Source organism: Rhinoraja longicauda, chromosome 13 (assembly GCF_053455715.1).
Source record: "Rhinoraja longicauda isolate Sanriku21f chromosome 13, sRhiLon1.1, whole genome shotgun sequence".
NCBI classification, from domain to species: Eukaryota; Metazoa; Chordata; class Chondrichthyes; order Rajiformes; family Arhynchobatidae; genus Rhinoraja; species Rhinoraja longicauda.
This window is the reverse complement of record NC_135965.1, coordinates 20957147-21029235: the sequence shown is the minus strand read 5'-3', so window position 1 is coordinate 21029235 and position 72089 is coordinate 20957147.

The following is a 72089-nucleotide window of genomic DNA, read 5'->3' as shown; positions in this document are numbered from 1 at the left end:
TTTCATGGTTGTCCTGCCTCTCATTGAAACTAATATCTCCTAATCCATGATATAATCTTTCCTTGTAACTTCTAGAAGTCTTTGAGGAATAGGTACATTAAAGATACTGCAGTTACGTTGATTTCTAGCATTTAATCAAATTGGCTGAATAAACAAACACAATAAAATAAAAATAAGATTCTTACAGGCAATAAAGATTGGAGTGTGCATATATAGTTAAAGTAGAAGTTGAAATGCAGTAAATAATCTTTTTAAAAATTGTTTCAAGTTTTAATATCCCCTTAAGTTTTGAAATATTCTTGTTAGGGAATTACAGGGTATGCACATAACATTTAATTTGGCGTTAACCAGATCTTTAGCATTAATTGCACCTCAGTATAACATTTTAAAAGTCACAGATCCCATGCAAAATAGGGAAGGCTTTTCAGAGATTTTTACAAGTGGTATGAAAAAATTAAATTTATATTCAAGTAGTGTCAGATTTTGAACGTGTTTGAATCACAGGCAGTATATTTTATCAAATTATCTTTTTAGAGATATAGCACAGAAACAGGCTCTTCAGCCATTACTATGACTCTAAGGGAGAGGTTAGAACTAGTAAGTTTCTATGGAAGGATCGGCAGGGAGAGGTGATGGAATATGGTGACGTATATGGGCTGAAGAATGTTTATTTCAATGCAAGGGATATTGGGCCAAAAGGGCATGTTTCTGTACTGAATTACTCATAATTCTCTATGCTCTTCCACCTTCCAATGACATACAGGTTTGGAGATTAATTTTAAGTTAATTAGCTTTATAAATTGTCCCTAGGGTACAGGATAGAACTAGGGTATGGGTGATTGTTGGTCGGCACAGACTCAATGGGCCGAAGGGCCTGTTTCCACACTGTATCTCAAAATTAAACTAAGCTAAACTAAATTTAAAATAAGTATGTCATCAGGGAGAAGGTAGAAATGATCAAGGATAAAAGAGTGAATTTGATTCAATGATACTTTATTGTCACATATACCTAGCTATGGTGAAATTCTGCAACAGTCTGTTCGAACTTCTACCATCGGGCAGACGATACAAGGCCTTCTACGCCCGCACCTCCAGACTCAGGAACAGCTTCATCCCCAGGGCCATAGCTGCTATGAACCGGTCCTGCTGAGCCGGATGGTCACATCGCACAGTGAACCGGCACAGATCTACTTGCACTTTATTCTGTTTTAAAACTGTTACAATTTGTTTCATTGGGTTGTTTAAATTAATATTGATTAGCTAATTGATTTATTGCATTGTATGGGAGGCGCATTCCCACTCTTGTTGTACCCCTGTACAATGACAATAATGATATATTATATTATATTGTATTGTATTGTATTGTATTGTATTGTATTGTATTGTATTGTATTGTATTGTATTGTATTGTATTGTATTGTATTGTATATGGGCATATCTTCCCGTTAGGTGGCGGCACAGTGGCACAGCGGTAGAGTTGCTGCCTTACAGCGCTAGAGACCCGGATTTGATCCTGATCACAGGTGCTGCCTGTACGGAGTTTGTACATTTTCACTGTAACTGCGTGGGTTTTCTCTGGGTTCTCTAGATTCCTCCCACGTCCTAAAAACGTGGAGGTTTAATTGGCTTCAGTAAAAAATTGGAAATTGTCCCTTGTGCGTAGGATAGTTTTTAGTGTATGGGGTGGTCGCTGGTTGGCATAGACTCGGTGGGCCGAAGGGCCTGTTTCTTTTTTGATAAATATTTTTATTAAACATAAATACATATTAATAAAATTTACTTATTACATACATTCGTGATATTATTAATATTAACAATTGTGTCCTACATATTTCTATACTTTTTTTTTAAGAGAGGAAAAGATAGAGAAAAATAAAATAAAAATAAGAGATCCAAATTGGAGAAATGAATGGAGTATTAAAAAAGTTATCTATCATTGGAGATATATCCATAATTTATTATTCATAATTCTTCCTCCATTCCATTATTCAGGCCACGGTCAAGTCCTCGAACCAAGCCATTTTGACCCTTTAAATATACAATAAATGGAGACCATATTCCTCTGAAAAGATTCAACCTGTCCACTAGTACAAGTCTCAATCTTTCCAGATGAAGTGTCTCCGACATTCCTGTAATCCACATTTTAATTGTGGGGGATGTAGGACCTTTCCAGAATTTCAGTATTAATTTTTTCCCAATTATTAAACTATAATCAATAAAAATTCTTTGATTCGTTGTTAATAATTGATCTGTTTCTAATATTCCCAGTATTATTAAATTTGAGTCAGGGATCAGCTTCCTATTAACAACATTCAAAATTGTTTTAAATATTTCTGTCCAGAATTTAGTGATTTTTTCACAGTTTGTGAATGTGTGCGTTAAATTAGCTTCCAATTGCTGACATTTGTCACAAATGGCAGATATATTTGGAAAAATACTATGTAATTTAGCTTTTGAATAATGTAGTCTATGTAATATTTTAAATTGTATAAGAGAGTGTCTAGCATTTAGTGAACAGTGATGTATGTGTTGTAAACTTTCATCCCATATATCAGGTCTAATAATTTGACCTAATTCATTTTCCCATGATTGTCTATATATTTCTGTACTTGGAGCGTCGTTTTCCAGTAGAATATTATAAATATATGATATCAATTTTTCTGTATTTGGGTGTTTATTCAAACATTCATCTAAAATCTCTGTCTTTCTATTTCTAATTTCATGTGTATTTGCTTTTACATAATCTCTAATTTGTAAATATCTAAAGTAATCTTTTGAATGTAATCCATAAATTTGTTGTAATTCTTGAAATGAAAGGAAAAAATTTTCCCTATAGAGATCTCCCATCTTATTAATTCCACAGTTTTTCCATTGTAAAAAACCTTTATCTATCATTGAAGGTTTAAATGTGATGTTATTTACAATAGTAAGAGCTAGTGGTATACATTCCAATTTTAATGTTTTCTTTATTTGTTTCCAAATACGTATTCCACTATCTATTATAAGGTTTTCACTATAGGTTTTCTTACTTATTTTATTATTGGCGAATAAAATCGAACTAATTTCAAAGGGCGAACAATCTTCTTTTTCCATTATTAACCAGGTTGGTTGTTTATCTGTCTCTACTAACCAAAAGTTAATATTTTTAATATTGACTGCCCAATAATAAAACGTAAAGTTTGGTAGAGCTAGACCTCCATTTATTTTTGGTTTACATAAGTGTTCTTTTTTTATTCTATGGCTCTTATAATCCCAGATAAAGTGAGTGACTATGGAATCAATTTTTAAAAAAAAATTTTTAGGAAGATATATCGGAATCATTTGGAAAAGATATAATAATTGTGGAAGAAAAATCATTTTTATTGCATTAATTCTACCTATCATTGAGATTGGTAATGTTTTCCAATATAAAATATTTTTATTTAATTTATTCAATAAGAGCGGAAAATTAGATTTAAATAAAGAATCAAATCTTTTTGTTACATAAATTCCAAGATACTTTATTTTTTCGTTTGCTATCTTAAAAGGAAATTGTTGTAATATATGCAGATTATTTACCCTTATCGGCATAAGTTCACTTTTGTTCCAATTAATACTATATCCTGAATATGATCCAAATTCAGTTATTAATTTTAGTAAATTTGGAATACTAATTTCCGGGTTTGTGATATAAAGTAATACATCATCCGCATATAAAGAAATTTTATTTTCAGTATTTGTGGTGTCATATCCATATATTTCAGGATGTATTCTCACCCGTTGAGCTAAAGGTTCTAATGCAAGTGCAAACAATAGTGGGGATAAAGGACAACCCTGTCTGCAGCCTCGAAATAGATTAAATTTATTTGATAGTATTTGATTTGTTATTATTCTAGCTGTTGGATTGGTATATAATAATTTAACCCAAGTGATAAACTTCTCTCCCAAATTAAAAAATTCCATAACCGAAAACAAATAAGACCATTCCACTTGGTCAAAGGCTTTCTCCGCATCTAACGAAATAATTACTAAGTTTTTATTAATACCTCTTTTCGAATATATAATATTATATAATCGTCTGAGGTTATATGAGGAATATCGTTTTGGTATAAATCCTGTTTGATCGGGGTGAATTAGTTTATTAATAACTGTGCTTAATCTTTGTGCTAATATTTTCGTTAGTATCTTTTGATCAGTATTTAAAAGAGCTATAGCTCTATATGATCCTGGGTCCTCCAGATCTTTGTCTATTTTAGGTATAAGTGTTATAATAGATTCATTTAACGTTTCTGGTAGTTTCTGACAAATATAGATATTTTCATAAAGTCTTCACATCCCTGCAACAGTCTGTTCGAACTTCTACCATCGGGCAGACGATACAAGGCCTTCTACGCCCGCACCTCCAGACTCAGGAACAGCTTCATCCCCAGGGCCATAGCTGCTATGAACCGGTCCTGCTGAGCCGGATGGTCACATCGCACAGTGAACCGGCACAGATCTACTTGCACTTTATTCTGTTTTAAAACTGTTACAATTTGTTTCATTGGGTTGTTTAAATTAATATTGATTAGCTAATTGATTTATTGCATTGTATGGGAGGCGCATTCCCACTCTTGTTGTACCCCTGTACAATGACAATAATGATATATTATATTATATTGTATTGTATTGTATTGTATTGTATTGTATTGTATTGTATTGTATTGTATTGTATTGTATTGTATTGTATTGTATATGGGCATATCTTCCCGTTAGGTGGCGGCACAGTGGCACAGCGGTAGAGTTGCTGCCTTACAGCGCTAGAGACCCGGATTTGATCCTGATCACAGGTGCTGCCTGTACGGAGTTTGTACATTTTCACTGTAACTGCGTGGGTTTTCTCTGGGTTCTCTAGATTCCTCCCACGTCCTAAAAACGTGGAGGTTTAATTGGCTTCAGTAAAAAATTGGAAATTGTCCCTTGTGCGTAGGATAGTTTTTAGTGTATGGGGTGGTCGCTGGTTGGCATAGACTCGGTGGGCCGAAGGGCCTGTTTCCGCACTGTATCTCCAAATTCTAAAGTCTAAAGTCTAAAATACAGTGGGTAATAAATCAAGTCAATAAATTTAGCTAGTGCCCAGAACCTTAATTAAGTTCAAAGTATCACAGTGTGCCATATAACTAGCCAAGAAAAACATAAAAAAGATCCAATCTTGATGTTGAGAATGTGTTGCTATAAATATGTAGGGGATTACCTTGGGTACAGAAGTTGCTGTAAGCTAATTGGCAAATAAACCAAGATGAGAATTTCTTTTATTTCACAGTATATTATGACTTGGAGTGCATTTTCTGAAATAGTGCCAGGAATTGATTCTTTGGGAGCTTGGCAGCTTTCAAAAGAAAATTGGATGATCACTTTAGAAAGATTGATGGAGCTCCAACCTTAAACAACGATGGACACTAATTTAGAGATGTTGAGGTGAACTATCACAGCATGATGGGCTGAAAGGCCTTCTGCTGTGATCAATCGATCTTCACAGTGAGTGAAGCAGAATCAGAGGATTGTCTTCACGTATCTTGTAGAAAGCCATATCTTTGCTTTACTTCCCAGAAAAATCTATTCCCTAGTTGTTAATCAAATGATGATGTGAGAGAGATGTGTGAGTCCTTCATAAAAAGAGGTTTTCAGTATAGGAGTAAAGAGGTTCTTCTGCAGTTGTATAGTATTGTATTGTATTGTATTGTATTGTATTGTATTGTATTGTATATGGGCATATCTTGGTCAGACCACATCTGGAGTATTGTGTACAGTTTTGGTCTCCTAATTTGAGGAAGGATATCCTTATAATTGAGGCAGTACAGCGTAGTTTCACGAGATTGATTGCTGGGTTGGCGGGACTGTCATATGAGGAAAGGTTGAAAAGACTAGGCTTGTATTCACTGGAGTTTAGAAGGATGAGAGGGGATCTTATAGAAACATATAAAATTATAAAAGGACTGGACAAGCTAGATGCAGGAAAATTTTCCCCAATGTTGGGCGAGTCCAGAACCAGGGGCCACAGTCTTAAAATAAAGGGGAGGCCATTTAAAACTGAGGTGAGAGAAAACTTTTTCACCCAGAGAGTTGTGAATTTGTGGAATTCTCTGTCACAGAGCGCAATGGAAGCCAAATCACTGGATGGATTTAAGAGAGAGTTAGATAGAGCTCTAGGGGCTAGTGGAATCAAGGGATATGGGGAGAAGGCAGGTATGGGTTATTGATCGGAGACGATCAGCCATGGATCCAACGAATCCAATGAATGGCGGTGTTGGCGAGAAGGGCCGAATGGCCTCCTCCTGCACCTATTTTCTAATTAATTACTATTAAAATACAAAGTGCTTGTGCTATAACACCAGGATAAGCGCTCAACCAAGAAATCCAAGCCAATGCCAAAGTAGTATCTAAATTGCGTATGCATGCTTATGCAATAGGACAATAACTCCATAATCTACATGTTAACAAGCGCATAAAAACTAAGCGACGGGGTTATCATGACTCCTTCCTGCACTAGTATTTTGTTGAGTTAGGCCCATAACACCTCAGGAAGGTTCAACAGGTAACTCTGGCATCTCAGAACCACTCCCCTCAATACCTGCTCTCACCACCCATGCTATCAGTAAGCATTACTAAGCAGCTAACTATGTGAATATCTACTAAGTAAAGGAAACTATAGATGATTAATAGATTTCAGGGAAATAAGTGGGAGTCTGGAATTGATGAGAAAATGCCACCTCCACACAGACAGCACCTGAGGTCAGGATCGAACCCGGGTCTATGATCTTTAAACTTTGGATGTACTGATTGAATATTTCCACTACACCACTGTGCCATCTTGGAGCAAGAATCTTGTATAAAAGCTTATGGCCAAAACCAATAAGCAACCAACTCTTTGATTCTCAATCATAGAATCGTAGAATCTCCCTCATTAGGGACCGTTGAACTATATTTAATCAGACTTTACCAGACTTCAATGATAAATCTTTGCACTACATATTTTACCCGTTATCTTGTATCTGTGCTCTCTGGACAGCTTGAGTGTATTCATGTATAGTCTTTGACTGGTCAGCAGGCAAACAAAAGCTTTCCACTGTGCCTCGTACACGTGACAATAATAAACAAAACTAAACTAGTGCGGAATGGTGGTGCAGCGGTAGAGTTGTTGCCTTACAGTGCCGGAGACCTGGGTTCAATCCTGACTATGGGTGCTGTCTGGACAGTGTTTGTACGTTCTACCTGAGACCGCGTGTGTTTTCTCCGGGTACTCCGGTTTCATCCCAAATTTCAAAGATGTACGGGTTTGTAGGTTAATTGACTTCGGTTAAAAATTGTAAATTGTCCCTCGTGTGTAGGATAGTACTATCGTTGGTCAGTGCGATCTTGGTGGGCAAAGGATGGGTGATGTTTCAGGTTGGGACCCTTCTTCGGCCAAGGGGGGGAAGGTGAAGAGCTGGTATAACTCAGGACCTGATCTTTTATTTATTTATTTTTTGAGATAAATTTTTATTGGAGATAGGTACATCTTTACAGTCATACATTTTTAAATTGATAATATTGTCAATTATTATTATATTGTCTCCAATACCTTTTGCCCCCTTTTTTTTTTTAAACTAGATAGAACTAAAGAAATAGATGAAGTAAAGAAAGAAAAGAGAGAGAAACAAAATAAAAACAAAAACAAAAACAAATTATAAAGATAAGGAAAAAGTTAGTTAAAGAAGAATGGAAAAATTTATTAAAATAACAAAAACTTCATTCGAGATATATACGTACATTTCAAAGTATAGCATTTCATCCATTCTTTAGTCCGAGTGCTAGTCAGGTTCCTGTGCTGAACCATTCTGACCCTTTAAGTAATCAATAAAAGGAGACCATATTCCAATGAATAATTCCTGTTTGTCCAACAGGGAAAATCTGATTCTTTCCACGTTTAAGGTCTCCGTCATTTCTATAATCCACATTTTGATTGTGGGGACCGTAGGGCCTTTCCAAAATTTTAGAATTAATTTTTTTCCCGTTATTAAACTATAATCCATAAAGTTTCTTTGTATTGTTCTAAATGTTTGATTTAATTCTAATATTCCGAGTATAATTAATTTTGGATCTGGGTCCAATTGTGTGCTGGTTACTTTAGATATTATGCTAAAAATATTTACCCAGAATTTTTTAATTTTTATACAGTTTGCGAACATATGAAATAATGTAGCTTCTAAATGTTGACATTTATCACATTTAGGTGAGATAAGTTGGAAAATTTTATGTAGTTTTGTTTTTGAATAGTGTAACCTATGTATTACTTTAAATTGTATTAGAGAATGTCTGGCGTTTAGTGAACACTGATGTATATGTTGCAAACTTTCTTCCCAAGTATCTTTCGTAATTACTTGGTTTAATTCTTTTTCCCATTTTTGTCTGTATAAGTCCGTGGAGGGAATGTCACTGTCTAATAAGATATTATATATATAAGATATTAATTTTTCTGTATTAGGATGTTTGTTCCAACATTCATCAAGAATTTCTGAATTTCTAATTCGAAAATTTTGGGAGTTCGATTTTACATAATCTCTAAGTTGAAGATATCTGAAATAATCATTTCCACGAAGACCATAAGTCTGTTGCAACTCCTGAAATGTCAGAAAGGTGCCTTCCTTATAAAGTTGTCCCATATTTTTAATTCCATAATCCTTCCATTGTGTAAAACCCCTGTCTACCCATGAAGGCTTAAACAAAGGATTATTCACAATTGGAAGAAAAAGTGATAAATTATCTAATTTTAATGTCTTTTTTAATTGTTTCCAAATTCGTGTAGCACTAAATATTATAGGGTTTTCCCTATAAATTTTTTTGTTTAATTTAGACGTAGCAAATAATATCGAACCAATATCAAAAGGTAAACAATCTTCCTTTTCCATTTTTAACCAGTCTGGTTGATGATCTATTTCTTCCAACCAGAAATTCATATTTTTAATATTAACTGCCCAGAAATAAAACAAAAAATTGGGTAAAGCCAGGCCTCCATTTATTTTTGATTTACACAAGTGTCTTTTGTTTATGGTGTATATCTCGCACACAAAATTATGTAAATCTTACCATGAATGACAGAAATAAAAAGTGTTATCCTTGTTTATGAAATTCAATTTTGAATGATTTAAAATTGAGGGGGTTGGTGCAATATACTGCTAACCCACAAATATGTCATTATGAGATATTTACATTTGAAAAATCCATAAATCAGAAAAAAAACAAGGTGCCTATGTTATTTGACCAACTTATCGGTTGAATTTAAATATGAAATTTTTACAGGTTGTAGGGTAGTGGGTAAGGATCGTGTTCATGCATGTAACTGATTTTTCACAAAAGTGAGGGTTACCACTATATTGCATCAACTCCCTCAATTATATGTTAAATTCAAAACTAAACTATGGTAGTAATGTACATTATTCATGTCTAAAGCTAACACTCCTGTATCAGTGTATGTATGTATGCATTACATTTTATTACACTAATATAGAATGAAAAACATATCTTGACACGTGTTCATAGTTATTTTATTCACAATATTAGGATTTCAGGAAATAGGTTTGAAATAGACCCTCAGTCTGAAGAAGGGTCTCGACCCGAAACGTCACCCATTCCTTCTCTCCCGAGATGCTGCCTGACCTGCTGAGTTACTCCAGCATTTTGTGAATAAAAACCTTCGATTTGTACCAGCATCTGCAGTTATCTTCTTATACAATAGGTTTGATGTCACTGATTAAGAATGTGTATGGGTAGGCCCTAATGAAATGTATGTGAGGGAACAGTGATCATGATAGGGAGAACCATGTGCTGAGAAGTGTGTGCATGACGAGAGAGAAAGAGAGAGAGAGAGGGAGGTAGATTAAAAGAAAAAGGTTGCTAAACAAATAATTAGAGGAAATCACAAGAAAGAAACTATATATATATATATATATATATATATATATGATAAAGAAATAAGATAAAGAAAGAAACACACACACACACACATATATATATATATATATATATATATATATATATATGTGTGTGTGTGTGTGTGTTTCTTTCTTTATCTTATTTCTCTATAAAGGCAATTCGACCTTTATAGTTTATGTATATGCATATATATATATGCATATACATAAACTATAAAGATCGAATTGCCTTTATGGTTTATGTACATCAAGTGAAAAATAAGATAAAGAAAGAAATAGAGCGTTGCTTTAAATCAAAGTTGATTCTGATCCATGAGAAGGAACTTTGAGATCCATTTATCTCTATCTTGCCTCTCGCACACAGGCACACACACACACACACACACACACACACACACACACACACACACACACACACACACACACACACACACACACGCACACACACGCACACACACACGTACACACACACACACACACACACACACACACACACACACACACACACATATATATATGAAAGTAAAATTTGTGCAGGGTGTGTGTTAGAGCAATACAAGGGAAACTGCATGAAAGAGGGGACTGGGAAGAAAGGATGGGAGGGAAATGGGCAGAAAGAGTAAGAAATAATAAAATCAGAGAGATTATGCTGGGGGAAAACATTTAAAAAGAAAAATAACAAAAAAACTGTGAATTGATAGATGAGATATATTCTGCATTTTAATGGTATCATCACACATACTGTTCCCCCACACACTGATTACACTCCGAGAGGCATAACAGACGGTGGGTTTTGCTTCCTAAAGTGCAAAACAATTTCACTGCACTGTGCATACGTGACAACAAAGAATCATTGAACCATTGAAGTCTATAGTGCAAAGGTGTAAAAGGGTAATGAGTCTTGGTTAGGGTTAGGATAGCTCTAATCTTAGACAAGTTTGGTACAATTTTTCTGTTTCAATCTTGCCCCGATGGTGACCTTGAGATAGTTTCAGCAGATGAATGCCAAACAGTCCAGCCAAGGCGATATAACGTAATGCTTTGGCTGTATTCTACAGGAAACTACAGGAGCCTCTATAGATGCACCATAGACTGTTGGGTTACATCACAGCCTGGGATTTGGGAAAAGCTCTGCCCAAGCCTGCAAGAAATTCCAGAGAGTTTTAGATGTAGCCCAGTTCATCACACAGCCCAGACCTCCCACCTTCTGCACTTCACATTGCCTCGGAAAAGCTGCCAACTTAATCAAGGAATTGCCCCACCCCAGTCATTCCATCTTCTCCCTCTTCCCATGCACCAGAAGATACGGAACCAGACTCAAGAAGAACTTCTTCCCCTCTGTTATCAGGTTCCTTCCATAAGCTAGAGATTCACCTCTATCCCATTGCGGACATTGTACTTTGTTTATGGAACTGATGTGTTACAATGCTGTGAAACATTTTGTATCTTCCCCTTTGGTCTAACTATTGTACTTGAAATTAACTTGATTGTTTTCATGTATAGTATGTCTGATATGTTTGGATAACATGTAAAAAAAAGCTTTTCCCTCTACCTCGGTACATGTGACAGTAATAAATCCAAACCTAAACTCTTTGTCCACTGCTTCATGCAGAATTCCTTCTCTGAGTTGATTAAGAGAATGTCAGAATTCCTTCTCTGAGTTGATTAAGAGAATGTCAGATATAGGAAAATATATTGGTAATTTCGTCCCTTGAACCTATTCAGCTGTGCAAAAGGATTATGGCAGATCCATAGCTCACATGTATATCCATAGCTTCAGTTGGCATAACATTCCAGACCAACAAAGACTGAACAAGGGTGTCGTCCCGAAATGTCACCTTTCCATGTTCTCCAGATATGCTGCCTGACCTGCTGAGTTACCCTAGCACTTTGTTTCTGCAGTTCCTTGTGTCTACAAAGACTCAAAGACTTATCAGTCTTGGATCGATGGAAACAATTGCCAATTAACATTCCTTGAAGCAACTTCCAAGCTACTTCCTTGCCCTGTCGTAGAAGTGACATAACTTCATTCCTAAAATTATTGGCTTTAATTTAATGGTTATGCTCCCTGCCCATGATTTCACAACCCATTAGAAGTGATTTCTCTTGTTCACTCTAATCTATCCTCCTGTATATTATGAAACCTTCACCCACGTGAATCCATAGCTGTTTTGAGTATAGACGACAGAACAGGACAGCACAAAAACAGACCCTTTGGCCTCTAATCTCTGTGCTGAGCATAATGCCACAATAAAGCAATGTCATCTGCCAGCAAATGATCCATATCCCTCCATTTTCTGCATATACGTGTTTTTCTAAAAGTCTCAAACACCACGATCATGGTGCCTCCTCGACCACTTCTCGTAGCGCGCTCCAGGCACCCACCACTCTCTGTGTTAAAAAAATGTTGCCTTGCACATCCCCTTTAAACTTTGCTCCTCTCACCTTAAGGCTATGCCTTCTGGTCTTTGGCATTTCCACCCTGGGGGAAAAAAAGGTTCTTACTGACTATCCTATCTGTGTTCTCATAATTGTATACACTTCCATCAGGTCTCCCCTCAACTTCCGATGCTCCAGAGAAAACAAATCAAGTGGGTCTGAAGAAAAGTCCCGTCCTGAAATGTCACCCGTCCATGTTCTCCAGAGATGCTGCCTGACTGACCTGCAGTTACTTCAGCACTTTGTGTCTATTTCATGGTTGTCCTGCCTCTCATTGAAACTAATATCTCCTAATCCATGATATAATCTTTCCTTGTAACTTCTAGAAGTCTTTGAGGAATAGGTACATTAAAGATACTGCAGTTACGTTGATTTCTAGCATTTAATCAAATTGGCTGAATAAACAAACACAATAAAATAAAAATAAGATTCTTACAGGCAATAAAGATTGGAGTGTGCATATATAGTTAAAGTAGAAGTTGAAATGCAGTAAATAATCTTTTTAAAAATTGTTTCAAGTTTTAATATCCCCTTAAGTTTTGAAATATTCTTGTTAGGGAATTACAGGGTATGCACATAACATTTAATTTGGCGTTAACCAGATCTTTAGCATTAATTGCACCTCAGTATAACATTTTAAAAGTCACAGATCCCATGCAAAATAGGGAAGGCTTTTCAGAGATTTTTACAAGTGGTATGAAAAAATTAAATTTATATTCAAGTAGTGTCAGATTTTGAACGTGTTTGAATCACAGGCAGTATATTTTATCAAATTATCTTTTTAGAGATATAGCACAGAAACAGGCTCTTCAGCCATTACTATGACTCTAAGGGAGAGGTTAGAACTAGTAAGTTTCTATGGAAGGATCGGCAGGGAGAGGTGATGGAATATGGTGACGTATATGGGCTGAAGAATGTTTATTTCAATGCAAGGGATATTGGGCCAAAAGGGCATGTTTCTGTACTGAATTACTCATAATTCTCTATGCTCTTCCACCTTCCAATGACATACAGGTTTGGAGATTAATTTTAAGTTAATTAGCTTTATAAATTGTCCCTAGGGTACAGGATAGAACTAGGGTATGGGTGATTGTTGGTCGGCACAGACTCAATGGGCCAAAGGGCCTGTTTCCACACTGTATCTCAAAATTAAACTAAGCTAAACTAAATTTAAAATAAGTATGTCATCAGGGAGAAGGTAGAAATGATCAAGGATAAAAGAGTGAATTTGATTCAATGATACTTTATTGTCACATATACCTAGCTATGGTGAAATTCTTTGTTTTTGCACACAATACACAAGTACGCAAAGAGTCGCTACGTATCTGGCACTGACAAAGTTACAAAAGTACTCATTAGAGTCCCAATGGTCTTTTGTTCTCGGTGGCCACTCCCCTTCCCCCTCTGCAGGGTCCCTCCTAGTGGAATCTGCTGAATGACCTTGGCAATATCTCTAATGCTATCATCTTTTTTTTAAATTAAGGGGACATAAACTGTATTCCAGATGTGGCCTCATCCACACCCTGTAGAAATAAAACTTGTTTGTCTAACTACAACCTTTTTGTAATGTCGGGAAAAATGTTGTCCAACATTGGATCTGCCCACTAATGTCTGTGATTCATGCACTAGAACACATAATCCCTTTTCCCTCTCACATTAGAATTGTTTCTTCATTGAGATAATGATCTTCCTTTTAATTGAGCTTGCCAAAGTGCCCCTCCCCATGTTAAACTCAGTTTGCCGGCCTTTTACCCATCACCCAATCTAACTAAAAGATGGACACAAAGTGCAGTAATAACTCAGTGGGTCAAGCAGCATCTCTGGAGAAAAAGGATGGGTGACGTTTCAGGTTGGAGCCCTTCTTCAAATTGAAGATAGTGGGGAGGGAACTGGAGGTAGGAAAAGGCCAGAACAAATCAGGCCGGTAAAAGATGACCAAGGAAGGGTGAAGCCCATAATGGCCCATTGTTGGCTGGGGAAGAGGTGATAACGAAGGAATACAAGAATACTTAAAATTAAAGAAATCAACGTTCACACCGCTGGGTTGTAAGCTGCCCAAGCAAAATATGAGGTGCTGTTCCTCTAATTTGCGTCCCTAAATGAGAGAAATCAAACGTCACCCATCTTTTTCCTCCAGAGATCCTGCCTGACATGTTGAATTACTCCAGCACTTTGTGTCTATCTTTGCTATAAACCAGCATCTGCGGTTCCTTTCTACACACTCAATCTAACTATATTCCTTTGTAAATTCACAGAATCACATGGGTCATATGACAGCATTTAAAAGACACATGGACAGGTACATAGATAGGAAAGGTTTAGAGGGATATGGGTCAAACGTGGATACATGGGACTAGCATAGATGGGGCATCTTGGTCGGCCTGGTCCATTTGGGCCAAAGGGCGTGTTTCTGTGCTGAATTACTCTATGATTCTCTGTGCTTTTCCACCTATTATAAAATATCCATATTAGGCAAATTTGTGAATCTCACATAATGTTCCTTCCTTCATGACATTATTGTAAATAGTGCACAATTTAAATCTTGAGCCGTGTGGTATTCTATTAGGTACCTCCTTCCAGTCTGGAAAGGTCCCATGTATTCCAAATCTCTGGTTTCTATGAGACAGACAGTTTTCAATCCGTTCTAACACACTTCTTCTGACACCATGGCCTTTGAATGTATGCAGCAGCCACCAATGTGGCACCTTATCAAATGCCTTTTGTGAATCTAAAGAGGACATAGGTCTAAGGTTAAAGGGGGGAGAGATTTACTAGGAATCTGAGGAGTAACTTTTGCACACAGAGGATGGTATGTGAATGGAACGAGCTGCCAGAGGAGGGAGCTGAGGCAGGAACGATTGCAACATGTAAGAAACAATTAGACACGTACATGAAAATCATGCAAATCATGCAAATCATGCCTGACGAATCTTATAGAGGATGTAACTAATAGAGTGGATAAGGGAGAACCAGTCGATGTGTTATATCTGGACTTTCAGAAGGCCTTCGACAAGGTCCCACAGAGGAGATTGGGGTACAAACTTAAAGCACACGGTATTGGGGGTTCAGTGTTGAGGTGGATAGAGAATTGGTTGGCGGACAGGAAGCAAAGAGTAGGAATAAACGGGTCCTTTTCGGAATGGCAGGCAGTGACTAGTGGGGTACCGCAAGGCTCAGTGCTGGGACCCCAGTTATTTGCAATATATATTAATGATTTGGACGAGGGAATTGAATGCAACATCTCTAAGTTTGCGGATGACACGAAGCTGGGTGGCAGTGTTAGCTGCGAGGAGGATGCTAGGAGGCTGCAGAGTGACTTGGATAGATTAGGAGAGTGGGCAAATGCATGGCAGATGCAATATAATGTGGATAAATGTGAGGTTATCCACTTTGGCGGCAAGAACAGGAAAGCAGAGTATTACCTGAATGGTGACCAATTAGGAAAAGGGGATATGCAACGTGACCTGGGTGTCATGGTGCGCCAGTCATTGAAAGCAAGCGTGCAGGTGCAGCAGGCAGTGAAGAAAGCGAATGGTATGTTAGCATTCATAGCAAGAGGATTTGAGTATAGGAGCAGGGGGGTTCTGCTGCAGTTGTACAGCGCCTTGGTGAGACCGCACCTGGAGTATTGTGTACAGTTTTTTTCTCCTAATCTGAGGAAATACTTTCTAGCCTTAGAGGGAGTACAGAGAAGGTTCACCAGATTGATCCCTGGGATGGCAGGACTTTCATATGAAGAAAGATTGGATAGACTAGGCTTATACTCGCTGGAATTTAGAAGACTGAGGGGGGATCTTATTGAAACATATAAAATTCTTACAGGGTTGGACAGGCTAGATGCGGGAAGATTGTTCCCGATGTTGGGGAAGTCCAGAACCAGGGGTCACAGCTTAAGGATAAGGGGGAAGTCTTTTAGGACCGAGATGAGAAAACATTTCTTCACACAGAGAGTGGTGAGTCTGTGGAATTCTCTGCCACAGAGGTAGTTGAGGCCAGTTCATTGGCTATATTTAAGAGGGAGTTAGATGTGGCCCTTGTGGCTAAAGGGATCAGGGGGTATGGAGAGAAGGCAGGTACAGGATACTGAGTTGGATGATCAGCCATGATCATATTGAATGGCGGTGCAGGCTCGAAGGGCCGAATGGCCTACTCCTACACCTATTTTTTATGTTTCTATGTTTCTATGTACATGGATAGGATAGATTTAGGAGATATGGGCCAAACACAGGCAGGTGGGACTAGTGTAGCTGGGATATGTTGCATGATATGGGCAAGTTGGGTCAAAGGGCCTGCTTCCACACTATATAACTCTATGACTCTGACTAAATGGACTACATCTACATGGTTCCCCTCTTTCAGCTCTTCCTATTACATCCTAAAAGAATACGAGCAAATATACTGGTAAAAGAAATTTGGACAGGGGCATGAATAGGAAAGGTTTGGAGGGATATGGCTGGTGGGACCAGTGTAGATGGGGCATGTTGGTCAGTATGGGTGTGTTGGGCCGAAGGGCCTGTTTTATGCTGTATGACTCTATGCTACTGTAAAACCATGTGGGCTAGGTTTATTTATGTTCACTTTGCCAAGATGTTTAGCTATTTGCTCTTTGATTATTGACTCTAGCGACTTGCCAATAATAATTGTTAAACTAACTGGCCTATAGTTCCCTGCCTACTGACTTTCTCCATTCTTTGAACAGCGAAGTCACTTTGGCTTTTGAAAATCTTCTGGTAACCTCTCAGACTTCAGTAATTTCTGAAAAATTTCAATCAATATTCTTTTCTCTTTATTTGCCCAAAATACCAGCACAAACCAGTTCTTTAATATCTTTTTTCCCTTACATTGCGATTTTACTGTGGAATAACAGTTACATTTTCTCAGGGCGTATATTTATTCTGCTCACACTCTTCTGCAGTTAATGTTCATTCTGATGCATTTCATACTCTCTTAATCAGCTTTTGTCATCTGCTTTGTCATATATTGAAACATATAAGATTATTAAGGGATTGGACACGCTAGAGGCAGGAAACATGTTCCCAATGTTGGGGGTGTCCAGAAACAGGGGCCACAGTTTAAGAATAAGGGGTGGGCCACTTCGAACGGAGATGTGGAAAAACTTTTTCACTCAGAGAGTTGTAAATCTGTGGAAATCTCTGCCGCAGAAGGCAGTGGAGGTCAATTCTCTGGATGCTTTCAAGAGAGAGTTAGATAGAGCTCTTAATGATAGTGGAGTCAGGGGGTATGGGGAGAGGGGAGGAACGGGGTACTGATTGTGAATGATCAGCCATGATCACATTGAATGGTGGTGCTGGCTCGAAGGGTAGAATGGCCTACTCCTGCACCTATTGTCTATTGTCTATTGTCTATATTGCTGTTCCTTGTGTCCATCCCAGCTGCTAGGATCTGTGCCAGACTTGTTTTTCTGTACGCGGTTTAGTTTTTCATGTTAGTGTAACTTTAGCATTAGGTTTATTATTCAAGTCAAGTCAAGTCAATTTTATTTGTATAGCACATTTAAAAACAACCCACGTTGACCAAAGTGCTGCACATCTGATTAGGAAAAAAAAAAAAGAAACATACAGTGGCAGGCAGCCAAACACAACGGCGCGGCCATCTTGAACAAAATGTGCTGAGGTACAACGAAAAGAAATGCTTTGCATGCCATCTAAGTTCTTTAATGGATCTTTGCCGGACTTTATTTTGCACTAAACATAATTCCCTTTATCCTGTATCTGTACACTGTGGACGGCTTGATTGTAATCATGTATAGTCTTTTTGCTGGCTGGAAAGCACACAAAAACAAGTTTTTTGCTAGACCTCAGTGCACATAACAATAAACAGAACAAAACTAAATACAATCAGTACAAACTCAAGTACTGTAGATGGAGCAAAGGGGAAGATACTGAGTGCAGAATATAGTTCTCAGCATTGTAGTGCACCATTTATTCACAAAATGCTGGAGTAACTCAGCAGGTCAGGCAACATCTCGGGAGAGAAGGAATGGGTGACGTTTCGGGTCGAGATCTGAAGAAGGGTCTCGATCCGAAACATCACCCATTCCTTCTCTCCCGAGATGCTGCCTGACCTGCTGAGTTACTCCAGCATTTTGTGAATAAATCGATTTGTACCAGCATCTGCAGTTATTTTCTTATAATACTTGTAGTGCACCAAGTCCAATGTCCACAAAAGTGTAGAAGTGCATCGGACAGTGCCATAGCTTATGGAAGGACTGTTCAGGAGTCTGATAATGGAGGGGAAGACACTGTTCCTGAGTCTGGTGGTGAGCTCTTGCAAGCTTCTGTTGGACAGAAGCAGGGAGAAGAAGGAATGACCAGGGTGGGACAAGTCTTTGATTATGTTGGGATGTGCAGGAAGGAATTGCAGATACTGGTTTATACTGAAGAAAGACACAAAGTGCTGTGGTAACTCAGTGGGTCATGCAGCATCTCTGGAGAAAAGGAATAGGTGACGTTTTGGGTCGGAACCCTTTTTCAGACTTAAAGATAGAGGTTGGGTGGAATGGGAAACTGGAAGGGAGAAAAGGGCAGAACAAATCTGGGCCAGCAACAGATGATCTCAGGAAGGGTGGAGTCCATAATGGGCCATTGTTGTTCGGGGAAGGTGTGCTAACGAGAAGGATACGAGGATGTGAACAGTGGAACTGGTAGGAACATTAGGGTGGGGGAGGGGTGGGGGGGGGGGGGGGGTGCGGGAGGGATTGCGAGTCACTTGAAATTAGAGAAATCAACGTTCATACCGCTGGGTTGTAAGCAGCCAATATTATCTTAACTGCTTTTCCGAGGTAATGTGAACTATAGATGGAGTCAATGGTAGGGAGTCAGGTCTCTGTGGCAATCAGTTGGTAATACCTGTACTTGTTGCTAAGTAGAGTCCCCGTCACTAAGGGACAGAAACTGGTCATGTATCATTATAGATTTATTTTCAGTGACTGTCACTTTACCAGTTAACAGATCAGATTTGATTTAGTTTAGAGATACAGTGCGGAAACAGCCCTTCAGCCTACCGGGTCCACATCAAACAGCAACCCACGCACACTAGCACTATCCTACACACTAGGGACAATTTACCATTTACAGAAGCCAATTAACCCGCAATCCTGTACGTCTTTGGATTGTGGGAGGAAACTGGAGCACCTGCAGAAAACCCACGTGGTCACAGAAAAAACGTACAAACTCCATACAGACAGCACCCATAGTCAGGATCAAACCCAGGTCTCTGGTGCTGCAAGGCAACAACTCTATTGCTGCGCCACCGTGCCACCCCATGTACTGTACAGATTTGGCCAGTTTACTGTGAATATTGCCTCATCCCATGTACAGATATTGGCCTTAGCTAAATCTCACAGCTGTGATACATTTGCCCCATTTCTCTCCATTTGTGCATCCATTTATCTATGGATTGATCTGTGCACCTAAATATTTCTCAAAAGTAGAAACTAGGAACTGCAGATGCTAAACAAAAGGACAATAAGCGCTGGAGTAACTCAACGGGTCAGGTAGCATCTCTGGAGAACATAGATAGGTGATGTTTTGGTTCAGGTTTGAAGAATGGTCTTGATAGGGCAGCACAGTGGCATGGTGGTTTATTAACCAGCATCTGCAGTTCTTTGTTCCCACACGATAGCAAGGTTACTGGGACTATTTGAGATTGTAGGGGTAAGATATGCTGTTAAAGAGGGCCTGCCATCTGTGTGGATGTTTCAAAGAAGAGTTCATGTAAAACTTAGTGGAGTCGGAGATAGTGAAGTAGAATATTGAATTTCCTTTCTCTGGAAGGAGGGTGAAAGGTAAAAAGTGCCTGACAAATACATTTGAGCTTGCTGACATTTAAAATCCATTTCTTGGCAGAAGTAAAAATGAGCGTCTTAATTTGAGACACCATGTAAAGACAAATGTAAAGGTTTGACATTTTCTAGGCATTAATCCTCATCACGCACAAGGGCAATATTGTCGGTGAAAACAAATTATCCTCTCCAAGATTAAAACCACACCCACCCAGGGACATCTTTACAGCATTATGGGCCCCGGGCAAAGCAGTGTACTGGGGCCCCTACGACAACTACTCGCAGGAGTAGTTGTCGTAGGGGCCCCAGCATATGTATGTATGTATTTCCCTACCAGCCCCCCCCTGTCGTGCCGGCGAAAAGCACTTAGCGATGGACTTAGGGTGCTACATTGTTGCAAAAAGCACTTACAGATCGCTGTGAGAAGCACTTAGGGATGGAAAAGCAAAGCACTTAGGGAGCTAATTGTTGCGAAACAGATCGCTGTGAGAAGCACTTAGGGATGGAAAATGTTGCGAAAGAAACACTGAGGGACCGAAAATGTTGCGAAAAAAGCACTTATTGAACCTACATTTTTAAAGTAGTATTTATTTATTGCAAGTCACTTAACATACACAGATCAGCATGGGGCCCCTATGCTCGTGGGGCCCCAGGCAAGTGCCCATCAGGCCCATGCATTAAGACGGCCCTGCACCCACCTCTGCAGATGACTCAGTCTTGTAATGGACACAATTGGGAAATAATCACAAACCGTTTGACTGTTGGATGTGACTCGCAATCTGGTTTTTCTTACCTCTTTATCACTCCAGTTCCAAAAGAAAACCAAGACCTGATTTTTTCTGCCTCTTCTTCACTCCAACTCTTATGGTTACAGAGTTCATTCTGCCAAACCGGATGACGTGGCACATAAATGCAAATTGTCAGCTGTCATTAGTACACCTCAGGCATTTACATATCAACACTGAAATCTGAAACCATCTGCCGCTCACTTCAAACGCATGGACAATGGAATGGTACAGCACAGGAATGTGCAAACTCCACACAGACAGCCAACATCTGAGAGCAGAAGGTAAAAACGCACACCTCCAGAATCGGGGACAGTTTCTTCCTGGCGGTTATCAAGCAACTGAGCAGTCCTATAAACAAGTCGAGAGTGGTCCTGACCTTCCATCTACCTCAGTGGAGACCTTTGGCTATCTTTAATCATTCTTTGCTGCAGTTTTGTAGGTGAATTGGCTTCTGTAAAATTGCCTCTAGAATATAGGACAGAACTAGTGTATGGGTGATCGCTGGTCGGCGTGGACTCGGTGGGCTGAAGGGCCTATTTCTGCACTTTATCTCTAAACTAAACTGAATTAAAGAAATTCCTCGTCATCTCCTTCTTAAAGGTGCATCCTTTGCAAAGTAATACCTTTCTGCCATGGCATCAGATTTCAACACGTGCTCATGCAGGTTCTGCCTGAGCTTTGTTTGAATGCATCTTTTACATTTAATTTGCATAAATGGGAAGGGAAGGAACTGTGTTGACCCAAGACTTACTGTAACTGGATATGTTGCTTCATTCCTCCCAACCTTTCAATTAAAATTGGCACACAACAAAATTACTGTCTTGCAAAATCACTTTACAAAGATATCTCTGGGCGCATTGCCTAACTAGGGTGCATAGGCAGAGTTATATAAAAGAAATGCCTAATAACTGTTAACATTATTCTGTTCTGTCTTTGCCCAGAAGCTAATAGAACATGAAACAAGTCCCTTCTGTTTTTACTTTCTCTGGCAGATCATTGCACCTGGACATCAAGGGTTCAGATACTGTCTGTTACCACAGTGCTAACACTGCCGCTGAATCCTGTCTATCTATGACTAGCACCTCATATTTGGCCTGAGCAGCTTCCAGCTCAAAGGTCTTCAGGTTGACAGTTGGAGAACAATAAATAGAGAAGTATGAGAACTATTGCAATCTAGACCACAGGAGTCAGCAATCCCACAAAATTTCATAACAGCAATTGCAAGAGTCATAAAGTCAAACAACATGGAAAGAGGCCCTTCGACCCAACTTCGTCCCCATTACATTTCTCCGTACCTCCCCCACCCTAGTCATTGTACTGGTTTCACTGTCACTCCGTTGAGTTCCACTGTCTGTATAACTCATTATCACTACCCCACAGCCAACAACGGACCATTGTTGTCTCCACCTCCTTGATCATCCACCTCCTTGATCGTCCTTCATTCATTTTTACTATGTTCCTTCTATATATCTTGTTTCCCTTTCCCCGACTCTTAGTTTGAAGAAGGATCTCGACCCAAAACGTCACCTATTCCTTTTCTCCAGAAATGCTGCCGGATCTGTTAAGTTACTCCAGGTTTTTGTGTCTATCTTCGATTTAACCGAGCATCTGCAGTTCCTTCGTACACATTTTACCGATGACCTAGATATCTATGTCCCATCCCCCCCACTTTTTCAGCTTTCTCCCCCCTACGACAATCAGTTCGAAGGAGGGGCCTGACCTGAGACATTGCATATCCATGTCCTCTAAAGATGCTGCCTGGTCCACTGTGGAAGCATGTGTTCTATGCAAGATTCCAGCATCTGCAGTTCCTGGTGTCTCCGTCTACAAGTCTTGGTCACCCTGTTACAGGAAAGATGTTGCCAAGGCGGAAAGGGTGCAGAGAAGATTTACAAGGATGTTGTCAGGACTCAAGGGCCTGAGCTATAGGGAAAGGTTGAGCAAACTAGGTACATGGACAGAAAAGGTTTAGAGGGATATGGGCCAAATGCTGGCAAGTGGGTCTAGTGTCGATGCAATGCATGGACAAGTTGAGATGAATAGCTAGTTTCTGTGCTGTATGACTATATAACTCTATGACGAACTCAAGAAATAGAAGCAGGAGTAGACCATTTGGTCCTTCGAGCCTACTGTATCATTCATCACAGCTGAACCTACCCCACTTCCTTTATCCTCCATTATCCTGAGATTCATTGACTCAGACTCAGGTGGTGGGTATATAGAATGAGATGCTAAAGGAGATAGTTGAGGCAGGTACAATAGAGTCATAGAATCATAGAGTTATACAGCATGGAAACAAGTCCTTTGGTCCAATTTGCCCATGCCAACCAACATGCCCCATCTACACTAGTCCCATCTACAACAGCACTTAAAAGATATTTGGAGAGGTACATGGATAGAAAAAGTTGGAGGGATATGGGCCAAATGCAGGCAAATGGGACTAGCTTAGACAGGGCTTCTTTGTCGGTCGGCATGGACGAGTTGGGTCGAAGGGCCTGTTTCCATGTTGTTTGACTCGATGACTCTTGCTATTGCTTGTACCTATTATGAAATTTTGTGGGATTGCAGACTTCCCGTGGCCTAGATTGCAATAGTTCTCATACTTTATTTATTATTCTCCAACTTTCAACCTGAAGAATCTCTTCAACGTAGCCAACACATAAAAAATCTTCAGTTTGCAAGTGTGGATTCCTGATTTTCCAATTGCCAAACTTTGTTTATCCATGCAGGGGAATGGGACTAGCTCAGACAGGGCTTCTTTGTTGGCCTTGACGAGTTGGGTCAAAGGGCCTGTTTCCATGTTGTTTGACTCTATGACTCTTGCTCACTTGTACCTGTTATGAAATTTAGTGTGATTGCTACTTCCTGTGGCCTAGATTGCGATAGTTCTCATACTTCTCTATTTATTGTTCTCCAACTTTCAACGTGAAGAATCTATTCAACGTAGCCAAAACTTATAGAATATACTGTTAATACCCAGAAACGCCACCTGACACGTTGAGTTACTCCAGCACATTCTGCTGCACCCATTGGTGAATCTTGGGGTCCAAGTCTATAACTGTCTGAACATGGCAACACAAGTAGATAGAAAACATATGGTATGCTCGTCTTCAATGGTTGGGACATTGAGTATAAGAGTCAGGAAATCATGATGCAGCTTTAGAAAAGGTTAAAGAGATATGGGCCAAATGCTGGCAGGTAGGACTAGCTTAAACAGGGTTCTTGGTCGGTATGGATGAGTTGGGCAGAAGGGCCTGTGGTTAGGTCCCTTTGGAATATTGTGAGCTCTTATAGTTTTCCTAATACGGGAAGAATGTTAAAGCTTTGGAAAGGGCGCAAAGGAAGTTTACCGAAATGATGCCAAGATTAGGGGGCATTAGCTACAAGGAGAGGTTGGACAGACTTGGATTCTTTCCCCTGGAACATCGGAAGTTGAATCCTGTCTATCTATGACTAGCACCTCATATTTGGCCTGAGCAGCTTCCAGCTCAACGGTCTTCAGGTTGACAGTTGGAGAACAATAAATAGAGAAGTATGAGAACTATTGCAATCTAGACCACAGGAGTCAGCAATCCCACAAAATTTCATAACAGCAATTGCAAGAGTCATAAAGTCAAACAACATGGAAAGAGGCCCTTCGACCCAACTTCGTCCCCATTACATTTCTCCGTACCTCCCCCACCCTAGTCATTGTACTGGTTTCACTGTCACTCCGTTGAGTTCCACTGTCTGTATAACTCATTATCACTACCCCACAGCCAACAACGGACCATTGTTGTCTCCACCTCCTTGATCATCCACCTCCTTGATCGTCCTTCATTCATTTTTACTATGTTCCTTCTATATATCTTGTTTCCCTTTCCCCGACTCTTAGTTTGAAGAAGGATCTCGACCCAAAACGTCACCTATTCCTTTTCTCCAGAAATGCTGCCGGATCTGTTAAGTTACTCCAGGTTTTTGTGTCTATCTTCGATTTAACCGAGCATCTGCAGTTCCTTCGTACACATTTTACCGATGACCTAGATATCTATGTCCCATCCCCCCCACTTTTTCAGCTTTCTCCCCCCTACGACAATCAGTTCGAAGGAGGGGCCTGACCTGAGACATTGCATATCCATGTCCTCTAAAGATGCTGCCTGGTCCACTGTGGAAGCATGTGTTCTATGCAAGATTCCAGCATCTGCAGTTCCTGGTGTCTCCATCTACAAGTCTTGGTCACCCTGTTACAGGAAAGATGTTGCCAAGGCGGAAAGGGTGCAGAGAAGATTTACAAGGATGTTGTCAGGACTCAAGGGCCTGAGCTATAGGGAAAGGTTGAGCAAACTAGGTACATGGACAGAAAAGGTTTAGAGGGATATGGGCCAAATGCTGGCAAGTGGGTCTAGTGTCGATGCAATGCATGGACAAGTTGAGATGAATAGCTAGTTTCTGTGCTGTATGACTATATAACTCTATGACTAACTCAAGAAATAGAAGCAGGAGTAGACCATTTGGTCCTTCGAGCCTACTGTATCATTCATCACAGCTGAACCTACCCCACTTCCTTTATCCTCCATTATCCTGAGATTCATTGACTCAGACTCAGGTGGTGGGTATATAGAATGAGATGCTAAAGGAGATAGTTGAGGCAGGTACAATAGAGTCATAGAATCATAGAGTTATACAGCATGGAAACAAGTCCTTTGGTCCAATTTGCCCATGCCAACCAACATGCCCCATCTACACTAGTCCCATCTACAACAGCACTTAAAAGATATTTGGAGAGGTACATGGATAGAAAAAGTTGGAGGGATATGGGCCAAATCCAGGCAAATGGGACTAGCTTAGACAGGGCTTCTTTGTCGGTCGGCATGGACGAGTTGGGTCGAAGGGCCTGTTTCCATGTTGTTTGACTCGATGACTCTTGCTATTGCTTGTACCTATTATGAAATTTTGTGGGATTGCAGACTTCCCGTGGCCTAGATTGCAATAGTTCTCATACTTTATTTATTATTCTCCAACTTTCAACCTGAAGAATCTCTTCAACGTAGCCAACACATAAAAAATCTTCAGTTTGCAAGTGTGGATTCCTGATTTTCCAATTGCCAAACTTTGTTTATCCATGCAGGGAAATGGGACTAGCTCAGACAGGGCTTCTTTGTTGGCCTTGACGAGTTGGGTCAAAGGGCCTGTTTCCATGTTGTTTGACTCTATGACTCTTGCTCACTTGTACCTGTTATGAAATTTAGTGTGATTGCTACTTCCTGTGGCCTAGATTGCGATAGTTCTCATACTTCTCTATTTATTGTTCTCCAACTTTCAACGTGAAGAATCTATTCAACGTAGCCAAAACTTATAGAATATACTGTTAATACCCAGAAACGCCACCTGACACGTTGAGTTACTCCAGCACATTCTGCTGCACCCATTGGTGAATCTTGGGGTCCAAGTCTATAACTGTCTGAACATGGCAACACAAGTAGATAGAAAACATATGGTATGCTCGTCTTCAATGGTTGGGACATTGAGTATAAGAGTCAGGAAATCATGATGCAGCTTTAGAAAAGGTTAAAGAGATATGGGCCAAATGCTGGCAGGTAGGACTAGCTTAAACAGGGTTCTAGGTCGTTATGGATGAGTTGGGCAGAAGGGCCTGTGGTTAGGTCCCTTTGGAATATTGTGAGCTCTTATAGTTTTCCTAATACGGGAAGAATGTTAAAGCTTTGGAAAGGGCGCAAAGGAAGTTTACCGAAATGATGCCAAGATTAGGGGGCATTAGCTACAAGGAGAGGTTGGACAGACTTGGATTCTTTCCCCTGGAACATCGGAAGTTGAATCCTGTCTATCTATGACTAGCACCTCATATTTGGCCTGAGCAGCTTCCAGCTCAACGGTCTTCAGGTTGACAGTTGGAGAACAATAAATAGAGAAGTATGAGAACTATTGCAATCTAGACCACAGGAGTCAGCAATCCCACAAAATTTCATAACAGCAATTGCAAGAGTCATAAAGTCAAACAACATGGAAAGAGGCCCTTCGACCCAACTTCGTCCCCATTACATTTCTCCGTACCTCCCCCACCCTAGTCATTGTACTGGTTTCACTGTCACTCCGTTGAGTTCCACTGTCTGTATAACTCATTATCACTACCCCACAGCCAACAACGGACCATTGTTGTCTCCACCTCCTTGATCATCCACCTCCTTGATCGTCCTTCATTCATTTTTACTATGTTCCTTCTATATATCTTGTTTCCCTTTCCCCGACTCTTAGTTTGAAGAAGGATCTCGACCCAAAACGTCACCTATTCCTTTTCTCCAGAAATGCTGCCGGATCTGTTAAGTTACTCCAGGTTTTTGTGTCTATCTTCGATTTAACCGAGCATCTGCAGTTCCTTCGTACACATTTTACCGATGACCTAGATATCTATGTCCCATCCCCACCACTTTTTCAGCTTTCTCCCCCCTACGACAATCAGTTCGAAGGAGGGGCCTGACCTGAGACATTGCATATCCATGTCCTCTAAAGATGCTGCCTGGTCCACTGTGGAAGCATGTGTTCTATGCAAGATTCCAGCATCTGCAGTTCTTGGTGTCTCCATCTACATGTCTTGGTTACCCTGTTACAGGAAAGATGTTGCCAAGGCGGAAAGGGTGCAGAGAAGATTTACAAGGATGTTGTCAGGACTCAAGGGCCTGAGCTATAGGGAAAGGTTGAGCAAACTAGGTACATGGACAGAAAAGGTTTAGAGGGATATGGGCCAAATGCTGGCAAGTGGGTCTAGTGTCGATGCAATGCATGGACAAGTTGAGATGAATAGCTAGTTTCTGTGCTGTATGACTATATAACTCTATGACTAACTCAAGAAATAGAAGCAGAAGTAGACCATTTGGTCCTTCGAGCCTACTGTATCATTCATCACAGCTGAACCTACCCCACTTCCTTTATCCTCCATTATCCTGAGATTCATTGACTCAGACTCAGGTGGTGGGTATATAGAATGAGATGCTAAAGGAGATAGTTGAGGTAGGTACAATAGAGTCATAGAATCATAGAGTTATACAGCGTGGAAACAAGTCCTTTGGTCCAATTTGCCCATGCCAACCAACATGCCCCATCTACACTAGTCCCATCTACAACAGCACTTAAAAGATATTTGGAGAGGTACATGGATAGAAAAAGTTGGAGGGATATGGGCCAAATGCAGGCAAATGGGACTAGCTTAGACAGGGCTTCTTTGTCGGTCGGCATGGACGAGTTGGGTCGAAGGGCCTGTTTCCATATTGTTTGACTCGATGACTCTTGCTATTGCTTGTACCTATTATGAAATTTTGTGGGATTGCAGACTTCCCGTGGCCTAGATTGCAATAGTTCTCATACTTTATTTATTATTCTCCAACTTTCAACCTGAAGAATCTCTTCAACGTAGCCAACACATAAAAAATCTTCAGTTTGCAAGTGTGGATTCCTGATTTTCCAATTGCCAAACTTTGTTTATCCATGCAGGGAAATGGGACTAGCTCAGACAGGGCTTCTTTGTTGGCCTTGACGAGTTGGGTCAAAGGGCCTGTTTCCATGTTGTTTGACTCTATGACTCTTGCTCACTTGTACCTGTTATGAAATTTAGTGTGATTGCTACTTCCTGTGGCCTAGATTGCGATAGTTCTCATACTTCTCTATTTATTGTTCTCCAACTTTCAACGTGAAGAATCTATTCAACGTAGCCAAAACTTATAGAATATACTGTTAATACCCAGAAACGCCACCTGACACGTTGAGTTACTCCAGCACATTCTGCTGCACCCATTGGTGAATCTTGGGGTCCAAGTCTATAACTGTCTGAACATGGCAACACAAGTAGATAGAAAACATATGGTATGCTCGTCTTCAATGGTTGGCACATTGAGTATAAGAGTCAGGAAATCATGATGCAGCTTTAGAAAAGGTTAAAGAGATATGGGCCAAATGCTGGCAGGTAGGACTAGCTTAAACAGGGTTCTTGGTCGGTATGGATGAGTTGGGCAGAAGGGCCTGTGGTTAGGTCCCTTTGGAATATTGTGAGCTCTTATAGTTTTCCTAATACGGGAAGAATGTTAAAGCTTTGGAAAGGGCGCAAAGGAAGTTTACCGAAATGATGCCAAGATTAGGGGGCATTAGCTACAAGGAGAGGTTGGACAGACTTGGATTCTTTCCCCTGGAACATCGGAAGTTGAATCCTGTCTATCTATGACTAGCACCTCATATTTGGCCTGAGCAGCTTCCAGCTCAACGGTCTTCAGGTTGACAGTTGGAGAACAATAAATAGAGAAGTATGAGAACTATTGCAATCTAGACCACAGGAGTCAGCAATCCCACAAAATTTCATAACAGCAATTGCAAGAGTCATAAAGTCAAACAACATGGAAAGAGGCCCTTCGACCCAACTTCGTCCCCATTACATTTCTCCGTACCTCCCCCACCCTAGTCATTGTACTGGTTTCACTGTCACTCCGTTGAGTTCCACTGTCTGTATAACTCATTATCACTACCCCACAGCCAACAACGGACCATTGTTGTCTCCACCTCCTTGATCATCCACCTCCTTGATCGTCCTTCATTCATTTTTACTATGTTCCTTCTATATATCTTGTTTCCCTTTCCCCGACTCTTAGTTTGAAGAAGGATCTCAACCCAAAACGTCACCTATTCCTTTTCTCCAGAAATGCTGCCGGATCTGTTAAGTTACTCCAGGTTTTTGTATCTATCTTCGATTTAACCGAGCATCTGCAGTTCCTTCGTACACATTTTACCGATGACCTAGATATCTATGTCCCATCCCCACCACTTTTTCAGCTTTCTCCCCCCTACGACAATCAGTTCGAAGGAGGGGCCTGACCTGAGACATTGCATATCCATGTCCTCTAAAGATGCTGCCTGGTCCACTGTGGAAGCATGTGTTCTATGCAAGATTCCAGCATCTGCAGTTCTTGGTGTCTCCATCTACAAGTCTTGGTCACCCTGTTACAGGAAAGATGTTGCCAAGGCGGAAAGGGTGCAGAGAAGATTTACAAGGATGTTGTCAGGACTCAAGGGCCTGAGCTATAGGGAAAGGTTGAGCAAACTAGGTACATGGACAGAAAAGGTTTAGAGGGATATGGGCCAAATGCTGGCAAGTGGGTCTAGTGTCGATGCAATGCATGGACAAGTTGAGATGAATAGCTAGTTTCTGTGCTGTATGACTATATAACTCTATGACTAACTCAAGAAATAGAAGCAGGAGTAGACCATTTGGTCCTTCGAGCCTACTGTATCATTCATCACAGCTGAACCTACCCCACTTCCTTTATCCTCCATTATCCTGAGATTCATTGACTCAGACTCAGGTGGTGGGTATATAGAATGAGATGCTAAAGGAGATAGTTGAGGCAGGTACAATAGAGTCATAGAATCATAGAGTTATACAGCATGGAAACAAGTCCTTTGGTCCAATTTGCCCATGCCAACCAACATGCCCCATCTACACTAGTCCCATCTACAACAGCACTTAAAAGATATTTGGAGAGGTACATGGATAGAAAAAGTTGGAGGGATATGGGCCAAATGCAGGCAAATGGGACTAGCTTAGACAGGGCTTCTTTGTCGGTCGGCATGGACGAGTTGGGTCGAAGGGCCTGTTTCCATATTGTTTGACTCGATGACTCTTGCTATTGCTTGTACCTATTATGAAATTTTGTGGGATTGCAGACTTCCCGTGGCCTAGATTGCAATAGTTCTCATACTTTATTTATTATTCTCCAACTTTCAACCTGAAGAATCTCTTCAACGTAGCCAACACATAAAAAATCTTCAGTTTGCAAGTGTGGATTCCTGATTTTCCAATTGCCAAACTTTGTTTATCCATGCAGGGAAATGGGACTAGCTCAGACAGGGCTTCTTTGTTGGCCTTGACGAGTTGGGTCAAAGGGCCTGTTTCCATGTTGTTTGACTCTATGACTCTTGCTCACTTGTACCTGTTATGAAATTTAGTGTGATTGCTACTTCCTGTGGCCTAGATTGCGATAGTTCTCATACTTCTCTATTTATTGTTCTCCAACTTTCAACGTGAAGAATCTATTCAACGTAGCCAAAACTTATAGAATATACTGTTAATACCCAGAAACGCCACCTGACACGTTGAGTTACTCCAGCACATTCTGCTGCACCCATTGGTGAATCTTGGGGTCCAAGTCTATAACTGTCTGAACATGGCAACACAAGTAGATAGAAAACATATGGTATGCTCGTCTTCAATGGTTGGGACATTGAGTATAAGAGTCAGGAAATCATGATGCAGCTTTAGAAAAGGTTAAAGAGATATGGGCCAAATGCTGGCAGGTAGGACTAGCTTAAACAGGGTTCTTGGTCGGTATGGATGAGTTGGGCAGAAGGGCCTGTGGTTAGGTCCCTTTGGAATATTGTGAGCTCTTATAGTTTTCCTAATATGGGAAGAATGTTAAAGCTTTGGAAAGGGCGCAAAGGAAGTTTACCGAAATGATGCCAAGATTAGGGGGCATTAGCTACAAGGAGAGGTTGGACAGACTTGGATTCTTTCCCCTGGAACATCGGAAGTTGAATCCTGTCTATCTATGACTAGCACCTCATATTTGGCCTGAGCAGCTTCCAGCTCAACGGTCTTCAGGTTGACAGTTGGAGAACAATAAATAGAGAAGTATGAGAACTATTGCAATCTAGACCACAGGAGTCAGCAATCCCACAAAATTTCATAACAGCAATTGCAAGAGTCATAAAGTCAAACAACATGGAAAGAGGCCCTTCGACCCAACTTCGTCCCCATTACATTTCTCCGTACCTCCCCCACCCTAGTCATTGTACTGGTTTCACTGTCACTCCGTTGAGTTCCACTGTCTGTATAACTCATTATCACTACCCCACAGCCAACAACGGACCATTGTTGTCTCCACCTCCTTGATCATCCACCTCCTTGATCGTCCTTCATTCATTTTTACTATGTTCCTTCTATATATCTTGTTTCCCTTTCCCCGACTCTTAGTTTGAAGAAGGATCTCGACCCAAAACGTCACCTATTCCTTTTCTCCAGAAATGCTGCCGGATCTGTTAAGTTACTCCAGGTTTTTGTGTCTATCTTCGATTTAACCGAGCATCTGCAGTTCCTTCGTACACATTTTACCGATGACCTAGATATCTATGTCCCATCCCCACCACTTTTTCAGCTTTCTCCCCCCTACGACAATCAGTTCGAAGGAGGGGCCTGACCTGAGACATTGCATATCCATGTCCTCTAAAGATGCTGCCTGGTCCACTGTGGAAGCATGTGTTCTATGCAAGATTCCAGCATCTGCAGTTCCTGGTGTCTCCGTCTACAAGTCTTGGTCACCCTGTTACAGGAAAGATGTTGCCAAGGCGGAAAGGGTGCAGAGAAGATTTACAAGGATGTTGTCAGGACTCAAGGGCCTGAGCTATAGGGAAAGGTTGAGCAAACTAGGTACATGGACAGAAAAGGTTTAGAGGGATATGGGCCAAATGCTGGCAAGTGGGTCTAGTGTCGATGCAATGCATGGACAAGTTGAGATGAATAGCTAGTTTCTGTGCTGTATGACTATATAACTCTATGACTAACTCAAGAAATAGAAGCAGGAGTAGACCATTTGGTCCTTCGAGCCTACTGTATCATTCATCACAGCTGAACCTACCCCACTTCCTTTATCCTCCATTATCCTGAGATTCATTGACTCAGACTCAGGTGGTGGGTATATAGAATGAGATGCTAAAGGAGATAGTTGAGGCAGGTACAATAGAGTCATAGAATCATAGAGTTATACAGCATGGAAACAAGTCCTTTGGTCCAATTTGCCCATGCCAACCAACATGCCCCATCTACACTAGTCCCATCTACAACAGCACTTAAAAGATATTTGGAGAGGTACATGGATAGAAAAAGTTGGAGGGATATGGGCCAAATGCAGGCAAATGGGACTAGCTTAGACAGGGCTTCTTTGTCGGTCGGCATGGACGAGTTGGGTCGAAGGGCCTGTTTCCATATTGTTTGACTCGATGACTCTTGCTATTGCTTGTACCTATTATGAAATTTTGTGGGATTGCAGACTTCCCGTGGCCTAGATTGCAATAGTTCTCATACTTTATTTATTATTCTCCAACTTTCAACCTGAAGAATCTCTTCAACGTAGCCAACACATAAAAAATCTTCAGTTTGCAAGTGTGGATTCCTGATTTTCCAATTGCCAAACTTTGTTTATCCATGCAGGGAAATGGGACTAGCTCAGACAGGGCTTCTTTGTTGGCCTTGACGAGTTGGGTCAAAGGGCCTGTTTCCATGTTGTTTGACTCTATGACTCTTGCTCACTTGTACCTGTTATGAAATTTAGTGTGATTGCTACTTCCTGTGGCCTAGATTGCGATAGTTCTCATACTTCTCTATTTATTGTTCTCCAACTTTCAACGTGAAGAATCTATTCAACGTAGCCAAAACTTATAGAATATACTGTTAATACCCAGAAACGCCACCTGACACGTTGAGTTACTCCAGCACATTCTGCTGCACCCATTGGTGAATCTTGGGGTCCAAGTCTATAACTGTCTGAACATGGCAACACAAGTAGATAGAAAACATATGGTATGCTCGTCTTCAATGGTTGGCACATTGAGTATAAGAGTCAGGAAATCATGATGCAGCTTTAGAAAAGGTTAAAGAGATATGGGCCAAATGCTGGCAGGTAGGACTAGCTTAAACAGGGTTCTTGGTCGGTATGGATGAGTTGGGCAGAAGGGCCTGTGGTTAGGTCCCTTTGGAATATTGTGAGCTCTTATAGTTTTCCTAATACGGGAAGAATGTTAAAGCTTTGGAAAGGGCGCAAAGGAAGTTTACCGAAATGATGCCAAGATTAAGGGGCATTAGCTACAAGGAGAGGTTGGACAGACTTGGATTCTTTCCCCTGGAACATCGGAAGTTGAGGGGAGACCTGATGCAAGTATAGAAAATTATGAGATGCATAGATAGAGTAGACAGTCGGAACCATTTCCCCAGGATAATAAAAACAAATACTGGAGGCCTAGCTTTATGGTGAGAGGGCAAAGTTTAAAGAGGATGCGTGAAAAAGTGTTTTACACAGTGGGTGGTGGTGAGTGCCTAGAACAGGCTGCCAGGGTGATGGTGGAGGCAACGGCATTTTAGATAGGCACATGGATATGCGCAGGCACATGCTGATTGGCATCTTGTATGCAGGGATATTGTGGGCCGAAGGGCCTGTTTCTTTGCCGTACTCTTCGATGTTTTATGTTTTGTTGGTGCATTTTTGTCGGATAAGGGATCAGAGTTACTATTGGTGGATCTTAATCAATTAGTTCCTTCATGAGGAAACTAAACAAATAATTGAGGGAGAATAGTTCACAAAGTGCTGGAGTAAATCAGCTGGTCAGGCAATATCTCTAGAGTAGATGGATAGGTGCCATTTCGGGTGAGACTCTTCTTCAGACTTCAGCCAGTCTGAAGAAGGGTCTTGACTCCAAATGTCACCTATCCATATTCTCTAGAGATGCTGCCTGCCCTGCTGTGTTACTTCAGCACTTTGTGTCCTTTGTGTACTAACCAACATCTGCAGTTCTTTCTTTCGACACATCGAGAGAGAAGAGTTTGCAGGCCCAAGGGACAAAAGCAGGGATGTGGACTACTAGGGCCGACCACTAGGAGTCGGTATAGAGTCAGTTAACTCAATGGCATCTGGCAGCGAAATAGTTCTCCACTTTTATGATTATTTTCTACATTTCGAAAGACTAACTCAGTGTAACCTGTTATTTCTATGTTCCCATAACATCATGAACTTCATTCTGTGACCTCCTGAGATATCCTGGGCAACTGGTCTGCCCAAGACCACAAGAGGGGTGGCACAGTGGCACAGCTGGTAGAGCTGCTGCCTCACAGCACCAGAGACCCGGGTTCAAGCCTGGCTTCAGATGCTGTTTGTGTGAAGTTTGCACGTTCTCCCTGTGACCACCTGGGTGTCCTCTGGTTGCTCCGGTTTCCTCCCACATCCCAAGGACATGCAGATTTGTAGGTTAGTTGGCCCTCTGCAAATTGACCCTAGTGTGTAGGCGGGAACTAGTGTGAGCGGGTGATCGATGGTCTGCGGGGACTCAGTGGGCTGAACGTTCTGTTCCATGCTATATTTCTATATTTTAAAATAATTGCAGGGAATTGTGGATGTTGCCCAGTCCACCACACAGACCCACCTCCCCATCATTGATTCCATCCACACTTCGCACTGCATCAATAGACAATAGACAATAGACAATAGACAATAGACAATAGGTGCAGGAGTAGGCCATTCAGCCCTTCGAGCCAGCACCGCCATTCAATGCGATCATGGCTGATCACTCTCAATCTGTACCCCATTCCTGCCTTCTCCCCATACCCCCTCACTCCGCTATCCTTAAGAGCTCTATCCAGCTCTCTCTTGAAAGCATCCAACGAACTGGCCTCCACTGCCTTCTGAGGCAGAGAATTCCACACCTTCACCACTCTCTGACTGAAAAAGTTCTTCCTCATCTCCGTTCAAAAAGCAGCCAGCCTAATCGAGGACCACTCACACACCATTCATTCTCTCATCTTCTCTCTCCCATCGGGCAGACGACACAAAAGCTTGAAAGCATGTGCCGCTAGGCTCAAGAACAGCATCTTCCCTGCTGTTATCAGATTCTTGAACAGACCTATCATGTGCCAAGGATGAATTCCCGATCTTGTTGCCATCCCTGTCCTTTTTTTTGATCTGCACTTTTCCAGTAGGTGCAAACTATATTCTGTACAGTTTCCCCTCTCTTTTGCACTACCTGTTGTACTCATGTATGGTATGACTTTACTCATGCATGGCATAATCAGCCTAAATGGCACGCAAAAAAACTTTTTTTACTGTATCCAGGTACATGACAATGATAAACTGTATCTGAACAAAGATTTATTCATAAAGGAGATTGTTCGCATAGTTTTATTTTTGATAAACATTCCAGACATAACCTCCTGGAACTCCTTCCACTTTTTCCCCTTGGACTGTCTGAAGATAATACAATAACAGTTTTGATTCTGTGCAGTTCCAGTATATGGTTTGGCTGGGTTTTGTTAATTCTTCGAATAGTCTTTGGAAACTAAATCTTGTGAAGTGACGGGACCTACTAAATGTCAAACACAATTACGTCCTTTGAGATCAAAGCGTCGGAGATGCTTTGGAGAAATAATTTACGTAACTCTTCATATAAATTTACTTTCTATTTAAAGGCTACTTTCAACAATTGAGCTTAAACTGACACATGATTGACCAATTTTTGGAAAGCCAATATACAAGTGAAATGGATTAAAATGAACTGCATGGATTAACATTAACTTAATAAATGTTCTGAACCACTTTAGTAATGACACATACCATCCCAGGAAATTTAACTGTGTCAGATTAATAATCCAACATTTGTTATGGTTTCTTCCTGTTCAACAACCACATTAAAGATAATTACGTTTTTTTCCCCTTAAGATTAACTATAATTATGCTGACAGTCCATTTTGTGTTTCAGATCTGTCAAGAGAAATTACTTCTGTTATTTGCTAATATTTCAGCAATGGAAGTACTTCAAAACATTTTTAAATGGCTATAAGGTACTTTGGAAACGTGTTCAGGTCATGAAAGGTGCTTTGTGAATACAAGATTCCTCCTTTGTTTCTTTCTACTCATTTTCCTCATTCATTCTATCTTTTTAATTGTTTTTCTCATCGTTCTTCATTCTTTGTCTTTCACCCTTTGTTTCTCTGCTAGTTCTCTTCTTTTCTTTCAACTGCCCTCTTTTATCTTTCTTGTATTTCCCTTCTTTGTCTCTTTCGTAGACATAGAGCCATACAGAGTGGAAACAGGCCCTTTCTCATGCTGACCAACTTGCCCCCATCGACACTAATCCCACCTGCCTGCATTTGGCCCATGTTGCTCCAAACATTTCCTCTCCAAATACTGGTCCAAATGTTTCTTAAATGTTGTGATTATACATGCCCTCAACTATCTCTTCTGCTCGCCCGTTCCAAATAGCTACCACCCTTTTGTGTAAAAAACGTTGCCTTTCAGCTTCCTATTAAATCTTTCCCCCCTCATCTTAAACCTATGTTCTCTGGTTCTTGATTACCCAACTCTGGGTAAAAGACTCTGTGCATTTCACCTACCTAATCCTCTCATGATCTTGTACACCTCTATAAAATCACCCCTCATCCTCCTGCGCTCCAAGGAATAAAATCCCAGCCTGCTCAACCTCTCCCTGTAGCTCAGGCCCTCGAGTCCTGGCAACATCTCTGTAAATCTTCTCTGCACTCTTTCCAGCTTGACAACATATTTCCTATAACAGGGTCACTAAACAAAAACACAGTACTCCAAATGTGGCCTCACCAATGTCATGTACCCCAATGTCATGTACCCCAATGTCATGTACCCCAATGTCATGTACCCCAATGTCATGTACCCCAATGTCATGTACCCCAATGTCATGTACCCCAATGTCATGTACCCCAATGTCATGTACCCCAATGTCATGTGCCCCAATGTCATGTACCCCAATGTCATGTACACCAATGACCTCCCAACTTCTCTACTCAATGCTCTGATGAAGACCAATGTGTTAAAAGCCTTCTTGACCACCCTGTCCACCTGTGATGCCACTCTCCAGGAACCATGTGCCTGCACTCCTCGATCCCTCTGCTCTTTCTTTCTCTATCCGTTCATGACATTTCTAATAGTTTGGACAGACAAGGCTTATATCCATTGAAACAAAAAGAGGACGTGTTAGATAGATTCGGCAGGTCAGGCAATATCCATGCAGCATACAACATAGATATGAACAAGTATGTGAAAGGAATTGCCAGTATTGGTAGAGAACTCAAAACCTTTACCCCAGGATGGAAATATCTAATGCCGGGGGGCTCAGCTCTAAGATGAGAGGGGTAATGTTTAAAAGAGATGTCCCGGACATGATTTTTATGCAGAGGATGGCGAGAACTTGGAACGGCCCGTTATGGCCAAGTGACCACTCTTCATTTTTAACAACTTTAGAGTTGAATCATAGAATATAGAACATAGAACAGTGCAAGAACAGGCCCTTCGGCCCACAATGTCTGTGCCGAACATGTTGCCCTGACCAACACTTGTGACACATAACTGATAGCCCTCCTTTCCATGCATATCCATGTACCTATCCAAAAGTTTTTTAAATGGCGCTAACGGACCTGTTTCAACCACCATCACCCCCAACAACACGTTCTAGGCACCCACTGCTCTCTGTATAAAGCCCTGCACATCTCCTTTAAACTTTGTCCTTCTCAGCTTAAAGTAATGCCCTCTAGTCTTTGATTTTCACATCCTAGGAAAGAATATTCTGACTATCTACCCTGTCTATGCCAAATGATGCAATGAACATGGCTACTCTTGTGTACTGTATCAGTGCGCTTTCTCCCTGTGACCACGTGGGTTTCCTCCAGCTGTCCCGGTTTCCTCCCACATCCCAAAGACATGTGTGTTTGTCGATTATTTGGCATCTGTAAATTGCCCCTAGTCGGTAGAGAATGGATGAGAAAAAGAGTCCTGGCCTGAAATGACATCCGTTCATGTTCTCCGGAAATGCTGCATGATTCATTGAGTTACTCCAGCATGTGTGTCCTTTAAAGACTTGTACTGTACCTTTCTACGAGTGACAAAAATAAACCTAAACTAGTGTGAACAGTGGCGCCCTTGGTAGAGCTGCTGCCTCACATCGCTAGAGACCTGGATTCGATCCTGACGTGTGGGTGCAAGTCTGTACGGAGTTGGTACGTTCTCCCCGTGACCTGCATGGGTTTTTTCTGGGAGCTCTGGTTTCCTCGCACAGGTTTGCAAGTTAATTGGCTTGGTAAGATTATAACTTGTCCCTCGTGTGTGTGGGATCATGCTCGCGCACAGGGATCGCAGGTCGGCGCTGACACGGTGGGACGAAGAACCTGCTTTCGTGCCGTGTTTCTAAATTAAACTAAACTAAAAATAACAGGACATCTCTTTAGAAAGGAGATGAGGAGGAATTTCTTCAGCCAGAGGGTGGTGAATCTGTGAGATTCATTGCCGCAGGCGGCTGTGGAGGCCAAGGCATTGGTATTTGTAAAGTGGAGAATGACAAATTCTTGATTAGTAAGGGAGTCAAAGGTTATGGGGAGAAGGCAGGAGAATGGGGTTGAGAGGGAAAGATAGATCAGCCATGATTGAATGCAGGGCTGAATAACCTAATTCTGCTTCTATGACATGTGAACTTATGAAAAGAACGTCCCACTTTCTTTCCCAGTAGTTTCCAAAATGTCCAGCCCCCTATGACCCCATTTGGTGCTGCACTGCCAGTAAAAGCAAGGTGATTCTCATCTTTTTTGTCTTGGTGTGATTGCCACTTTCAAAAGCCTGGAGCTGCTGAATCTCATCGCCTCTATTGAGAGAAGTGAATCCTTTCACGTACGAGAACAAACCACCTAATTTAGGATGTATACGCGGCCTCGGAAATAAAGGTGCAAGTCACATTGGAAGCCTCCTCGGTTTCACATGATTGCTCTCCATTATGTTATCATCAGCACTCCATTACTGTTGTGGAGCTTCTAAGAACTCACTGATTCAGGCAGCATTTTAGCTGCTGTTCCGGAGATGGGGAAGAGAAGGTGATGATGGAGCAGCCAAAATAGGTTCAGGATTAAAGATCATGCTCTCTTTCAAACCTCTGCCTCTTCTTCCCAAGGGGACTGGGGAGAAGAAGGAATGTCTGGGGTAGGACGTCTTTGATTATGTCAGCTGCTTTTCCAAGGCAGTGTGAAGTGTAGATGCAGTCAATGGTGGGAAGTCTGGTGTGTGTGATGGACTGGGCTACATCTACAACTCCCTGCAATTTCTTGCGATCTTAGATAGAGTCATTGAGTCATGCAGCAAGGAAACAGGCCCGTTGTGCCAACTTGCACACACCATCCAACATGTCCCATCTGCACTAGTGGCACCTGCCTTACTTGCCCCATAACCCTCTAAACCTATCCTATCCATGTACCTGTCTAAATGTCTCTGAAACATTATGATAGTACCTGCCTCACCTGCTTCCTCCGGCAGCTCGTTCCGTACACCTACCACCATTTGTGTAAAAAGGTTAGACCTCAGGGACTTATTAAATCTTCCCCCCACCTTAAATCTGTGTCCTCCTGTTCTTGATTCTCCTACTCTGGGCAAAAGACTCTGTGCATTTACCCGATCTATTCCTTTCATGATCTTGTACACCTCTATAAGATCATCTCCCATCATCCGGCGCTCCAAGGAATAAAGTCCTAGGCTGCTCAACCTCCCCGTATTGTGAGGAGCTTTGGCAGAGCTGGTCCCAAACCAAGCTGTGATACAACCCAATCGTATGCTTCCTATGGTGCATCTGCAGGAGTGTGGAGTTATGCCGAATTTCCAGTCTTCCATGGAAGAAGAAGCATTGGTGTGCCTTTTTAGTTGTCACTTTGCATTAGGGTTAGGGTTAGGGTTAGGGTTAGTGTGGCTGGTCTACGACAGAAATATTAGTCATTATTGGTAATATTAGCTTTAAGGAGCATGAGGCTCTCTTCCCAGCTATTCTCAGGCAACTGAACTATTCTATCAACAACTAGAGTGGTCCTGAGCTACTATCTACCTCATTGGAGACCCTCGGACTATCTCTAATCGGACCTTATTGGACTTCACAATGCACTAACTGTTATTCCCTTTATCATGTATCTGTACGCTGTGCATGGTTCAATTATAATCATATGTAATCTTTCCGCTGACTGTTTAGCGCACAACAATAACTTTTCACTGTGCCTCAGGCCACAAGACAATAAACTAAACAAAACTAAACGAAACATCCATCTCACAGACTCAAACATATGGCCCTCGTAAAAATGTGCTCTGTTCTTCATTTAGCTCATTATCTGCTGGTCCCTCCTCTCGAATTACAAAAAGCAAACCCCAAAGCTGCTTCCAATCCTACAACTCCAGAACCAAGAAAGATGGGTGCAAAAGATAGAATATAAAACATGCAAAAGTATATCACAAGAATAGTGGCCGTGGCAGCACAGTGGAGCAGCGGTAGAGTTTCTGCCTCACAGCACCAGAGACGCAGGTTCGATCCTGACTACAGTTGCTATCTGTATGGAGTTTGTACGCTCTCCCTGTACGATTACATTTTGTAAAGTCTTCGTAGGCCTTAAAATTTTGAATTGAGATACAGCAGTATGGAAACATATCCCTCGGCCCACCAAGTCCATGCTGACCTAAAACAAATGTGCTCTGATTCCAGTAAGGGCGGCACAATGGTGCAGGTGGTAGAGCTGCTGTCTCACAGCTCCAGAGACCCGGGTTTGATCCTGACCTTGGGCGCTCTCTGTTTGGAATTTGTACGTTCTCCCTGTGACCGTGAAGGTTTCCTCCACGTGCTCTGGTTTCCTCCCAGTAATCAGCCTCTGTAAAATTGATCCTAACCTCTAGGGAGTGGATGCAAAATTGGATAACATAGAACCAGTGTGGACGTTTGATTAATGGTCGGCGTGGACTTGGTGGGCTGAAGGGCCTCTTTACATATTGTGTATCTAAACTAAATTAAAGCAATGTCTGTGAACAACCAACTTTAAGATTTAGTTCTTGAATGATCAGATACAACTCTTGAGCACGATAAGGAATGAGATAATTGCAAAAGGACCTCTAAGCTGAGAGGCGTAAAACTGATTATTTTATCAAAGAAGTCTGACATAGGTTAAATTCAGAGGGCAACTTCCATCGACTGTGTAGAGAAGATTAAACAGTTAATCCCTTGCAATGGTAAATTTATGGATTTGGAGAGATAGATGGAGGAAAAGCTATTTGCTCTGATTGTGAATGTGTCTAAAAGGGACAGCATTAGAATTAGTTCAGCACTGATGTGATTTCTCTAACTTCAAATAACCCTTGCATCCTCTCTCTCTCTCTCTCTCTGTCTGTCCCTCCCCCACCCTGTTCATCGTACTAGTCTTACTTTGTTGTCCTGGTGAGTTCCACTGTCTGTATAACTTGTTATCACCTATCCCACAGCCAACAATGGACCACTATGGGCTCAACATTTCCTTGATTATCTTTGCTTTTTGCATATCTTGCATTCATTTGTCCTAAGTACTATTTATATCTCACGTTCTCCTTTCGCCGACTCACTATGTAGAAGGAACATGACATGACATGCCTATTCGTTTTCTCCAGAGATGCTCCCTGACCGGCTGAGGTTCTCCAGATTTTTGTGTCTGTCTACTGTTTCAGTTTAGTTTAGTTTAGCGATACAGCAGGGAAACAGACCCTTCGGCCCAATGAGTCCATGCCAACCAGCGATACCCACACACTGATGCTATCCTACGCACGTTATTATTATTTTGTGTAATCACACAACTGTTTGCCAATAGCGAGCAAATTTTAGTGCCACATTGTTGGCCTCTGCAAGATCTTTTACAGTGCATGTGTCCTACACACACTAGGAACAATTCACTATTTTTTGCCAAGCCAATTAGCCTACAAACCTGTACGTCTTTGGAGAGTGGGAGGAAACCGGAGCACCCAGAGAAAACCCACACAGGTCTCAGGGAGAACGTACAAACTCTGTACAGACAGCACCCAGAGTCAGTATTGAACCTGGGTCTCTGGCGCTGTGAGGCAGCAAATCTACCACTGTGCCATCGTGTCGCCCACTGTTCTTGCACAAGGTTGGGGAGCTGGAACCAAGAACACAGTCTCCAAGGAAGCTACTAAACTTGAGGTTCAATTAAACGTTTTATAAGTGAGATTAACAGATTTTTATCTGATAAAGGAATTTTTATGAAATAATGTAGTTTTGATTTATTTATGCTTTGCAACAAAGCTCAGGGTATTTTGAGTTATGGAAACATTCACTAAATGAACTTTCAAAACTAAACACAAAAAGATAACTTACGATGGTGTTACTGAAGACTGATTGAATTATAGGATGATACAGAAAGTAAGAAGTTTATTTGGCCTATCATTCCTTTGATAGGGTTATTGAATTAGTTCACTTTCCTAAACTTTCCTGGAAATTTGTAGCTACCTAAGTTCATCGGTCATAGGAGCAGAATTAGGGCATTTGGCCCATCAAGTCTACTCCACCATTCAATCATGGCAGATCTATATTTCCCTCTCACCCTCATTCTTCTGCCTTCCCCCCCCCCCCCCCCCATAACCTTTGACACCCTTACTAATCAAATATCTGTCAATCTCCGCTTTAAAAAATACCCAATGACGTGGCCTCCACAGCCATCTGTAGCAATGAATTCCACAGATTCTCCACCCTCTGACGAAAGAAATGACATCCCCCACCTAACCTAACCTCCAGCATATACAGGGCCACTGGTGTCAAACGCTCATCACACACGAACCTAATCATTCCTGGGATCATTCTCATAAACCTCCTCTGAACCCTCTCCAATGTCAGCACATCCCTTCTCAGATATGGGCCTCAATTATCTTCTCACATCTGAACATCTTTTCTGTTTATTTATTAAAGTTGAATCATTGGTTGGGACATGAGATCGGTAACAGTCTGGGAGATGATGTGCTGGTGTTGGTCTCTGGGGTCATGGTCAAAGGGTAAGTGTGAGAGGTGTCCGAAAGCTGACGCCTGGCCTCATTATGGTAGAGATCAGCTCGCCAGACGACAACAGCAGATATAATAAAAATATTGGGCTTGTTGGTGAGTGAGTGGAGGGCTGTGGTCTGGAGAGAGTTGAAGGCCGGCAGGGGGAGTCCAAGAAGAGGAGGAATGTTGGCGATGGGAGAAGGGGTCGTCACTGGGAGGCGAGGACCTCTTACTATAGAAATAGGCCCGGAGCTGGAGACAACAGAAGAAGAGCTCTTGCGCTCATCATGCGCTGAAGAAAGGCCCTGAGCTGAAATGTCATCTCTCCATGTTCTCCAGAGATGCTGTCTGACCGGTTGAGTTACTCCAGCATTTTGTGTCTTTCATTGAATCATTGCCCTCTAATTGGATCCATGCTCTTGCAGTAAGCTGACTGCCTTTAAAAACAAAAAAAATGTTTAACATGATTCCCTTTCCTTTACACTCTATTTCCCCAATTCATAAGATCAGCCTTTTTTGAATGGCAACTTGTCCTGACGCCATTACAGTTTAGTTTAGTTTAGAGATTCGGACTTCGGCTGTAGAAATAGGCCCTTTGGCCCACTGAGTCCACGCCAACCAGCGATCCCCGTACGCTAGCACTATCCTACACACTCGGGACAATTGATCATTTTTACCGAAGCCAATTAAACCACGCACGTCTTTGGAGTGTGGGAGAAAAACGGAGCATCCGGAGAAAACCCATGCAGTCTTTGGAAGAATGTACAAACTCCATACTGACAGCACCCGTGGTCAGGATTGAACCTGGGTCTCTGGGACTGTAAGGCAACAACTCCATCACTGTGTCACCCACCCCGTGCATACATAGTGTATATATCAACATTTGTCCATTTAATGATTATGGAACAAGCTACCAGGGGAGGTAGATGAGGCAGATACAATAACAACATTTAAAAGACATTTCAACACGTATACGGATAAGAAAGGTTTAGAGGTATATGGGCCAAATGCAGGAAAATTGGACTAGCTTAGCTAGGGCATCTTGGACCCATGGATGAGTTCGGCTGAAGGGCCCGTTTCCAGACTATGACTCTACTACTTTCAGTGATTTAAACATTTGCTGCCTGTGAACCTTCTGTTATTTATTTGGACGGTTATTTTGTGAGGGATATTTGGCTCCTTTATTCTTCCTCCCACAACGTATGACTTTGTGCTTATCTCAATTGCAGTTCATTTTCCAATTACATGCTCGTTCTGTGTTTATTACTGTCTTCCTCTCGCACTCCTCCTTAGTAATATAGGTTCAATCAAATTTTGAAATCATTTGTTTGTCGGACATACATATCGCTGGCAAGAGCTATCACCACTTATTAGCGTTTGAATACCCAGTTTTTATATTGGGACTCTTGGGATGACTGTGGAGGCCAAGTCAATGAACATTTTTAATGATAGGATTGCAAATATTTTTCAAATATTTTGGACTTGAAGGTCACAAGATGGTGCCTAAAACGAGATGACTTTTGTATGGACTCGGTATGGTCTATTGTCTTACACTCTTATTCTTGGTATGATTGTGTCTAATGTCCAGTGGGAATGTCATTGAACTGTATGCAAAAAGAGAATTTTACTGTTCTTGGGTGCACATGACAATAAAGTACCACTGAAGTATTGAAATGACAGGCAAGCATCATAAACTTGTCGACCTGCCGGTCACAATTGATCTCGTTGATTCAAGTCCTCTTATGATCTCACCTCTTCCCATCTCTATAACCTCTTCTACCCCTCCATGCCTTAAATATACCTGCCCTCTCAGACTGATCCTCCCAGCATCGACAGTTTAGTTTAGAGATACAGCATGGAAACAGGCCCTTCAATCATGACTGATCTAATTGATCTAACATATGATGAGCATTTGATGGCACTGGGCCTGTATTCACTGGAATTTAGAAGAATGGGGGGGGGGGGGGGGGGGGGACTTCATTGATGTGTACAGAATAGTGAAAGGCTTGAATAGAGTGGAGGTGGAGAGGATGTTTCTACTAGTGGGAGAGTTTAGGACTAGAGGTCATAGCCTCAGAATTAAAGAACGCTATTTTAGGATGGAGATGAGGAGGAATTTATTTCGTCAGAGGGTGGTGAATTTGTGCAATTCTTGCCACAGAAGGCTGTGGAGGCAAAGTCAGTGGATATATTTAAGGATCCTCAAATCCGTCTTTATCTCGCATTAAATGTTGTACCTGTTTTCCTTTATCAGTACACTGTGGACAGCTTGATTGTAATCGTGTATAGTCTTTTCTTTGATTGGATAGCACGCAAATGAAAGCTTTTCACTGTACCTCGGTGCACATGACAACAATGAACGAAACACTGAGCTAAAGACATCTAAACACTGAGCTAATACTAACTTGGTGCCAGATAACTAGGTCGATCAATTTATCAACCCATACAGAAAGATTTATTCTGGTTTCTTTTCATTTCTGTAAATGACTTCCGAATTGCAACCTTGTCAAGGGCTGTCAGAACATTCACTCCACCTTCAGGCTTTCACCAATCCATCATGTTCGATTCCTCCACAAAACATATTCCACTCGGTGAGTCAGACGCGGCTTTCCCAGTGCTGACCCCGGTTCTTTCACTTTGATCAGCTCTTACAATCTGCTTAGGTCAATAAATGCTTTTCCCTTTGGTTTTGTGAGAAACCATAGCAATGAAGTAACAGGGCAGAGTGACCCAAATCAATGAAGCTGAACATTTATGCCTTGAAGCTTTCTAAACTCTTGAGTGCAGCAAATAACGAGGCACATTTAAAGGAAACGGCAAGTACCGCAATATTTTCAAAGAAGATCGAGTTTCCATATAAAACATATAACATAGAACACTACAGCACAGGAACAGGCCCTTCAGCCCACAATGACTGTGCTAAAAAGATTTACAAGGAAGTTACCAGGACCCGAGGGCCTGAGCTATAGGGAGACATTGAGCAGGCTAGGAATCTATTTAAACTTTAGACTTTAGCGATACAGCGTGGAACAGGAAACAGGAATCCTTATACTCACACTGTTCTGTGCACTAGGGCCAACTTACAATTTACAATTTACAATTTACACAAGTCAATTTGCCAACAAACTCACGTGGTCACAGAGAGAATGTACAAACTCTGTACAGACAGCACCAAGGAGAGTGTGCTGCACCAATGCAGGAGAGGTTTGGGCCCAATGGTTCCACTTGGTCTGGTCTTTAATATTTTCCTCTCTCACCTTAAAGCCAACGATTTATGATGATGTTGCCAGGACTGAAGGTCGCTAGCTATAGGGATTGGTTTTGCAGTCTAGGACTTTATTCCTTGGAGAGCAGGAGGATGAGGGGTAAGAGATGTAAAAAAATCATTAGAGAAATAGATTGGATAAACGCATAGTCTTTTGCCCAGAGTAGAGGAATTGAGAACCAGAGGGCATGGATTTAAGGTAAGGCGGGAAAGATTGAATAGGAACCCGAGGGGTAATGTTTTTTACTCAAAGGGTGGTGGGTGTATGGAAAGAGCTGCTGGAGGAGGTAGTTGAGGCAGTTACCACCACATTATTCATGTTTGAAGAAGGGTCTTGACCCAAAACATCACCTATTCCTTTTCTCCAAAGATGCTGTCTGACCCACTGAGATACTCCAGTTTTTTTGTGTCTTGCTTTGGTCAATGTGTTGGGTTTAGGAGCATGTACCTGATGGACAAGGGGTACAGAGACTGGAAAAAATTTGGGAAGGAACAACGAGATTGTACAAAGTTGCCCTGCAGAGCAAAAGAGATCTAATTTTGGCCTGAACACTTCCCTGTTCATTCCCTTGATTTCCCTGTGGTCCAATGTCTAATTCTTCCAGCCTTGAATTTACATAATATAACCACAGGGATGGAGATTTGTGGAGCCGAGGGCTTCAGCAGATGCAGTATCAACGTTATCCGTGCGGCAAAGAAGTTGGAGATAACAAAAAGAGAAAGGGGCAAAATATTGTGCTTGCTCTGGTATAGACAATCAAACCTAGAACAGTACAGACCATTCCCATACTGATGCCAAACACTTTAACTCCCCTTCCCATTCCCATACTGACCTTTCTGTCCTGGGCCTCCTCCACTGTCAGAGTGAGGCCACATGCAAATTGAAGGAACAGTATCTTAAGGGGTTGGAGAGGCTAGATGCGGGAAGATTGTTCCCGATGTTGGGGGAGTCCAGAACAAGGGGTCACAGCTTAAGGATAAGGGGGAAGTCTTTTAGGACCGAGAGTGGTGAGTCTGTGGAATTCTCTGCCACAGAAGGTAGTTGAGGCCAGTTCATTGGCTATATTTAAGAGGGAGTTAGATGTGGCCCTTGTGGCTAAAGGGATCGGGGGTATGGAGAGAAGGCAGGTACAGGATACTGAGCTGGATGATCAGCCATGATCATATTGAATGGCGGTGCAGGCTCGAAGGGCCGAATGGCCTACTCCTGCACCTATTTTCTATGTTTCTATGTTTCTATGTTTCTATGTATCTCATATTTGGCTTGGGCAGCTTACAACCCAACGGTATGAATGTTAAGTAGGAAGGAACTGCAGATGCTGGTTTAAATTGAAGATAGACACAAAATGCTGGAGTATCTCAGCAGGACAGGCAACATCTCTGGAGAGAAGGAATGGGTGACGTTTCGGGTTGAGACCCTTCTTCAGACTCAGGAGGTAGTTCACCCAGGTACTATCGCAACATCTAGACAGGTACATGGATTGGATAAGTATATAGGGACTTGGGCCAAATGCAGGCAGGTGGGACTAGTGTAAATGGGATGTTATCGTCTAACCTCTCTCCTTATGGCAAATAATCCTGGCAGCATCCTGGTAAATACAATACCAAGGATCTGCAAACACTGGAGAACTCCAAAGAAGGGTCTTGACCCGAAACATCACCTATCTATGATCTCCAGAGATACTCCCTGATCCATTGAGTTACTCCATCATTTTGTGTCTTTCTTTAGTAATCATGTAAACCTCCTCTGCATCCTCTCCAAAGCCTCCGCATCCCTCCTATAAAGGGACCAGAACCACACAATACTCCAAATGCAGCCCTCTAGAGCTGCAATATGACTCCTTGACTGTTATACTAAATAGCCTGACCAATGAAGGTCATGGGTGTGAAAGTTAAGTTTACTTTTCTAGTTATGTCGATCGTTTCTGGCCTTCTGAGAATTTTACATCGGACTTTAGAGATGCAGCGTGGAAACCGGCCCTTCGACCAACAGAGTCTGCACCGACCAGCGATCACCCCATACACTAGCACTACCCTACACACCAGGGACAATTTACAATTTTTACAGAAGCCAATTACCCTACAAACCTGCATGTCCTTGGAGCGGGGGAGGAAACCTGGAGACAACCCACGCGGTCATAGGGAGAATGTACAAACTCCGTACAGGCAGCACCCGTAGTCAGGATCGAACTCGGGTCTCCAGCGCTGTAAGGCAGCAACTCTACCTGACTACGTACGGGTGCTTTCGAAATAGAGTTTGCATGCTCTCCCCGTGACCTGTGTGGGTTTTCTCCGGGTGCTCCGGTTTCCTCCCACAATCAAAAGACAGGGTTGTAGGCTGATTGGCCTCTGTGAAATTGTAAATTGTCCCTAGTGCGTAGGACAGTGCCAGTGTGCAGGAATCACAGGTCTGCGCGGCTTCGGGGGGCCGAAGGACCTGTTTCTGCGCTGTATCTCTAAACTAAACTAAACTAAACTAAGGGACCAATAAAGTGAAAGAAAACTCAATGAGGCATAGTATCTTTGCAAAGTGGAAGTCATATGGCAAATTTATAGGACCTCAATACCCCTCTGAGTTAACTAGTTCTGAAATCAATACAGGAAATGCTCAGCAGGCCAGTAGAGAGAGAAAGGTAAAATGATGATAATACTTTATTGTCACATGTGTGGAGATGAGGAACGCAGAGCCAGATCTGTCTTATTTGTTTGCTCATCTCCACACATGTACCTATGAACCTAGGCACAGTGACAATCTTTGTTTTGCATTCAATCCAGTAAAATCATACAATATGTGTGGGAAGGAACTGCAGATGGTAGTTTAAACTGAAGATAGGCACAAGAAGCTGGAGACCCTGAGATTCAGCGGGACAGGCAGTATCTCTGGAGAGAAGGAATGGGTGATGTTTTGGGTCGAGACCCTTCTCTCCAGAGTGCTTCCTGTCCCACTGAGTTACTCCAGCTTTTTGTGTCTATCCAAAGTTATATCCTAGAAAAGCACAATCACAGATAAGTGCAAAAGTGCAACGATTGTAGTGCACAGCAGACTTCACCGAGACAGTACACCAAGACTCACCACGTTTCTGGCACCAACGTTTCAAAAGTTCTTAAGAGCACAGAATCTTATCTTGGCCTTAAAAAGCCCGTTGTCCTGGTGATCCCGATCCCCTCCTCCGTCCGCCACCATCTTGAAAACGGCCCTTTGTCCTGCATCCATGGTTGGAAGATGTAGGACGGCCCTTCATGCTACCCCTTCCACACTGGGTGGGCGAGCTGGGCCTTCTGGACAGGTTCCCCGTCCTCGTGCGGGTCCTCAGTCCGCGGGAGGCAAGTCCAGAGGGAGGAAAATTGGCTTGAGCGGGTGTTGGGGGGGCGAGTGGAGGGGGGAAATAGGTGGGAGTCCAGATGGGAGAGCACAGGAGGGGGGGGGGGGGGGGGAGAGTGAGGAGAAAGGGGGAGGTGTTATGAGAGGTTCCCTGAAATTGGAGAATTCAATGTTCATATCGCTGGGCTGTAAGCTATTCAAGCAAAATATGAGGTGCTATTCCACCAGTTTGCACGTGGCCTTACTCAGGCAATGCAGGAGGCCCAGGACAGAATGGTCAGCATGGGAATGGGAAGGGGAGTTGAAAGGATAAGCAACCGACCTCAGACACGTAGTTCATCAGGCACCTTCTCTCAGAGGTGAAGATCGCGAGGCTTTCCTGCCCATCTTCATCGCTGGCTTGTCCGATCTGATTCATCGCTCCCTCCGCACCGCATCAAGTATTTGCTGCCTTTCCCTTTGCATCTGTGGCCAAAACTGGAGGAAGGCATGGACAAGTTTGTCATGACCTAACCAACTCCACTGACTTGGCTCATTTAGCATGCAATGGCTCTGTCGCAAGGGATTGAGTGCTCATGTTCCATGATGGACTAGCCACAAAGGTTGGCTCCTGTTCAGCCTCACCGTTTCAGTGACTTTACAAGGTGTGTTTCAGTCCACCTAATTTCTATTCTTGCCATAGAGGGAGTACAGAGAAGGTTCACCAGATTGATTCCTGGGATGGCAGGACTTTCATATGAAGAAAGACTGGATAGACTCGGCTTGTACTTGCTGGAATTTAGAAGATTGAGGGGGGATCTTATAGAAACTTACAAAATCCTTAAGGGGTTGGACAGGCTAGATGCAGGAAGATTGTTCCCGATGTTGGGGAAGTCCAGAACAAGGGGTCACAGTTTAAGGATAAGGGGGAAGACTTTTAGGACCGAGATGAGAAAGTTTTTTTTCACACAGAGAGTGGTGAATCTGTGGAATTCTCTGCCACAGCAGGTAGTTGAGGCCAGTTCATTGGCTATATTTAAGAGGGAATTAGATGTGGCCCTTGTGGCTAAAGGGATCAGGGGGTATGGAGAGAAGGCAGGTATAGATACTGAGTTGGATGATCAGCCATGATCATATTGAATGGCGGTGCAGGCTCGAAGGGCCGAATGGCCTACTCCTGCACTTATTTTCTATGTTTCTATGTCTATGTTTCTACTTTCATCAACGTTTTGCTCCGTGGCACTGCCTTCATTTTGATGATGAGACGGGTTGCTGTTTATACACAGCGACAACCAGTGAACTCCTGGACACCTCAGTGGAGCAGAGTCCGCCACGTGCTCCGGTTTCCTCCCACACTCAAGGGACGTACAGGTTTGTAGGTTAATTGACTTATGTAACAATTGTAAATTGTCCCTAGTGTGTAGGATTGAGATAGTGTACGGGGATCGATGGTTGGCGTGGGCCAGGTGGGCCAAAGGGCCTGTTTTCGCACTGTATCTCTAAACGAAACTAAACTCAACTAAAATCTTTCCACTCCCAACTTAAACCTTTAGTTCTTGATTCCCCTGCCCTGGGTAAAACTCTGTGCATTCACCTTAATTCCCCTCATGATTTTATTCACCTCTACAAGATACCTCAGCCTCCTGTGCCTAGTCTCTCCATACACTCAGGCACTTGGGTGCTGGCAACATCCTCAAAAGACATAGTTAGGACGTGGAGAGAATGGTTGCAATTGTGGGAGAGTCTAGGCCTCTGCCATGTGTCGAGGATAGAGCAAGTGTTTGGGTGGTCATTGGTCGGCATGGAACATTCGATGTTTTCATCCTGTATCTCTAAACTAAACTAAACTAAACATAATTGAAACCCCCCTCACCTGCATCCACCTATCACTGTCGTGGCTTCTGTGACATTTTAAATTGTCCCCAGTATGTGGGATAGTGCTAGCGTTTGGGGTGATTGCTGGCTGGCATGGACTCGGTGGACCGAAGGAAGGGCTCTGTACCTCTAAAGTCTAAAGTCTGGAAGGCTGAAATTAAAATAGCCAACGCAACTATTGGCTCCAACATTTGAAAAAAAACCCTCAGGGTTGCAGGTTAATTGGCCCTCTGTAAATTGCCCTAGTGTGCAGGGAGTGGATGGGAAAATGAGATAACGCAGAACTATTGTGAACGGGTGATCAAAGGTCGGCGTAGACTCAATAGACCAAAGGGCCTGTTTCCACGCTGTATCTCTAAACTAAACTAAACGAAACTAAACGTGTTTTACAAACACTAAACATTTGTACATTTAATATTGCTTGGGCTATACCCCGTACTGTTATTACTCCCCTTTTCCTTATACCAAGCACTCTTGCCACTCGTGTGGCCCCCTGCAAGTGATGCCCCTTCCAGTATTTGAGGGGTGTCCCCACCAGACTCTGCCCCTCAATGTCCAGCAGCGGAAGGATCCTAGACTGTGGTCCTCCCCCACAGAGCCTTGGTGTTGATTACACCGAGCTTCAGTGCGTCCCTCAGCACATACTCCTGCAGTCTGGAATGGGCAACTCGGCGACATTCCCTGACAGACGTCTCGCTCTGCGGGGAGACCACCAGGTTTTGGGCAAACCAAAGAGAGTGTAGCTTTAAGGTGAGAGGAGCAGACTTCAAAAGAGAAGTGTGGGGCAAGTGTTTAACACAGAGCGAGGTCGGTGCCTGAAATGCACTGCCAGGTATGGTGTTGTAGGCAGGTACGATATGAAGAAGCTGTTAGATAGGCACATAGATATGCAGGGAATGGTGGGATATGGATCATATGCAAGCAGATGTGATCAGTTTAATTTGGCATCTGCTCGGCACCGACATTGTGGGCCGAAGGACCTGCTCCTGTGTTGTACTTCAGTGTTCCAGAGAAAATGATCCAAGTCTGTCTAACCTCCGGGACAGCATAGTGGTGCAGCAGTAGAGTTGTTGCCTTAAAGCACCAGAGACCCGGGTTCGATCCTGACTGTGGGTGCTGTCTGTTGCATGTTCTACCTGCGACCATGTGGGTTTTCACCGGGTTCTCCGGTTTCCTCCCACATTACAAAGATGTTCATGAGCTAAAGGAGCATGATTAGGCCATTTGGTCCATGAAGTCAACTCTGCCATTCAATCATGGCTGATCTATCTTTCCCTCTCAACTCCATTCTCCTGCCTTCTCCCCATTACCCCTGACACCCGTACTAATCAAGAAATTGTCAATCTCCGCCTTAAAAATATCCATTGACGGCCTCCACAGCCATCTGTGGCAATGAATTCCACAAATTTACCACGCTCTGCCTAAATAAATTCTTCACATACTTTCTAATGGTATGTCCTTTTATCCTGATGCTATGGCCTCTGGTCCTCGACTATCCCACCAGTGGAAACATCCTCTCCACATCCATTCTATCCAGACCTTTCACGATTCAGTTTGTAGGTTAATTGGGTTCTGCAAATCCCTACTGTGTAGGATAGAACTAATGTATGGACGGTGGTCGGCGTGGACTCGTTGGGTCGAAAGGCCTGTTTCTATGCAGAATCTCTAAATGAAATGAAACTAAATTGTCCCAAATATCTCATAGGTGTTGCAAAAATAGGCACTGCCAGGTCGTTTTGCTTTCAAAATATAGTAATTGCAGAAGGGACTGGAACAGGTTGTTCTGTACAGATGCAATCAGCACTCAGGGGCTAGAATGATTCCTGACACCCATCAACAGCGCCAATCTGGTACAATATTCTCCAGAAGATTAAATCTGTCACAACTCATGTCAGAGGCAGTTCACCCATGGTGAAAGAAGCACAGCTGGCACAGCTGGCATCTGTTTCTTTGAAATCCTGTTGCCAGCACACTCAGGGCTGGTCCCATATAAATAATATTTCCTTTGCCACTTCCCTTGCAGAAAGATGATTGAACATTCACTGGAAGCAAAGTGATCAGTTTTTGTTTTGCAGATGGAGACACAAGCATAATCAAGGTTCAGTCTCACACTTCCTCCTCACATTCCCTCTTCTCCTGTCTTCCATCAGGCAAGAGGTACAGAAGTGTGCAAACGCACACCTCCAGATTGAGGGGCAGTTTCTTCCCAGCTGGTATCAGGCAACTGAACCATCCTACCAACAACTAGAGAGCAGTCCTGAGCTACTATCTAACCTCATTGGAGACCCTCAGACTATCTTTGATTGGACTTTATTGGACTAAAGGTTATTCACTTTATTCCCTTTCTGATGTATCTGTACACTGTGGATGACTCGATTGTAATCCTGTATTGTCCTTCCCTGATCTGTTAGCACGCAACAAAAAGTTTTCACTGTTCCTCGGAACACGTGACAATAAACTAAAATCAACTCAGTATGGCCCTGACCCGCAAATCTAGATTTAATGATGGGGAAAGGATTTAGAAGCTGGAGGATAACATGTGTTAAAAGCAAAGAGGCAGCCATGGATAATATCTAAGAAAGGCCAATTTTCTGTGGCTGGATTTCGGTCATGTAGCCTAATTTACCATTGAAATTAGTAAATTATTTAATATATCTTTGTTTTGACTGCGTTCCCATCAAAATAAATCCTGCTCTCTGTGCAGTTGCTTTGTTCAACTGTGAAATCATTATGTCGAGCTTTCTAAAGTTACGTTCAATATTGACTTCACCTGGGCACAGAGGGCAACAAGGCTGTCAAGTTTATTATTGAAAGCAATAACTTCATTACCAAGAATAACATGGCCACGCTGAATTCCTCAAGGAGAGGCAAGAGTAATTACTGGAAGAATTTTGCGTCCTTTTTGTGGGTGTGAAAATAAGCCGTTTGCTTGGCTTCTCTCTCCTTGTGGTTTTCCTGCATGTTTCACGTACCAGATGAGTTGGAACGAATCTCACAAACCTCAACGCCAGCTGATGATCCCGGGACCTGGTTCAAATCCCAACACAGCGACTGGGGAACCAATTCCCAGTCAATTCAATAAATTCTGAAGCTATCAGTCAAGTGGCCACAAAACTGTTGGGTAGTCATAAATTCCTATCAGATCTACTGATGTCTTTTTCGGGAAGGAAATCTCCCACCCCTTACCCCTGAGAGCTTGGGGAATCCCCCTCTCAGCTGTATCCACCTATCACTTAGGCACAAAATGCTGTCGGCAGGTCAGGCAGCATCTCTGGAGAAAAGGAGTAGGTGACGATTTGGGTCGGAACCCTTCTTCAGACTGAAATTAGAGGTGGGAGTTGGGGAAGGGGGGGGGGGGGATAAACTGGAGGTAAAAAAAGGCCAAAACAAATAGAAGACTTGGTCATCATTTCACTGAACACTTGCGCTCAGTCCACCTTGGCCTACTCAATCTCCCAGTTGCAAAAACATTTTAACTCCCCTTCCCATTCCCACACTGACCTTTCTGTCCCGGGCCTCCTCCACTGACAGAGTGAGGCCACGTGCAAATTAGAGGAGCAGTAACTCATTTCACTTGGGCAGCTTACAACCCAGTGGTATGAAAGTTGATTTCTCTAATTTTAAGTAACCCCTTTATTCCCTCTCTCCGCCTATCCCCCACCCTTCTCGTCCTATCAGTTCTGCTGGTCGTATCCTTGTTTAGTTTAGTTTTGTTTAGAGGTACAGCGCAGAAACAGGTACTTCTGCCCACCGGATCCATGCTGACAAGTGATCCTCACACACTACCCTAAACACTCGGGACAATTTACAATCTTTACCAAACGCAATTACAAACCGGTAGGTCTTTCGAGCAACGGGGGAAAACCCATGCATTCACGGGGGGAACGTACAAACTCCGTACAGACAGCACCCATAGTCAGGATCAAACCCAGTTTCTGGTGCTGTCAGGCAGCAACCCTCTACTGCTGTGCTACCTTGCTGCCCTGTTACCCACCCTTACTGTGGTCATCTTTTACCGGCCCCAATTTATTCTGGCATTTTCTTGCCTCCAGCTTAATCTCTCCCCACCCCCCCCCCACCACCCCCCCCCCCCACTATTCTTTCAGTCTGAAGCAGGGTACTGCCCCAAAACATCACCTATTCTTTTTATCCACAGATACTGCCTGATCAGCTTACTCCAGCATTCTGTGTCTATCTTTGGTATAAACCAGCATCTGCAGTTCCTTCCTGTACATCCCAATGTCATCAAAGACTTGTCCCACCCCAGTCATTCCTTCTCCCCGCTTCTGTCTTGCAGAGGGTAGAGAAATTCATAAGTTCTAGGGGCAGAATTAGGCCATTTGGCCCATCAAGTCTATTCTGCCATTCTATCATGGCTGATCTATCTTTCCCTCCCAACCCTATTCTCCTGACTTCTCCCCGTAACCCCTGACATCACCAGACTCAGCAACAACTTCTTTCCCTCCATTATCAGGCTCCTGAACAGTCCTTCCATAAGCTGAGAGACTGTCCGATTCACCTCTTTGACCTGTATTTGTTCTGTGGAAAAAAGCAAGTGGTTCGGTTCAATCATAATTAAGGATGGGTGTTGAATGTTGGGCTTAGTCATCAATGCCCATATCCCATGAAGAGATAAAACAGTAACCAGCACGATGGCGCAGCGGTAGAGTTGCTGCCTTACAGCGCCAGAGACCCAGGTTCGATCCTGACTAAGAGTGCTGTCTGAACGGAGTTTATACGTTCTCCCTGTGACCTGCATGGGTTTTCTCCGGGTGCTCCGGTTTCCTCCCACATTCCAAATACATGTAGGTTTGCAGGTTAATTGGCTTCAGTTTTTAAAAAAATGGTCTCCTGTGTGTAGGATAGTGTTAGTGTGCGGGGATCACTGCACGGTGTGGACCTGAAGGGCCGGTTTCCATGCTGTATCTCTAAACTAAACTAAAAAACTGAGTGGTATTTATGCACTCGTGGGGAATGTAGCCTGAAACAAAGCATTCCAGCATTCATAAACAATGTATGAGTCTGAGGCAAAATATATGGCGAGTCCACACATCACATGCATAACTTCGAAACTCAAAGAATGATTGTGTGGAAATAAAGAACTGCAGATGCTGGTTTACACCACAAATAGACATAAAGTGTTGGAGTAATTGAGCGGTGTAAAGAAGGGTCTGAAGAAGGGTCCCGACCTGAAACGTCACCTGCTCTTTCTCTCCAGACATGCTACCTGACCTGCTGAGTTACTCTAGCACTTTGAGCCTGTCTTCAGTATTGGATATTTTTACTTTAGGTTTATAGCACGGCATAGGAAAAGGGCCCTTCGTCCCATAATGTCCATACTGGACATGACGCCTAGCTAAACTAATCTTAAGACCATAAGGTCATAAGACATAGGAGAAAAATTAGGCTATTTAGCCTATCGAGCTGTAGTCTGCATAATAATCCTGTTCCAGATAAATGATAAACTCAAGTCTTCAAACTCAAAATAAGATCATGAAATCCTAAGAAATTGGAGCCGATTTAGGCCACTGCCATTTGACCATGAATGATTTTTGCTCACAAACCTGTTTGCCCCATAATCTTTATTAATCAAGAACCTAATAATCTCCGGTTTTAAAATATTCAATGACAGCCTCTGCAGCCGTCTGTGGCAATTAATTCCACAGATTCACCACCTCTGGCTAAAGAAACGTGCCCTCATCCCCATTCTCAAGATATGTCCTTTTATTCTGAGACTGAGCTCTCTGGTCCTAGACTCTCCCACTACAGGGAACATCCTTTCCACGTCAGCTCCATGTAGGCCTTATTCATTATTCAATAGATTTCAATTAGATCCCCCTTCTAAACTCCAGCATGTAAAGGCCCTAATCTACTCTGCCCGCCTGTGATATATACAACGCCATTCCTAGCGTATCCATAGGCTTCCTGCAGGCCCGTGAGAAAGAAGGCTTCACGCTGGGCCGGGGCTGCAGACGGGGAACCCGGCTGGAGGCCGTTATCGAGGCGCCGCGGTCTCGAAGCCTCCCGGATGGACACAGAGAAGCCCGGGCCGGAGCCCAGCGGGGGACTCACAGGTTGCAGGAGCTTCGCCTCGCGGGTCAGAACCCAGACCGGCAGAGACTGAGTCAGCGGAGCGGCTGACAGAGCCCGCGGCTGGGGCTCAGATCGGCACGGCGGGGACCTCAGGAGAGGACCCGGCAGCGCTGTGGAGAGCTCAGCGCGAAGGCCAACGATGGCGCCGATGGATGGATTGGCAAGGTATGCAAGCAAAGAAGTTCACTGTGACCTGTCACATCTATATACTACAACTCTTGTTTGTTTGTTCCTGAACTACAGCCAAAATGGTGCACGATAGCGCGACAATTGTAGGCCCACCTTACTCACCGTCGTCCCTTTGGTGCTAATGGAAGAAGTTTCATTGAAATCGGTATTATATTTTAATAGTTATTCACATTTTAGAGTTTAAATCTATCTCCAAGGGAGGGAGGGGGGGAGGGAGGGAGGAAAGGAGGAAGGGAGGGAGGGGCTGGAGGGACAGGGGGGAGGGAGGGGGGGAGATGGGGGGATAAGGGGGGTTGAGGGCGATGGAGTGGGGGGGAGGGGAAGGGGAGGGGGAGGGGAGTAGGAGGTGGGTGGAGGGAGGGGGGGAGGGGGAGGGGGGCAGGGGGAGAGGGTGCGGCACCAATAGACAATAGACAATAGACAATAGGTGCTGGAGGAGACCATTCGGCCCTTCGAGCCAGCACCGCCATTCAATGTGATCATGGCTGATCATTCTCAATCAGTACCCCGTTCCTGCCTTCTCCCCATACCCCCTGACTCCGCAATCCTAAAGAGCTCTATCTAGCTCTCTCTTGAATGCATTCAGAGAATTGGCCTCCATTGCCTTCTGAGGCAGAGAATTCCACAGATTCACAACTCTGACTGAAAAAGTTTTTCCTCATCTCAGTTCTAAATGACCTACCCCTTATTCTTAAACTGTGGCCCCTTGTTCTGGACTCCCCCAACATTGGGAATATGCTTCCTGCCTCTAACGTGTGCAACCCCTTAATAATCTTATACGTTTCGATAAGGTCCCCTCTCATCCTTCTAAATTCCAGTGTAGGAGAGGTTTGTGTCCAACTTGGTCTAGTGTGACAATAACGTTTTCATTCATTCATTCATGTGTCTATCTAAAAGCCTCTTAAATACCACTGTTGTGTCTGTCTCCACCACCACCAGCCACCCACCCAACACCCACTTTGTAAAAAAACTTGCCCTGCACATCTCCTTTAAACTTTGCCCCTCTCACATTTAAGTTGTGCCCACTAGTCATTGTGGGATAAGAGAACTCGTGTGAATGGGTGATCGATGGTCGGCGTGGGCTCGGTGGGCCGAAGGGCCTGTTTCCATGCTGTGTCTCTAACCTAAACTAAAACAAAACTCTCTACACTATTTCTGGCCTGCTTTCATCCAAGACGTTCAACTGGATCTTAATGTGATTATCTGGTTTACTTTAGGCTTTAGAGACACAGCGCGGAAACAGGCCCTTCTGCCCACCGAGTTCCTGCCAACCAACAATCACCCATGTTTGCTTAATATGGTTTCCACACTGTGAAAAGCTACACAACAGTACAGCCATCTTCTCCACTCAAAAAATGAAGGCCTAACCACTTGCTTTTCGAAAGAGGGCTTGAGTGCTAATTACGATTTGAATTGGGAATGAATGAAAGGGTTTGAGAAAACTGCAGGAATTCATTAACAAAAATCAACTTGGCAATTAGTTTGGAGTAGGTAGGGAATAGATGGGCATGTGGTGTGACAAAATCCACATCTCTGCATGTCGCACTCAATTATGTTCTTAATCGATTCACACAAGAAGTACTTACACATTGTGAATCACAGCAGGGTCCAGAGAAAAGTTTTGTGGAAGTTGTTCCTTTGTTCCACAACTCTCCCCGAGATGGCTGCAGACCTGGCCACAACATTAGACATACTTAGAGATGCAATTAACTGGCGAGGGATGAGAATTAGAAACATGCATTCTCAGGGTCGGCTTTTACATACATTTTCCTCAATAGAGGCATTGAACATATACAGACAGGGCAGACTAAGCAGGCCTTTCAGCCTTTAAGCCTGCTGTGCCATTCAAAACAATAATCTTCTCTCTCAAATACATTGAAGGACACAAACCGCTGGAGTAACTCAATGGGTCAGGCAGCATCTTTGGGGAACATGGGCGGCGCGGTGACATAGCAGTGGAGTTGCTACCTTATAGCGCCAGAGATCATGGGTTCAATCATGACTGTGGGTGCTGTCTGCACGGAGTTTGTGTGTTCTCCCAAGTTTACTGGACTGCGATTCAGAAGCTCGATGACACAAGTTCAAATTCCACCATTGTGGCTGGGGTATTTAAACTGAATTAAATAAATCTGGAGCTTAAAAAGCTTCTGCAGAGAACATTCTGTACATGTGCAAGGGCTGCTAAAAGCACATTTGGTTCATTAACGTCCATCAGGGAAAGAAATCATTGCTCAATCTGGGCCTGTGCGTGACTCCCCAGATGCACCAAGGCAGTCGATCGCAACAAACAGGGCAATTGAAGATGCACAAGGAATGGGAACTGGCCAATAATACAGGCAGCACGCAAATAAATAAAAAGTGGGCACTTTGTGTTGGAATTGGTATTGGTATTCTGGGAAATACCAATAATGGAATTATTCCAAAGCTGGAATTAAAATGGGCTGAGGACTTATGTTCAATTTGCAGTCACTTTCTATCATACATCAACTGTTGGCATTGAACAGAAACACAATACAAACAAAACTCTGAATAATGGAATACTATATATATGGAATTAAAGGCTGTTCTTCAAAACAGGCTTACTTTTGACTGAAAGATACGGCATTGAAACAAGCCTTCCAGCCCACTGAGACTATGTCAACCATTGATCACCCATTCAAACAAGTTCTACGTTATCCCACTTTCTCATCCACTCCCTACACGCTAGGGACGATTTTTCAGTGGCCAATTAACCTACAAACCCGTGCGATTTTGTGATGTGGGAGGAAACCGGAGCATCTGGAGAAAACCCAGGTGGTCACTGGGAGAACGTGCAAACTCCACACTGACAGCAGCCGAGTTCAGGACCAAACCTGGATCTCTAGTGCTATGAGGCAGCAGCGTTACCAGCTATGCCACTGTGCCACCCTAAATATATGAATTAAAAAAATTAAATATATTACATTTATAAGGAATGTTTTAAAATTAGTTTAGTTTAGTTTATTTTCATGTGTACCAAGGTACAGTGAAAATCTTTTTGTTGCATGCTATCCAGTCAACGGAAAGACTATAGATGATTACAATCAAGCCGTCCACAGTGTACAGATACAGGGTGAAGGGAATAATGTTTAGTGCAAGATAAAGTCCAGTAAAGTCTGATCAAAGAGAGTCTGAGGATCTCCAATTAGGCAGATGGTAGGTCAGAACCGCTTTCTAGTTGGTGATAGGATGGTTCTGTTGCCTTATAATGGAAATTATGTTGTTTTCCTTCTAAGCTACGAATGGGGACCCAGTCCGACACTGCTCAGGCTGTGGTGGGATTGGGAAGTTGGGTAGTGTGGCTTTCGACTTTAGCGGTCCATTGAGTCTGCGCCATTCCTACAGCAGGGACAATTTTACAATTTTTACCAAAGCCAATTAACCTACAAACCTGTACGTCTTTGGAGTGTGGCGGGAAACTGGAGCACCCGGAGAAAATCCACTTGGTCACGGAGAGAATGGACAAACGCTGTACAGAGAGTACCCGTAATCAGGATTGAACCTGGGTCTCGGGCAGTGTAAGGCAGCAACTCTGCTGTTGCACCACCGTGCCGCCCCAGAGAGCAGGTTAACCCCAGCGTGACTTGGCTACCACCTTGGACTTGACATATGATTGAGTGGATCGACAGCTATGGCGATATCTGCCATTGAGCATATCCGGAGCTAACACCATACGTTTTGCTTCTAGTTCTCTGTCCGTGAGACAATTGTATTCTGATCTAAAGCCATTCCCACCTATACCTTCTCCAGACCAATGTTTTGTGTCTTTTGATAGACACAAAATGCTGGAGTAACTCAGCGGGACAGGCAGCATCTCTGAAGAAAAGGAATAGGTGACATTTTGGGTCGGAACCCTTCTCAAGTTCAAACTCATTATGTCAGCTATTCCTTTGCCCCAGAGATGCTGCCTGACCCGCTGAGTTACTCCAGCACTATGTCTATCTCTGGTATAAATCAGCATCTGCAGTTCCTTCCTACAAGTTTTGTTTCTTTATTGTCCTTGCCTTTCAAACACCTCATGTCATTTGAACATTTCCTATTCAATCTGTCACGAACCTTCCCTTTATGTTCGTTCCTCCTCGCTCCAACCCTTGTAATCCTCAATCATTCGTGCTTGCTGGAACCTGTTTTGCACAGTTCCGATGCAAGGTTATTCATCCGAAATGGAGACACAAAGAAACGGCAGATATTGGAATCTGGAGCAACAAGCAATTTGCTGGAGGAAGTCAGTGGGTCATGGTGTCATAGAGTTGTAGAGTCACATAGCAAGGAAACAGGCCCTTCGGCCCTAATTGCCCAACTGACCAAGGAGTAGTGTACATACCCCAGTCTACATTGATGGCGCAGAAGTAAAGATGGTTGAAAGCTTCAATTTCCTAGGAGTACATATCACCAGCAACTTGGCCTGGACCACCCATATCGAAGCAATCTACTTCCTTAGAAGGCTTAGGAAGTTCAGCATGTCCCCAATAATTCAGACCAACTTCTACAGATGCACCATAGAAAGCATTTTATCGGGGTTTTACACAATAGACAATAGACAATAGACAATAGACAATAGGTGCAGGAGTAGGCCATTCGGCCCTTCGAGCCAGCACCGCCATTCAATGTGATCATGGCTGATCATTCTCAATCAGTACCCAGTTCCTGCCTTCTCCCCATACCCCCTGACTGCGCTATCATTAAGAGCTCTATCTAGCTCTCTCTTGAATGCATTCAGAAAATTGGCTTCCACTGCCTTCTGAGGCAGAGAATTCCACAGATTCACAACTCTCTGACTGAAAAGGTTTTTCCTCATCTCAGTTCTAAATGGCCTACCCCTTATTCTTAAACTGTGGCCCCTTGTTCTGGACTCCCCCAACATTGGGAACATGTTTCCTGCCTCTAACGTGTCCAACCCCTTAATAACCTTATACGTTTCGATAAGATCCCCTCTCATCCTTCTAAACTCCAGGTTTTTGGTTTGTGAACAGTTCCACTCAAGACCGCAAGAAATTGCAGAAAATTACAGACAGGGTCCACACAAGCGTGCAAACCAACCACCCTTCCATGACTCCATTTGCACTTCACGCTGCCTTGGCGAGGCCACCAGCATAAGCAAGGACCAGTCTCACCCTACTCACTTCCTCGTGTCCCCTCTCCCATCACAACGAGGTACAGAAGTCTGAAAACACAAACCTCCATATTCAGGGAAAGTTTGACCTGGAGACACAAGGAACTGCAGACGCTGGAATCCTGAGCAAAACGTAAAAGTGCTGGAGGAACTCAGTGGGTCAGGCAGCATTTGTGGAGGGAATTGACAGGCGACGTTTCAGGTTGACGCCATTCCTCAGACCTTCTTCAGTTTGAAGGAGGTTTCTGACCCGAAACATCAGAATCAGATGAAGGATCTCTACCCATAATGTTCCCTGTCCATTCCCTCCACAGATGTTGCCTGACCTGCTGAGTTCCTCCAGCACTTTGTGAGTTGCTCAAGATTGCAGCATCTGCAGTTGCTAGTGTCTCCATTAAATGAGAAATCTGGACTGGAACATGGAAGGTGAAGTTTTATTTCTCTTCAAATTAAAATTGTTATCCTTTTACATCCCTTTGAGAGAAACGCAATTTACTGTCCCACCAAAAGCCCCTTGCAGTGTCCCTCACCCCCTGTTAAAGAATAACAATTGCCCAAAATCTTGTCTGCTGTAAGCATTTAGAGAGAAGTGAGAGGAAAAGCAGCTTTTGTTTAAACTGGGTTTATGTTTTGGCGAGTACTGACGTGGGTTTGGAAATCACATCCCTTGCAGAGAGTGTCAATCTCTGCACCCAGCTGAGCCTTGATTAGAAGCAGGCCCAGCACCTCACACTAGACAAAGGCCGGGGTCATCTATCGGACAGGAAATCAGGCCATGTGTCTTGAACAATAGACTTTGCTGGCAACCTGCTCCTGCTATCTCCGACCTCCTATGGCAGTACTTTAACACAAGAACAATTCAAGTCATAGTCATAGAGTCAAACAGCACAGAAACAGGCCCTTCAGCCCAACTTGCCCATGCCAACCAGCATGCTCCATATACATTTGTCCCACCTGCCCTCATTTTGTCCCAAATCCCTCTAAACCTTTTTCTGTCCAAATGTTGTTATTGTACCTGCCTCAACCTGCGTTTGGCCCATTTACCTTTAAACCTTTCGTGTCCATCTACCTGTCCAAATGTCTTTTAGATGTTCTTATAGTACATGCTTCAACTACCTCCTCTGGCAGCTTGTTCCATGCACTGTACCCACCAGCATTTGTGTGAAAATGTTACCCCTTAGATTCCAATTAAATCTTTTCCCTCTCAGCCTAAACCTAAGTCATCTGGTTCTTGGGTAAAAGACTGTGCATCTACCTGCGGAAGAAGGAGGAGTGATTTGAGGAATTTACATGTGGTTAGTTAAATAAATGATTGGAAGATACTGCATGGAAACAGGCCATTTGGCCCACTGAGTCTGTACCGATCATTGATCACCTGTTCACACCACTCCTATATTATCCCACTTATCCACTCCCTACACACCACGGGGAATTTTATACAGGCACGTGCTATGCAGGGAATGGAGGGATATGGATCATGTGCAGGCAGAGGAGATTAGTTTAACTTGGCATTGTGTTTGGCACAGATGTTGTGGACGAGAGGGCCTGTTCTGCTAAATTGTTCTAGGTTCTACGTTCTACATAAGAATGTGGGACCTCTCATAAGAATGTCATTAAGTTGGGAAGGGTGCAGAATATATTCACCCGGATGTTACCTGGGCTTGCGGGCTTGAGTTATGGGGAGAGGTTGGATAGGTTTGGCCTCTTTTCTTTGGAGGGTCGGAAGCCGATGACTGTATTGAGGTGTGCAAGGGCATGGATAAAGTGAATACTTGCACTCTTTTTCTCATGGTAGATGATTCTCATCCTGCTGGGGATAGAATTAAGGTGAGAGGGGCGAGGTTTGGGAAGGAACTCAGGAGCAATTTTTTCACTCAGAGACAAATGCAAATCTGGAATGAGCTTCCGGTGGAAGCTATAGAAGTAGAAACAATTATGACTTTGAAAAGACATTTGTATGGATATATGGATAAGCAATGTTTAGAGGGATATGGACCATATGTAGAGAAATGGGAGCAGCCCAGAATGCCAAGATGGTTGGCATGGACAAGTTGGGTTAAAGGGCCTGTTTCCATGCTGTATAGATTCATTCAGTCATGCAGCATGGAAACAAGCCCATCGGCCCAACTTGCCCATGCTGACCAAGCTGCCCCATCTACGGTTGTCCCACCTGACCTCATTTGGCCCATATCCCTCTAAACCTTTCCTGCGCACGTACCTGTCCAAATGTCTCATGTATAACTCAACACTCTCTCTTGCAGAGAGGGTAGGTGAGGCATTAGCTTCACCTGGGTTCAATAGTGGCACCTTGGAGCCTGCAGTCTTGGCACCAGATTGCACACTCCAATTCCTTACGTGGAACTCAAACATAAACCTGGTGCAATGCCACCTCAGTTGGCACATACAACAGTAATATTACATGATTCTGTTTAGAACACGGCTCCTGTGGTTTTGAAGTTGTAACAGTGGCCTTGCTGTCATTTGCTTATTCATGCGAACAGAGAGCATTCGTAGTACATAGAACAGTACAGCACAAGAACATTGACTGTGCCCAACTGATGCCAAGACCAATGCTAATCTGCCTGCACATAATCCATTCCCTGCATATCCGTATGCCTATCTAAAAGTCTCTTAAACGCTGCCATCGAATCTGCCTCCACCACCAGCCCTGGCAGAGCGTTTCAGGCACTGTGTAAAAAACTTGCCCCGCACATCTCCTTTAAACTTTTCCCCTCTCACCCTAAAGTATTTGACTTGTCCTACCTTGGAATAGGACCTGACAGTCCACTCTATCTACGCCTCTCGTCATTTTGTATACTTCAACCAGGTCTCCCTGAAACCTTCAGAGATTCTCGAGAAAACAAGCCGACCTCTCCCTGTAGCTGATGTCTCCAAATCCTGTCATCATTGAAACAGAATTACCCTGGGCCACAGAGACCAATAGAGCTGGATACATAACAAAACCCCATCCATTTTAATGGGGTCACAAACAATCAAAAATGCAATTACATGAGCTATTTATGTGCTTTAAAAAAAAATATATATCTTTATGATAAATTCCTTTTGGGCAGATTAAGTTATTTCCCCAGTCATTTTTAAATTGTACTTTAATTATTTCTGTGTTTTAAGCCTTTGAGTATATTGCGCGTAAAATCACGAAGGGATTTGATAGGGTGAAGGCGCAGTCTTTTACCCAGAATAGGGGATTCAAGAATCAGATGACGTAGGTTTAAGGTGAGAGATTGAGGTGAAAGATTTAATAGGAACCTGAGGGGCAACTATTTTACTCAGAGTTGCTGTCTCACAGAGCCCAATACCCAGGTTCGATCCTGACTGTGGGTGCTGTCTGTACAGAGTTTGTACGTTCTTCCTGTGACCATGTGGGTTTTCTCCGAGTGCTCCAGTTTGCTCCCACTCCCAAGGTGTGCAGGCTTGTAGGTTAGTTAGCTTCTGTAAATTGTCCCGAATGTGTAGGATACAATTAGTATACAGGGTGATTGCTGGGTGGGGTGGGATGGTATGATGTGGATGGATTGAGGCTGGCAACGTAATTTCTCCATAAGGATATTTTCTGCAATTGCTGAGGAGTAAGATCCAATTTACAGGCTGCTTCTACCACTGGGTATGGAGTTTTCTTGGGGGTTGTGTGTGCACCGTTGTTTATTTCCATGGATATGAAGTATATGTACATGTGCCAAAATAGTTCCTAGTGTATGTTCCATATGGGGCTGAAATAAATTTCTGAATGTCCTCCGGCATAAGAAATGGTGATGATTGGATGAACCTATGATGACCTATGTATGATGGCACTGGACTCACTGGAGTTTAGAAGGGGGGAACCTCATTGTAATGTATTGTATAGTGTAAGGCCTGGATGGAGTGAATGTGGAGAGGATTTTCCACTAGTTGGAGAGTCTAGGACCAGAGGGCACAATCTCAGAATAAAAGGACTTACCTTTAGAATGGATATGGGGGAATGTTTTTAGCCAGAGGGTGGTGAATCTGTGGAATTCATTGCAACAGATGGCTGTGGAGGCCAAGTCATTGGGTATTTTTAAAGCGGAGATTGACATGTTCTCGATTAGTAAGGGATGTTAAAGGTAATGGGGAGAAGACAGGAGAATGGGGTTGAGAGGAAAAGATAGATCAGCCATGGCTTAATGGCAGAGTAGATTTTATTTACTTTAGACTTTATACATGCAGCTTGGAAACAGACCCTTCGGCCCACCAAGTCCGTGCCGACCAGCGATCACCTCATACACTAACACTATCCCACACGTTAGAGACAAATTTTTTACGGAAGCTAATTAACCTGAAAACCTGTACGTCTTTGGAGTTTGGGAGGAACCAGAGCACCCGGAGAAAACCCATGCATTCACAGGGATAATGTAGAAAATTCATACAGACAGCACCCATAGTGAGGATCGAACCCGAATCTCTGGCGTTGTAAGGCGTCAACTCTACTGCTGCACCATTGTGCCACCCTAATGGGCCAAGTGGCCTAATTCTACTCCTATGACTTCCGAAATTGTCATCATGTTGAGTTCACAAATTCCTTGCTGACAATGTAACATCCCACACCAAGCTTATTTATTGTTCCCACATTCCCAGCAACGTATCCAGATCCTACTGCGCACTGGTGCCAAATTACAAACTACCAACCCCCACGTCTTTGGGATGTGGGAGGAAACCACAGCGACCAGAGAAATCCCACGCGGTCACGGGGAGAACGCACAGATGGCACCAGGCGTCAGGATGGAACCGGGGTCACTGTCGCTGCGAGGCAGTGGCTCTACCAGCTGCGCCTCTGTGCCACTCCTCATCTCCATGGTTTTCCTAAGGGCCCATCTGCGATGGGCATCATGCTTATCCAGGCAGCCTGACAACTTGCAAATGCTTTTTTGGAAACCATCACTTCTATTAAAAGATCCATGTGATTTGTACACAAAATGCCTTCTGTTGATGCCGCTTTAATTCGACAAAGCTGAACACAGAATTCAGTAATGCATTGCTTCTCCAAGTTGTCAATAATGTTAAAATAAATATCAGGAAAACAATTTATTTTGTTGGCTGGAAATGGCGATGACCCATTGGGACTGTAATTACACAGCTGGAGTTTGCTCATAGTCCCATTCCAGATAAAGGACAAACTCAAACAAATCTTCAAACTCTAAATACGATCATATGGTCATGAGACATGGGAAGAGAATTAGGGCATTCGGCCCGTCGAGTCTGCTCTGCCATTCGACCATGGCTGATCTAGTTTGCCACAAAGGTGGTGGGTGTATGGAACGAGCTGCCGGAGGAGGTTGTTGAGGCAGTACTATCACAATGTTTAAGAAACATTTGGACAGCTACATGGAAAGGATCAGTTTGGAGGGATATGAGGCAAATGCAGGCAGATGGGACTACTGTAGATGGGACAAGTTGGTCGTTGTGGGCAAGTTGGGTCAAAGGGCCTGTTTCCATGCTGTATGATTTTATGACTCTATTCCCCATTGACATAGAAGGACACCATTCGGCCCATCACATCCACGCTGGTTCAGAGGAATCCCAATCCCTCACCAATTCTCTCTGACACACAAAATGTTGTTTATCCATGTTCTCCAGAGATGCTGTCTGACTCGCTGAGTTACTCCAGATCTTACTCAAGATTCCAGCATCTGCAGTTCCATATGAAGAAAGAATGGATCGACTGGGCTTATATTAATTGGAATTTAGAAGGATGAGAGGGGATCTTATAGAAACATATAAAAGTCTTAAGGAATTGGATAGGCTAGATGCAGGAAAAATGTTCCCCGTGTTGGGGGAGTCTAGAACTAGAAGTCACAGTTTAAGAGTAAGGGGTAGGCCATTTAGTACTGAGATGAGGAAAAACTTTTTCACCTAGAGAGTTGTGAAACTGTGGAATTCTCTGCCACAGAGGGCAGTGGAGGCTAATTCACATGATGTTTTCAAGAGAGAGTTAGATTTAGCTCTTAGGGCTAACGGAATCAAAGGATATGGGGATAGAGCAGGAACGGGTTACTGATTTTGGAAGATCAGCCATGATTATATTGAATGGCGGTGCTGGCTTGAAGGGCCAAATGGCCTACTCCAGCACCTATTTTCTATGTTTCTATGTCAGTACGCCAGAAGTTGAGGAGAGACCTGAGAGAAGTATATAGAACAATGAAAGACACAGATAGGGTAGACACAGAACCATTTCCCAGAGTGGAAATGTCAAAGACAAGAATGCATGAGAGTGGCAAAGTTTAAGGTTAGAGAGGTAAAGTTTACAGGAAACGTGCAGGGAAAGTTGTTTTTCAGAGAGGGTGGTGGGTGCCTGAAACACACTGCCAGGGATGATAGTGGAGGCAGATATGATAGTGGCATTTTAAGTCTTTTAGAAAAGCATATGAACGTATAGGGAATTAAGGAGTATGGATCATGTGCAGGCACAAGAGATCAATTTCATTTGGCATCATGGTCAGCACAAACACTGTGGGCCGAAGGGCCTGTTCCTATGCTGTGCTGTTCGACATTCCCTCCATAATGGGCCAAAAAGCTTCATTTTGATCTCTGCCAATTGCAGTGCCAATATAAATCATAGAGCTCTCCTTTATGGTCAAATATAAACAGTGGAAGAGCTTAAATAACATTGTAGCAGGGTTAACATTTCAGATTGATGACCTTGCAATGTATTTTTCTCTCTCTCTGAGTGTTGCTTATCCCACTGATTTTTTCCTTGTGCTTTCTATTTTTATTTCAGAGCACTTAATATTTTGCTTTTGTGCCCTGGTAGTAAACCCTTCATCAAACCTCAGCAGATTACAGGTTTGTTTTTGCTCTGCCAGATGCTCAATAATTGCTTTAATTAGTGTTTTCAATGCTTTATGGTAATAAATAGAAGACATGTTTCGACGACCAATGGAAATTTAAATCATGCTAATTATATGCAAGAATTAGGATTATCAGCCTTCTATAATGAAAAGGTAATCAGGCAGCAGCATATTTCCAGCTGATTTTGTATTTTATTTTAGTCCAGGTTTTTTTTTTTTTCAGATATGGCTTGGAACAAGCCGCTCAGCCCACCGAGTCCATGCCACCCATCGATCAACTGTTCACACTAGTTCCACTTTATCACAGAGAAAGGCAGGGGAGGCACAGTGGTTCAGCAGTAGAGTTGCAGCCTTACAGCATCAGAGACCCCGGTTCATAAGGGGAGGGATTTCATTCCAGTGGGCCACATGGGTGGCAAGGGTGTGGGGTAAAATTGCAATTTGGGAAAACAGTCTTGAATGCTTGCCTTGCGTCCGAAAATGTCGGCTTGATTTTTTGCATGGTTTCTGTATTGTATATATTTATTTTACTTGAATATAGTCTATTTTGAAATTTAAAAAAAGAGACCCAGGTTCGATCCTGACTAGGGGTGTTGTCTGTACAGAGTTTGTATGTTCTCCCTATGACCTCGTGGGTTTTCTTCAGATGCTCCGGTTTCCTCCCACATTCCAAAGACGTACAAGTTTGTAGGTTAATTGGCTTTGGTAAATAAAAATCAATTGTCCTGGGCTTATAGGATAGTGCTAGTGTGCTGGTCAGTGCAAAATCAGTGGGCCAAAGCACCTATTTCCGTGCTGTATCTCTAAACTCTAAAGTCTAGAAGCATGGACTAGGCTGTTCGGGCAACAGAATACATGCCAACCATCGATTATCTGTTCACACTAGTTTATTTTCCCAGAGAAAAACATATAATGGTGGAGTAACTCAGCTGGTCAGTTAGCGTCTCTGGAGAACATGGATAGGTGACGTTTCAGGCTGGGACCCTTCTTACACATTAGGAGCAATTTACAGAGGGACAATTAACCTACAAACCTGCACGTTTTGGGGATATGGGACGAAACCGGAGCACGCGGAAAAAACCCTCACCGTCACAGGGAGAACATACAAACTCTGTACAGGCAGCATCTGAGGTCATGATTGAACCTGGGCCTCTAACGCTGTGAGGCAGCAACTCTACCAGCTACCCCATCTTGCCACCTGGTCTACGTTAAAACAAGAGGCCATAAAGGTTTTTATCAAATATTATCAATTGAATTCCTTCAGAAAAATAACCTTCAATGCTGTTTATGACTTTTGCTTCAAATAATTTATCTCCAGTGGTTAAAAAAAAAAAGTATTACAGAACCAAAAAATCCTATAAATGAATTCAAGCTGTTAACATGTGAATTCACTTTAAGTTAACATCTTCTATCAGCGACAGTTTGCAAGCTTGTATCCCGGCATGCTCATTAATTCTTTTAAAATATCCTTTCATCTTGTAGTCGACACCTGTGGTTTTTATCTCTGTGGTTCTTAAATACAATTTTCTCTTCCTAGGGTGCCTGATGGTTTATGTGCAAGATGATAGATCTTTTGGAATGAGTTACTGGCAGGAATCTAATGAATACATTCGGACGTTTTCCTTATGGAAAAAATGGCTGACTTGACTTTTAGACTTTTGCCTTTAGAGATACAGCGCGGAAACAGGTCCCTCGGCCCACTGACTCCGTTCTGACCAGCGATAACCCCGTACATCAACACTATCTTACACACTAGGGCCAATTTACAATTTTACCTAAGCCAATTAACCTACTAACCTATATGTCTTTGGAGTGTGGGTGG